Source organism: the organism of the source record quoted next, unplaced genomic scaffold (assembly GCF_019419815.1).
Source record: "Pyrus x bretschneideri cultivar Hongxiangsu unplaced genomic scaffold, Pyrus_bretschneideri_v1 Contig65, whole genome shotgun sequence".
Taxonomy (NCBI): Eukaryota; Viridiplantae; Streptophyta; class Magnoliopsida; order Rosales; family Rosaceae; genus Pyrus; species Pyrus x bretschneideri.
In genome coordinates, this window is record NW_025999804.1 from 306,617 (window position 1) to 378,705 (window position 72,089).

Here is a 72,089-nt window from a genome sequence, read left to right on the forward strand (position 1 = left end):
CCCTGGTTAGGGGATATGCAAATAGGAATAATGGATTTTAGCCTGGCACATAAAACCTTAGTTATAATTTTGTAGCTCACATTGCAAAGACTTACCAGATGATAATTATTTACGGTCTCTAGGAACTCCACTTTCGGGATTAAAGCAATATTTGTATGGTTAATCAAATGAAGGTTAGTACAATTAACAAAACAATCATTGACCATGTTGCACATAGAAGGTCCAACCATACTCTAACACTCCTGATAAAAGCTAGCATGGATCCCATTAGGACCTAGGGCTTTGAGAGCTCCAATACTTTTAACAACATTCTAGATCTCACTATCCATGGGAATAACAGTTAGTTTACAATTTTGTTCACTTGTTATACAAGGCTCAATGATGTGGGTAACCAACTTAATCTGGTCAATGGAGGGATTTTTCCCTTGTGCAAATCTCATTTTAAATTCATTAACAAAAACCTGCTCCATCCCCTCTCCTTTAGACCATCAATTGCCATCTCGAAATTTGTTGATTTCATTCCATTTTTTCCTTATTGTTGCACTCAATTGAAAGAACCTTGTATTTTTGTCACCATTTTTAAGCCAGTTGGCTTTAGCTTTTTGAGCCCACATTACTTTTTCCTCCTTGAGAACCCAAGAGAGTTGATCATTTATTTGCACTTTTAGTTTAATTTTATCCTGTAGAGTATTATAAACATTAGCATTGTTATTCAATGACATAATTTCCTGTTGGATTTTGCTAGGATCATTTCGGAGCTTCTGGTTTCTTTCTTTAACTGACCTAAACACCACACGATTCCAATTTCTCACAAGGAAAGAAAACTTACCTAAACAACCCCTAAAATAGTCCAATAGGGATAATCTCTCGTCGTAGCTCCAAGTCTCCTTCACAAAATTTTTAAAATCTGAATGTAAATTCCACATAGCGTCAAACTTAAAGGTCTTCCTTCTTTGACTAACATGAGGTCCGACCGTATCCAAGAAAATAGGATTATGGTTAGAACCCAAAATAGGATAGTTATGAAGGAAATAGTTAGGATAGGCTTCAAGCCAGTAGGAGTTTGCTACTACTCTATCAAGTCTCTCAAAAATGAGAGTTTCATCTTTATGGTTGTTAGTCCAAGTAAAAGGAACCCAGATGCATGTAAAGAAATAAGATCAGTTTTGTTCAAAAAGTTCACAAAATTTGTCATATAGCAATTCTTATTTTGATTGCCCGCTGCCCCCCCCCCCACCACCATTTTTCCTGAGTGTTTATGATACAGTTAAAATCCCCTACCATCATCCAAAGCTTATGACTAGGGTTGAGGGTAAGTAACTCCTACCACATACTCTCTTGAAGGGTTTTCTAAGGGTAAACGTAAACAAAAGTAGTAAAAATTTCAACATTCAGCACCACATCCCTAATAGAAGCATGAATAAAACGCGAAGAAACAAAGATAACATTAATATATAACATGCTAGAATTCCAACATAGAAATACTCCCCTGGACCTCCCCTCGGAGTTACATCCAATCAAAATGTCTCACAAAATAACTAGTATGGGTTTTCTCCACAGCGGACTTGGTTTCAACAAAGCAAAAGAAATCTAACTTAGACAAACTACGAAGATAATTGAAATTAGATATGAACATTGGTCTTCCCATACCCTTACAGTTCCACACCATACCCTTCATTAATCTAACTCGTCAAGATAAGCAGATGGACCTACCTCCTCGACATTTTCCTCTTGGATACGCTTCCTAGGACTCAGCGTTCCCACCGTAGGTCTAGTAGTTGTAGAAGTCATCTCAGTTGCATGTGAAGCAGCAACAAAGTCCCCAGCGTGCTCTCTAGCTCCAGACTCATTGTCTTGCACATATGGCATCATAACATCCTGATTTTGTTCCAGTATAGACATGGCATAAAAAAAATTCAATTTCCTAGTCTAAGTCCACTAGAATTATAAGACTCAGATTGAAGCCACATCCTTATAGAACCTACCCTCCTTTGAGCTTTCATTAGAAATTCTTTTCTCACCTCTCCTCCTCCACTTGGGAATGACCGTAGTCCAGCCCTCTTCATCCGGTATGCTAACCTCCACTCGTTGGCCCGATTCCTTGCACTCTATATAATCATCCTCCACATTAGCAGCCTTAAGAAAACATAGCATCACATCGTCTTGAAGACAAGCTTTTATATTTTCATCAACAACTACATCTTCTGGGTAAACAGTTGGTTCATCCTTAAAAGCTTTATCAATCATGAAACAACCATCATTAATCTCAAACTCCGCACAACTATGTCTTTTAAGACGTCTTTGTTCGCAATAGAAGCAAATCTCAAATAATTTCTCATAGCTAATTAGAATAGGTGAACCTTATCGTGGTTTATAATTAAAACACGCTTTAGAGGGAAACGTAAGTCCACCTCCAACAAAACTTTCACAAACAGCCCGCTCAACCCCAAAGTTACTTCATCAACCCTAATCACTTTCCCGATTGGTTGAGTGATGTCCCTGATAATTTGTTCTTCTTTGTACTGCACCGAGACATGCGACAATCTCGCCCACACCACCAGCTTAGTAATAATATCAGTATCCTTGAAGTTTTGTGTCCATCATTCTATATGGAAAATTTGGCCCTGGACATACCATGGCCTATTGTTTAGGACATACTTCAAGTCGTCTTCATCTGTGAACTCAAGAGCAAACCATTTCCTTCCAAAATGGTCCAGATAAAAGGTACTTTTCACCTTGTTTTTCCACAAGAGACCCAGCTTCCATTTAATCTGATAAGCATCAAGGGGTTGATCAAACATCTTCCTCATAAGAACCCTAGAGAGCATGTGGTCAACAATGATAGAGGAAGCAAGGTGGGTAGTGACCCTAGTTACACTTCTTTCCATAGTGAATGTGCTCATCACTTTCTCGACGATCACCGGGTCTTGACCGAGCTCAAGAACAGGAAAAGGGTTCTCCCGTCTGGGGATGTAGCCCTCTGAGTAGATATGAGGTCTACGGGCAGAGGACGAGCAGGAGGCAGCAAGTTGAGGGTTGGTCATCTTGAGAGAGAAATGAAAGGAAATGCTTGAGAGTATTAGGGTTAGTTGATGCGTGAATTATACGCACACAAATTAAACCCTCTTTTTGTCAATTGTAGTAAGTATGTAAGTAGGGATCGTTCTGGACCGGGGATTAGGAGGGATTGTTAATCACTTGGATTTGACTTCAAAAACGTAAAAACAAGTTTAAAACACTATACTAGACTCAAAGAATGCAAAACTCAAAATAAGATAGATTAAGACTAAGACTAAACAAATATGGGGGGGATTGCGGTTTGGACGAATTTAAACTAAAATGGATAGAATGTAAAGAAGACAAATTGTAAATACGAATTTGACGGAAATGAATGGATGGGAAGCTAGCTAAGGGGTTCATCTCCACACATGTTATACTTGCATACAAAACGATTTCTAATTGCTTTTCAATAAACCATTAATTCTCAACACCCCGGGTTAATTAGGTCCGCTTAAATTAACCGTCAAGTTTTCCTTAAGTTAATGAATTGGATGATTGCATACGACAACCCAAAGCATTCCCCACAAGTTCCCTACATGAATTGCATAATAGAGATACAAGCAAGAATCATTAAGTTCTTTGAAAACTATAAGTGTTGACGAGGCATTCGTTACTATGATTGCATGAAACTTATGCCAAGAATTTATTTAACGCGATTGTTTATAAGCAACCTCCACTACTTGTGAATATAAGTTCATAACTAATAGGTGAAACTCACTTATATTCTAGTGTCATATTCATGCATGAAAATTAAGCGTGCACTCTCAATAAACATACATAAATAGGTTATCAATCAAATAGTTAAACAAATTGAATTCACAACTTATGAAACGCAATTAGAAGTAATCAAATCATATTGCAAGCATAAACATGTATTTCGAATCCCCCCTAGCCAAGGGGGGTTTAGTTCCTCATACGTACAAGATAAAGAGAATTGAAATTAAACATTGGAATCGAGGAAAAGCAACACCTAAAAATTCCAACAACTCAAACTTGAATTGTATGAACGTTTAGGCACTCTTCTCCTCCTCTTCGTTGTAGCATAAGGTCTAAGGATAGTGTTTTGGAGGGATGGAAGTGTGGAATGGAGTGGGGAGTTATGGAAATGGAAGTGGAGGAGAGAATGATGCAGAAAATGGATGGGGAGCTCACGACAACAAGGTTGCTTGTTGTGTTGTGGTGTGTTGTGTATGGAATTGAGATGTTTTAATGAATGGGAATGCAAGGGTTTTTATAGGAGGAATGGAGGTGCATATGGCTGTTTGTTTAGAATGCATGTGGCTTGTTAATGATGGAAAACAGCTAGGAAAGCATGTGAAAGCTGGAAATGGCATGTGTGTGCACGGCAAGACTTGTTGTTGGTGCTGGAATTGCATGTGTTAGCATGTGAAAGCTGGAAATGGGATGGGTAGCCACGGCATTGAGTGTGGATGAGCTGATTTGTGGTGCAATGATGAAGAGTTGCATGTGGAATGGCTGCAATGATGAAGAATGAAAGCTGGAAAGCTGCAACAAAGTGTGTGAATGCTGGAATTGATGGAAAGGCACGGCAAGACTTGTTTTGGGGTTGTGATGCATGTGAATGCATGTGAATGGATGAAGTGGGGAGTTGCTGCAATTTGAAAGGGAAGGCACGGCTACAAGTGGAAGTGTTTTTAATGGGAAGATTGTGTGTAAATGGGAATGTACAATGGAATGATAATGCTAGAAAATGGAAATGTCCCTCAATGCACGGCTTTGGGGGAAGTTGTTGATTATTTAAAATGTGGATGCATGATGATGAGTTAATAAATAATGCATGTAGGGTTAGGAAATAAAATCATAACTTAAAGGGGGGATGATTAAAGGGTGTGGCTAGGTTGGAAAGGTGTGGAAGATGGATGGAATTAGGGGGAATGCACGGGTTAGGCTTTGTTTTGGTGCTTGAAATGCATGTGAATGCATGTGAGTGCATGTGTGTGTGAATGGTGGTAGCTAGGGTGAATTATGATGAATGCATGTGGAATAAAGAGGGAGAAGGTGGTGTAATGATGAAGTGGAATGGCTGAAAATGCAAGGGGGAGTGCAAGGCACGGCAATGGGTGTTTCTTGATGGTTTTGGGGTTGTGATGCATGTGGCTAAGGGTTGTTGATTGGGCTAGAGGTTTTGCATAGCTCAAAGGATTGTTTGATTGGGCTAGGCCCTTTGTTTTATGTCCAAAGTGCATACAAGGCTTTCAAATTCGTCCAACACTTTGGCTCCAAGCATATGCTATCCATTCCAAGCCCAATTTTGCTCCAAAATGCTCCAAAATGCATCTTTTTGCTTCCTTAGCCATATGAACCTAAAAACACACGAAAATGGCTTAAACTACTAAAACAACTATGAATTAACAACATAGATGCACGAAAACAAGCTAAGTAAGTCGCCTAAATATGCTCCTATCATTAGTGGGTTGAGCAGAAAACCTAAGTGAAGATTTATAGGGAGCCAATTAGGAGGAAACCAACCGTCAAAACAAACTAACAAATATCATGATTATCCCAAGCCACCAATTGTTGGGATCAAAGCCCTAATAAAACACAACTAGATTGAACAGTCTAAAACCAATCACAACAAAGCAAACCAAGTAGGGGAAGATTAAACGTTCCTAAAGATAGTAGCCCCCAAGAAAAGCAAAACTATCCCAAAGCCCTATGAAACACCAGTAAAGATGGGATCTACACCCAAACAACAAAACCCGGAGGAGCCAAAAGTCCCAATAAATAGAAGAGAGAACGCGAGGCCCTCAAAAACAAAACCATAGAGACCATACAGACAACTAATAAATTAGACTAATTAAAGAAAAACTCACACCATAAACAACCAAAAAACTAACGAGTAAAGAGCAAATAGCTAGGTAATCAAATAAACCTAAAAAAACACACGAAATAAAATTACATAACCTCACCAAATAAACTTAAAAATACACACGAAATAAAATTACATAAACTCACAAAATAAACTTAAAAAAACAAACGAAATAAAATTACATAAACTCACCAAATAAACTTAAAAAAAAAATACACTAAATAAACCAAGAACTTTATTTGTGACAGCCCGTCCTAGAAATATTACAACGTATGTGTGAAAAGACAAGATTGCCCCTAGTTCGATTTCTTTACGTTTATTTGTTGTTTTTTGAGTTTGGTTGGCATGTTAGGAGCCACACACACCTTCCCACACCCCACAACCTTTTTCCCCCTATTTCCTGCACTGTCTCGAGTCCCCATTCCTTCCATTTCCTTTGAAAACGTACGGACACACCCACAAACCTATCAAACCTCCACAAATCGAAGAAACTAAGGCCATATTCGAGCTCGTGAGGCTTGTAGGAGTCCAACTATACCATTTTCAGGTAAGAACACCATCGTTTTCACGTCGAATCCACGATGTCCGATTTTGGGTATTGTTCATGCACACGTGATTTCTCACGTTTTAGGGAATTTCAAGCTTGTAGGTAGCTTGGTGGGGTCCCTAGGAGGCTCGGGGTGGTTCGTTTAAAGGATTTGGACGTCGGGATCACTAGATTCGAAGTTGGCCGGAGTTGGGTTGTTTTTTCAGGTGAGATTTTGTGGATTTTAGCCCTTGAAAGTGGTATGATTGTGTTCCTCTAGTTCTAAGCTTCATTTTGGTACCAATTTTGTGAAATTTGGGTGAAAAACGAAGAAAATATCGAAGTTTAAAGTTTTCCCGATTTTTCTGCGCCGGCGACGGCGCCGGAGGCTCGCCGAAGAAGATGACGGAATATTTCGTCAAGTCTGACGGAATATTCCTGACGCCGTTGACAGAATCTGTTAAAACTGACGGAATATTCCCTACGGCGTCAGTTGACACCGTCAGCGTGCCAGGCACGTGCCTGCGCGTGGCCGACGCGTATGGCCGTGCCTTGGCCGGCGCGTAGAGGCGCGTGCGGCGGTGAAAAATTATTTTAAAAATTTGGGGATGTTCCTGAGGTTGAGTAGATCGCGTTGGTGTATTCATACACCCCATTTGAGCATTGTATGAGAAGTTATTTCAAAAGTTTGGTTATGTGCTTTAAAAATTAACGTTTTTATAGTTATTTCGCATATAGGTGAGACGTATCCCGAGGACGAGCGTGGTCACTCGAGGCAGGGGGGTTACGACCCTTCCACTTACCAGTGAGTGGGCTTTTAGTTTTCCGTACATACCTATATACTTATATTTTCACAGAAATCGATTTGAATTGTCATTTGCCATATGCCATGCATTAGATTATCATTATTTATGCATCGTTAGTTGCATTATTAGTGGTATATATATATATATATACATATGCGTATTGGGTGCTGCGGACGCACAGGTAAGTGCCAGGTAAGTGTTATTTATGTTTACATTCAGTAGTGATTCGAGATGCTTAGAGAGCTCATAACCTGCACCCCCGGTGTTAGTGCTCCCGCCCAGAGTAGGGCATAGTCCTTCATGTGTTGTTCACCTCCCGCACCACATGCTCAGCTTGGATCCAAGTTAGGTGCATAGTCCTGTCGTACAGACCACTTTAGGTGGTTCCGACTCGTAGGTGACCCGCGATCATTCGCACAGCTTTCACGTGATCGTAGCACTAGAGCGTTTATATGTATTACACACAGGCCTGTCGTACATACCACTTTAGGTGGTTCCGACTCGTGGGCAGGTTTAGTTATTGATATTGAGATTTGAGCTCTAGATGCAGCCGTACAGGTCACGCTAGGTGACTCCGGCTACCAGATTATATGTTATTGATATGATTTATACCTGAGCACTTGCATTTCATTCTGAGGTTCCGACATGGCATATTCTTGAGCATGATTGGCATATCTATATATATGTACATATGTTTATTTTCTGGGAAGTATACAGGTTTTACGGCGAGGGGTTAGAACTTATTTGTTAAAATGGTTTTAGAAAAGCTTTGTTTTTGCCCACTCACGCTTTTTTTTTTGCGCCCCTCTAGGTTCTAGTTGTCTAGCAGGTTCGGTGGTTTCCCAGAGGGCTTTCCCGGCATTTCTGACAGACGATCACCAGCGTAGGGCCACCTTCGGGTGTACTGTTGTCTCGTCATTTTTCATTTGGACTGCTGTAGGCTTATTGCTCTGAACTCGTGTCTCACTTACGCTAGCACTTGTTTTTATTACCTATTGTATGCTAGTTTTTATTCATTCGTACTATGTACTTTACTATTTTATTAGCTTCCACACTGTGCACGTGGCTACGTCACTTTCACGTGACAGCCAGCATGCCCTGATCTCGGTCGAGGTGTGTCATTATTCTTCCACCACAAACTCCTTTTAATTATCTTCACCTTGTTGCAATCCCCACTGGTACTTAATCAAGTCACTTTGACGACTACAATGCCAGTATGGCTCTTGCATTAAAGTGTACCGCTCAACGATCAATTGATTGTACGTCCATCCTATTCCAATGGCTCGTGTTGCACGGGATCTTAGATGGCGTCATGAGCACAATAGATACATGTTCTTGAGTTGTTCATTATGTCTGGCTTGTATTCATTGACAGCATCATAATCATACTCATCTTCAACAATCATGTTGTGGAGAACAAAAAACTTTGTCTACCTTGGGTAAATGCCCTTTACAAGGTAGTACAGTCCTTCGTATCTATAGCCATTGACCCAATATGTGTGACTCTAGGTACTTTTCCTTGTAGCACTTCGTGGAAGACTGGAGATTGGGCAAGGACATTTAGGTCATTCTGAGTTCCTGGAACAACAAAAATTGTATGCCAAATCCATGAATCAAATGAAGCCACCGCTTCCAAAATGATACTTTTGGCTCAGTTGCCATAAGCTTCTTGCCATGCACTTGGACAATTTTTCCAGGTCTAGTGCATGCAGTCAATGCTTCCAATCATGCCAGGGAAGCCTCGCATCTCACCCTTCCTTAGTGGCCTTCACATGTCCCTTGTGTGGGTGTTCGGAGGTACTCATTGGTATAGAGGGATTCGATTGTGGAGCAAAATTGCATCAGGGACTCCAGAACAGTTGATTTTCCCATCCTCGTTATCTCATCCACTTGATCTGTAGATGGTCCATATGCAAGCATCCGCAAGTCAGCAGTAATTTTTTGCTCAGGAAGAAGACCTTGAACATGAAAAGCATCCCTTTTTTGCACAAAGTATGGATCATGGTTGCAAGTAGCACTCATGATTTTATCGAACAAACTTTGTTGCATTCTAAAACAACGTCTACAAACATGATCAGGGAATACATAGTTAGGGATAAAATAATCTTCCAAAAGACCTTTACCTCGTTTTTCCCTCTTTCTATCCAAGTTTGCAGCACGTCTGGGTTTGGATATTTAACCCACAGCTTCCATGACACGGCGAGAATGTGAGGCCCTCTGCCTTTTATGTTCATCATCCTCATCCTCCTCCATTGCGAAAGCCCTATCTCCACCTTTCTCGAGATTGAACAATTCTTCCTGTTGTGCCAACGATCTTTTCTATTGCTCCTCAAATTGTTTGGACAATCTCCTTGAACAAGACATTGTAAGAACTCAAGATTTAAAAATGATGAAGAAAGATTCTGAGCTAAAGAAAAGGATTGAGTTTGGTGTGTGAATGATGATGGATGTAGGGATGTAGGGTTTAGATGGACAAAAAAAGAAAAGATAAGGTTCTGGATAATGCCATGTGGCACTACGTGATTGGTAGAAAGTCTTATCGAAATCTTGACTAAATTATTCTACACAGATAGTGACATGTGGCGCGTCCAAATTGGATGAAAATCTAATTAGAAATCTAACCACAAAATAGTATGTTTGGATAAAGACACATGGCGTGACAAGATTGGTTGAAAATCTTATCGAAATCTTAGCTAAATTATTGTAAACAGATAGTGACACGTGGCATGTCGGGATTGGTTGTGTAACAAGTAACACAACACTTTAGAAATTAGTGTGAACCCAAAAGGTTGTTCTGCGCGAGGCAGTGTATATGCGTGCTAGTATGTTAACCTTTCACAAAATTGTGCGGTTGTATAGGTTTAGGCAGCTAACTGCTCGAAGTGTATACCGTAGGCAATCTTCCAAAAACCGTAGGCTGATCGTTGAATTCGTAGCAACTTTAGGCTTCCAGGGATCTTCTAGAAATCGTAGACTGCTCGTTAAATTCGCAGTGACTTTAGGTTTTCAGGGATCTTTCAGAAACCATAGGCTACTCGTTAAATTGGCAGCGACTTTATGTTTCCAAGGATACGCAAAGATCATAAGTTGGTCACATACAAGATATTCAGCTACTTATGCTAGTTAGTTACATCAAGGATACTCAACCGTATAAACCCTATTCGTGTAGTTGGAGCTAGAATTCCATATCCTCGCAGAGATTGCTTATGTATTACACCAGGAATGCTTAACTGCGAATGCTAGTTGGTTACATTATGGAGCCCAAAATGGATGTCCCTTTAATGGGTAGAGGGACTATTATTCTGTAATATGAAGATCGCTAGTTGGTTACATACAGAATGGTCAGTTGAGGTTGCTAGCAGCTAGTCACATCAAGGATGTTGAACTATGGTTTATCTTCGTGGGCAGTCGTCCAAAGAGTGAGTTGTGCAGCGTGCCTTCTCTATCTCTGAGACTCAGCTCCCCGCGAATCAAACCAAGGACTAAAGTCTTTTAGTTTAGCTAGGCTTTGAAAAAGACCATTGTGGCAAATACCATCATGCTCTATTTACACCATGACAGCCCGACCTATCCACGTCTGGATATTCGAAGTGCATAGTTTTCCCTTTTCTAGAGGAAATCATGGTTGGTCCACAAGGGGGGGCGCAATTCTTGCAGTAGGTCCCTAATTGGGCGAGATCTTCAATGAGAGCAGGAGTAAACAGTTGTTGCAAATACGTAGTTGAGCTAAGTGATGAATAACTTTAGAAATCTTCATTGAAAAACGAGATGAAGGATATTAAACTTAGCTGAAAGGTAGAAACTGCATAATAACTGGAATGTCCTCAGCTTGCAAAGTAGTGCCCATCAAGTTGCTTGAGCCTTCGAGCTTTATTTCGTCTGACCGGAGCTAAGGGTGAAGTGGGAGGTTATGCGTAGTACTTCCGCAGGTTGTAGGCATTCCACTGCTTGTCGATTTCTTTGTCGTTCATGGTAGGGAAGGTGTAGCTACCCTTGCCGCCTGCTCTGCTGACTTTGTACGAACCTTCCTAGATATGATTTATTTTATCGAAGCCCTCTCTTTGGGCAGTGATGAATGTTTTTCTTAAGACTAGATATCTAAGCTAAAACTGCTGGGTATTTGCCTTTTTGTTGTAGCTAGAGATGAGTTGGTGCTGGTAGGTTGCAATGCAGGTGATAACCTTCTCGCATTCCTCCTCTGCTAGATTTAGATTTGTGGCCATCTACTTTCTATTTTGCTTCAGAGTTGGCAGTATAGTGTTGATGCTCGGCACGACGACATTAGAAGGGATGATGCTTTTGAACCAAATGCCAAAGAGAAAGGAGTTTTGCTAGTTGCTCACCATTTGGTTGTGAGATACACGTATAAAACACCAGGAAGTTCGTCTGGCCATTTTCCCTGCTTGTTTGTGAAGGATTTCTTAACGCTGTCCAGGATTATCTTGTTGGATGCCTCCGCCTGCTCATTGCCTTGGGGATATCTAGGTGTGGACATATGCTGCTTGATGCCATATTTTTGGAAGAACTTTGCCAAGTATTTGCCCACGAATTGTGGGTCGTTGTCGGTGACGATAGATTATAGGATGCCAAATCAGCACATGATGTTCGTCCATATGAAGCGCTCTATGCCTGATTGAGTAGTGGTGGTCATGGGCTCGGCTTTTACCCACTTGGTGAAGTAGTCAGTGGCCACGATCATCATGCCTCTGCCCCTAGTAGCGGGCATCATAGGCCTTACCAGGTCGATTGCCTACTACATGAATGACCATGGGCTTGTCTACGGGTGAAGTTCGCTAGCAAGAAGTGCTGGTACAGGCTTGAAGTGTTGGCAGCTATCACACTTTTGAACAAATTCCTTAGCATCTTAATGCACGATAGGCCAGTAGTAGCCGGCATTAAAGATCTTATGTGCTAAGGATCGGCCTTTGAGTGGTTTCCACAAACTTTTTCATGGATCAAACTCAAAACTTTCAAGTCGTTGGGAGGCGCTAGGCAGCAGAGATGTGGGCTTGAAAAGGATATTTGGAGCTTCCTTTATTTGGAGCTTCCTAGCTTCCAATCTTTTTGTAGGGAGTGTCTCATTAACTAGGTATTCGAGGATGGGTTCTTGCCAGCTTGGACCTCGATTGCCGATTCTTTTTCTATGCTCGACTTTTCAAAATACTCGATCGGGATGAAACATCTAAACTGGTAGTCTAAAGCGGAGCATAAGGTTACCAGGACGTCTGCATGAGTGTTGTCGACCCATGACACCTGTGTAAAGGTGTAAGTCTAAAATGCCTTAGGTTGTTTTCATACCTTCTCGAGGTATAGTGTCATCTTTGGATGCTTAGCTGCATATTCCCCGGTAGTCTGGCTAATGATGAGTTGAGAATCAGAATGGATTATAAGCTTCTTAACTACCATATCTTGTGCCATTTGGAGGCCTGCCAATAAGGTTGCGTACTTTGCTTCATTTTTTTATGCTTTGAAGCCTAGAGTGATTACCTGCTCGAGCATCGAGCCATCAGGGGTGATGAGAACCAAGCCGGCTCTAAAACCTTTATAGTTGGATGAACCGTCGACATGTAGGCCTAAAAGTCTTTGTCAAAAAGAGCTAGTTCGGCCAAGGCATGCTCGAAGGCATCTTTAGGCTATGTTGCTTCATCTTCCAGGCCGGTTATGAACTCTGTTGTGAAGTTTGCCAAGGCCTCAGCTTTTATCGCCGTGTAAGGTTGGTAAACTAAGTCATATTGGTCGAGTTCCAACGCCCACTTCATCACTCGTTGAGAAGCGTATAAACCATGTAGGATAGATCATAGAGGATACTGAGTTATGACGACGACCGTATTAGCCTAAAAATATGGTCTGAGCTTTCAAGTTGCAACAATTAGTGCCAAAATTAGCTTTTCAATCCTCAGGGATCTTGTTTTAGCATTGAGGAGAGCTTTAGAAGTGTAAAACACTGGGAATTAGACCCCTAACTCTTCTCATATGAAGGTAGAGCTTATTACTACGTCTGAGAGTACCAAGTAGATGTATAATTCCTTGGCTGCTTCCGGCTTGGATAGTAGTGGAAAGGATGTCAAATATCTCTTCAAGTCTTGAAATGCTTTCTCGCACTTATCGTCCCACTTGTCTCTTTGCGCCTTCTTGATGGCCTTGAAAAGAGGGCTTGCATCGATCTGTTAAGCGCGAGAGGAAACGGTTGAGAACGGCTGATCGTCCTGTCAAACTTTGGATCTCTTTCAAAGTGGTGGAGGATTTCATCTCCAAGATTGCTTTGATTTATTTGGGATGTACCTTGATTCCTCGCTAGGTTACGAGGTACCCCAAAAATCAATTTGAGGAGACTCCAAATGTGCATTTAGTAGGGTTGAGCTTTATCTTGTACTCCCTAAGGTTACTGAATGTCTCTGCCAAGTTTCTAAGGTGGTCTGATCGTTGCTTTCCTTTTACCATGATGTTGTAGATAGACTTCCATGGTAACCCAAATCTGCTTTTTAAACATTATGTTTACTAACCCTTGATAGGTAGCTCATGCATTCTTGGTTACAAATGTAGTTTTCTCTTTGTCGGGCTCGAACATGGCAATCCGATTGTAGCTGGAATATTCGTCCAAGAAGCTAAGCAGTTGGTTCCTAGCGATTGAGTCCATCAAAAATCTATTCGGAGGACAGGGAACGGATCTTTCGGGCAAGCCTCGTTGAGGTCAGTGTAGTCTACACATATTCTCCAATTGCCCTTCTCTTTCTTCATTACCAACATGACGTTGGCTAGCCATGCTGAATGCGCCACTCCCTTGATGAATCTAGCTTCTAGTAACTTGTCTATCTCTGCCTTAATGATTGCTACTTGTTTTGGAGCAGAGTGTTTTTTCTCTGGATCATCGGTTTGGCAGCGGAGTCGACATGTAGATTATGGCAGGCTATCTTGGGATCAATGTTGGGCATGTCAAAGGGTGACCATGCAAAAACATCATGGTTTTCCTTAAGAAAGGCCGTGAACTCTTGCTTTTCCTTTGGGCTCAGTCGTGAGCTGATTCTAACCATCTTCTTTGGTTGCTCGAGATCAAGAATGATGTATTTGGCGTCCTTTTCTGGCTTTCAACCTTTTTCCACTGTTGGTGTGTCCTCCTGAATTCCATCATCTTGATCTGTCTGCTGTAGTTGCTATTTGGTAGTAGGCTTGTCTTTCTGAACCTCGATAGCTTCTACAGGGGTAAAGGACTTCTTTTACTCTTTCAGCATTTACACCGTGCATTGTCGAGATGTGGCCTGGTCAGACTTGATCTCTCTGACTCTTCCTCTCGAGATGGGGAATCAGATTTTCTAGTACTCGACAGAGGTTATGGTGCCCAGTTTCACTAGCCAGGGTCTTCCTAGGATCTCGTTATAAAGAGACGAGTATGTATGCTTTGAGACTACTAGTGGTGTTCTCACATCGAGTGTTATGTTGCCAATAACAGTTGAGGTGTATCCGTTAAATCTGGTAAATACCTCAACTCGGTGTATTATCGTACTTTCCATGTCTATCTTCTGAATGACGGATAACTGAAGTAGATTTATTGTGCTGCCATTGTCCACCATCATTATGTTGACTATAGCGTGTGCCAGTTGAACGGACACTACCAGAGCATCATCGTGTGGGAAGTCAACTCCTCGAACATCTTGCTTGATGAAACCAACAATGGGTTCAAGTTGGTGTCGGTTACCTGAACTTAGGAGATTGCTATAGCCTGCTAGATCTTCCTCTTCTTGGAATTGTTTGTGGCCCCCAAGTATTTGGACTCGATGAAGATGTTGATTTTGAAGGTCTTAGCAGACGGCTTCTCGTCTTTGTCTGTGTTCTTCCTCAGTTACGCAGCAGGCTTGTTCATGTATATGTCCTATTTACCCTCATTCTCCAACTTCTTTAGGTAGTCCTTCCAGGTATAGCAATTGTCGGTCGTGTGACCAGGACCTCGATGGAGCGCACAGTACTTGGTATGATCTAGCTTGGAGGTGTTTCATTTGGGTTGTCTTGGTAGCTTGAACCAAGGCTCACTCTTAAGGTCGCAGAGGATTTGGTTTATTAGGATTGAGAACTTGGTATAGTTCTTGGTAGCCTTACCTTCTCTTACTGGGGACCGGTTTGTGCATTTGGCCCTTTGCTTGCTTCAATCGTTGGACTGCTTCTTGTCAACCTTCTTTTAAGTTGTGTTAGACTTCTTCTGAGGTTGCGAAGCTACTTTTTCGGATTATTCTTGATGTTGAAGAGATGGCCGGACTTCTTCTTGATCGAGCGGTAGGATGAGTATTCCTTAACGAAAACTATGGAAAGCTTGTCGAAACTCTAGATGGACCCTGGAGGCAGGATATGGAACCAATCATGTGCCTTGCCCTGCAAACTAGGGGTGCACATAAAAGCGTCGTTGGCTCTGTAGAGGATTATCGCGTTGCAATAATGCTTCAAGTGCCTTTCCAAGTCTCTGTCTCCCTTAAATAGGATGAAATCCAGCATATTAAACTTACGCGAGGGCTTTGTTTGCTCGATCTCATTTGTGAAATGTGATTTGCCCATGTGTGCCACGTCTTTGTGAAGGGCCTCGTTTATGGTTTCAATTGCTAGAATCCATGCAATCGCTTAGTGAGAAGTCTCTCTACTTCTTCTTGAATTTGCCCCTGCAGGGCAGTGGGGCTTCCAGCTACCCCTAGTCACGACCTACTGGTTTGAGCTACTCTTCCCTATGTTCGGCTCATCTATGCCACAGTTACGATGTATGTGGTAAGTTCCTGGCAGATGAGCGGATTACTTGTAGGTTGTCGATTAAACTTGAGCTGGAATGAGCGACTGTTTCTCTCTGTCCGTCGTGCTGCCTACTTTGATGTGAGGTGGAAGATTGTCCATGTTGATTATTGGAATGTGGCCTAATTGCGAATGAACACTTAGCCTGGAAAGTTGTCCATGTTGATTATTGGAATGTGGCCCCAACCGTGAATGTATGCTTGTTCGTGGGCTTAACCGAGAGCGCACACTCCTCCACATGTTAAGATGAGAGTGTACGCTATCTCGAAGGCCCAGGAGGGAGCGTACACTACCAGAACGCTCGGTTCGTGGCTGGTCGAGGGGTTGCTTGCTAGGATGCAGCTGGAGAGAAACTTCATCGCCTGTCTTTGTCCTACTTTGGGACACCTCGTCTGGGGCACGCTGCATCTTGGTGCACTATAGGAGCTGATTCACGAAGGTAGTCTGCTGCGTGAGGGCGCTTGTCAGTTCAATGACCTGTCAGGATAGGTGTTGTTCGTCATTTAAAGTGAAAGAGCTGGGACGGTAAACGTATGCTTGAGTTGTGGAAGTGTAATGGACTCCAGGTAAAAAGCTTGAGCCAAGATGGGTCAGATTTGCAGAAAGGTAGGGTGAAAATACCCTTGGTTCAACCGTCGGCCTCGAAATTTGGATTTGGGTTGGTTGAACTGGTCTGAGACCATGCTGGACCGTCTTATGAGCTGCGGGAGTAGGTTGGGCGCATGGGCTTTAGGCTGCCTCGGCTTGTCCTGTATGGCCTTTAGCTGGAGTTGCATTGGGCTACAGCTTGCATTGCGGTTGGCGCCGCTTAGGCTGCCTTAGTTTGGCACTTGTGTCCAAGTGAAGGTGGTAGGTGTCAATGGCTACTGCTGAGGGCGAGCAGCTGCATGGGTCTGCACCTGCTAATGCTTGGGTTGTGGGCATCCTGCCTTAGGGTTTCCTTGCAATGAATGGAGGTTGCCCCATGGGCCATTACAGAGATGGCTGCCATTGCTGGCATGGCCACAGTACCTCATGGTGGCAAAGGAGTGGTCTTTGCAGAGGTAAGCCTCGAGGAGCGATGGCGTGGAGCCACGTTGCGTTCTCCATTGGTTGGTCCTTGTCCTTCAACGTAAGGGGTCCCATTGGTTGTAGTTTTTGAATTTCCTGCCATTGTCTTCGTAGATCTACGAAGGAAGTTGAAAGTGAGAGTCTTTGGATCAGAGCTCTCAATGAAAGCACGAATTTGTGGATGCAAATTTTTGCCGTCTCTTCCTTTGATGAAAATACACCTACAAAATAATAACACCTAAGATTAAGGCCAAAAACCTCACGCACCCACAATGAATGAGGGGTGGGTTTAGAAAAAAACAGGGTAAAATTGGAATTTTGTAAGAATTTGTTTTTAATGTGGGGTGTGAATAAAACTACCCTTTGATTTAGTCAAATAACCTTTGATTGCTGGAGTTAAGCCTCATGCTTCTTCCAATGTGCTCTTAGAGGAAGCACGTCTTGGCCTTATGCAAAAGTGGGACATAAAAATATTCTTGTTCAAGGGGACTCATAAATCCTTATGGATTGCACCAATGGTGTTTATTCCGTTCCTTGAAAGCTTAGATGGTTCGTTGGCTATCTATTGTTATCCATGCATGTACTCTATGCCTGCTGATTCAATAAACCACCTTATAACAATACAAAAACACAACAACAGATTAAATAAAATAAACAACGCACAAGTCAAGGAAATAACTAGAAATCCACCATTTCCAATTAACCAATCTGTTAAAAAATAGGTTCATCACACTTCTACAATAAGCAGCAAAGCAACCCTCGGAGCTCTCTCTCTCTGAATTCATGTCAAAACTCCCAACCCAATAAATCGACACCACTGATTTTCTTTTTACTCTATATACCAAAAAATGATGAGAAGAAAGGGGGAAAATTGCAGACTTAACAAAAATTTATCAATACAGCCATCAAATAACCCCCCATATAATGGCCACACAAAAATATTACACTCGGGGTGAAAGGAACCCTCGCTGGTATGCACAATGAAAACCTAAGCGATCCAAATCAACAATACCCTGTAGAAGAGAATCTCGACCTGAATAAATGGTATGCCTATACCACAGGAGACTCTTGGACACGAAAAACAAGAACAAAAATAGGAAAAATGACAACACAAACAGTCGGATCAAGGCGTATCCTTCCACAGAATGACCTGACTCACCAGACAATGACTGAAAACCAGACCCAGAATTGATGTGCCAGCTCCAGAGTTCCCCAAAATTTTGCATATTGTTGCAACTCATCAGACAACCGCTCCAAGTACTTCAAACTGAAACGTCCTTGGGGCTCACCGACAACTGTGACCACCAAAGCAACCAAATACTCTGAATGGACCGTTCTCTATATTCCCATTACTACATGAAGGGAAAAGGCAAAGAAGAGCAAGGCAAAATTGAAGCCACAACGAGTGAAGCAAAATCATGAAGCTGTGGCAGCTGCTGCCTTCTCCATCTTCTCTTTTTCAATTTCTGCTCTCCTCTGTTCAGCATGCTGTGCAACACCATTTGCAAGAGCCTGATAGTGGAAGTCCAGAGTCTGCGTAAGGCTCCGAAACCTCAACTGATCCGATGCTTGCATGCCTTCACAAGAAAAGCATAGGAAATAAGGCAACATGCCAGACATGCCATAAATTCAAAAAGTTATTAAACAGATAGCATGGGAAAGACTGTACTCATACCTTTGACCGCATCAACAAAATAGATAAAAGGGTCCACATCATCAATTGGTGACTGTAACTCCTCATCATCACTGAAATCTTCGTCCGAGTCTGAGTCATACTCATCACTAGGCCGGAAAGACTTTGACTGTAGCACCCCCAAATGATAATTAATGTTCCGTCAAAGGATGCATAGCAAGAAAGACTAAGGCGAAAAACGTGGCAAAAGAAAATATAATTACTTGAACTGAAAATAAAGAAGCTAGCGACAATCCCTCGAGGGAAGGGATGCACGGAACTATGCGCTGCATAAATTGCATGCCTAAATGGTCTTATGGGACTGTTAGGCATCTTTATTGACTTGGTACCGGGCAAGCACCAGGCTGGCCTTTCACAGCACACGTCACAAGGACTACAATAATTTAAAGGAACTGAACTTGAACAGAAGTACAGCGTCGAGAATTACCAGAAAGCCTGACTAACTTGTCACGATGTAATTTTAGTCTCATAAAGGAAAAAAGGGAAAAGAGATTCAAAATTTGGGATGAGCTAGAAGGGTGAATTGTTCAGTCAATACTAGGCATCACAAACCAGTATAAAGTGACAACACTACACATTGCGTGTTTAACTTCACCCTTAGTCTGAAAAAGATCATAAAATATAACCACCATAGGATAACAAGTATTCTCTCTAAAAAAAATTCTAATAAGAAAACAGGGCACACCTGTGCAGCTAACTTTTGAAGTTTAACGCTATCAGCTTCATCACCATCCTCGGTATCAAGTCCCATTTCCTTGTCAGATCCATCACCATATTCATCATCATCATCAGTTTGGAAACCATCCATTTCATCGTCATCTTCTGGTTCTTCCTCCTTTGCAGCTTCTGCCAAAACAACATTGATAAGTCTCTAAAACTGATAATAAAAAAACTTATTTATATAAGTGTGTGAGCCATGCTAAAAAAAGTTTTAAATTAAAATGTAAAAGTAACATATTTTCCTAGCTACATTGAAATGCATAAATATTCTCATTTCTAAATATAATTCACATTATAAATCTAAATATTCTCATTCATCAAATTAAATCACTGCCACACATTCCTCTCATGCTTTATTGTGGACAAGTCCAAGAAAGAAAAATAGAGGATTAAAAGATATTTAGTGCATATAAAGTACAAAAGCACACAACAAAAGAATGGAGGCCTGTATTAGTATATAATCTATATGGTTAAGGGGGAAAACATACCTGCAACTTGCTCCTTGTACGCAACCAGGAGATCGAGGGCAGCCCTGAAAACACGGCCCAACGCCTCCCCAGGCAACTGTTCAGCTGGGAGTGTCATTAATGATGTCAAACCCAAACAGCATACTTTTTTATCATGTTCCCTGCAATGAAAAACTCAATCACGCTCTACATCAAACACTTCCTCAAGGAGCAATACCAATGTGAGCATTCACATACAAGGCAGGTACGCACAGGGAAACAAACTCAGTTCATGGGGCAACACCAATGTGAAACCAAATTCACGAATTACCTCTTAAAATTGGCACGCACACCACTTTTCTTGATCTGTTGCAGCATCTGGAACCAAAGATTAAAGATCTCTGTTGCAACACCCAGCTTCTGCAATATGCTGAGTGCCAAAGCTGCATTATAGTATAGTGCATCGGCAATCTGCCAACAGGAAAGAGAAAACAATTAAAAACATCTCAAGTAATCATACAAATTTGGCAAAAAAAAAAAAAAAAGTAATCGTACAAAGGGTCCATATTGCGAGCACAATATATATCATGTCAGATTTCAACCAACATTCAGTGACTTCACTATTTTAATGGACTAATATAAGAGTTTCTAGGTACATGATAATATAAATCCACATTCCTATGTGGCCAAAAGCACCAATTTCATCGAACTAATTAACTGGGTCCAGGGGAAAAAATGATATGGCTAATAGCTATGATGACATAAATATTCTACAATGTTTAGTTTCCCCTAAGGCACAGATGCACTAGGCAGACATAAGACTTTAAGAGAAGATTTAAAATGAGAAATACATGAGTTGATGTCTGGCTGCTTACCACTCCAATGAGAAGACATTTCAAGTATGACTTCTCTGATCGGCGTAACCGCTCAACTGTAATTCTAAGATATGGTTCAACCCATTGATCAACCTGCCCTCTGCAGTTCTGAAAAACTACTTGAATGAGCTTTGGAGCAGGCTCAATATCACTGTCTTCCATATTTTTATCTGACATGATCTGAACAGAAGAAGAAGGATGCACATCTCATCAACAAGAGCAAAGAGACCGTATTACCATAAATTTCAATCACCATAGATATTAAGGGTCTGCTTGGTTGCCATTGCAATAAATATCTATTTGACCAACTGAAACTCAATTTAGGATCTAACCATATGAAGTGACTAACTTAATTATCACATAACTCAAGCAACTCACTAAAGTCAACCACGAGCTGTCCCAATTAAGAAGATATTCGGTCTTTAGTTCTGTCCAATTGACTTTAGTGAGTTGCTTGAGTTCATGTGATAATTGAGTTAGTGTTATTATTCATGAATTGTTCCATTCAGTAGGGGTTGCTTAAATAATATAGAAATAAAGGGCACAAGTCATATCCTATATGCATTCTTTAGTCTAACAAGAATATAAGAAATTGGTAACATAGAAGTAACTCACAGCTGCAATCATATTCCAAAGGCTTTGCTGGTAGTCTGGTTCTTTACAAGCGAGGAACTGTGCAGTCCCCCTGGATATGTAGTTATCCAAAGGAACCAGAATATCTACAAAGGAACAAATAATACAAGTACATGAGTGCATAATTGCATGAACCATCAAAATTTCCAATTACGAAATGATTTTTGCTGTTTCCCCCAAATCAATTTTGTGCAATCATGTTAAGCATTAGGTACAGTGCATTGTACCATTTTACAAGTTCAAGTGTACCAAGGGCTGAACACAGATACAACCAGGTGCTGGGTTTGTTTCAATCCTAAGGTTTATTTGGATTGGATTTTTATTGTTTGCATCAAGAGAAAATGGAAGGTTACTAGTTATACGCTAACAATAGGTTCTACCCAGAATATCCTAAGTTGAGATAATTATCACAAAAATTAACAAAAGTATAGAACATGAAGCAGGGAATCATGGAATGATACTATTTTTCATGTGCTTGTTTCATGTAAAATTGAAGTTTAAACCACAGATATTAAAATATGGGACTAACTTGGGAAGAAATCAATAGCCCATTCTGCCAATGCGTCCATCATTAATGGCCAAAGACTCCACATATCCAAAGATATTGTTGGAGAGAAAAATGTCATATACGATACGATTTCCAACACTTCTTCAAAAACCTCTGCAAGGGAAATTACAAGAGGGGTGTAGATCTGTTAGCCTTAATCAGCAATGTGTATAACACCAAGGAAAGAAATCAGGTATCTTAACCTACGATCTTACTATTGTTTTGAACTCTAATATAACAAAGATCATTAAACTAATTTGCAAAGGTACATTGTAAGTTTCTTGAATTGCAAAATTTTTTCAAAGTAGTATAAATCAAGTTGGGCATCAGAGAAAAAAAGTTTCTTTTTCTGACTTGAGGGGATTTTAAAGGAACAAAAATACCCAAGAGTTTTTTTTTTTCCTATTATTAAAAACTGCCATATAAAGAATTGATGATGTTCAGGATGGAGGATACACCCATCAAGCAATGTTCTCTTTTATATAACAGTGACCTCGATCCTGGTGAAAGGAGTGAAACATTCTTTTATATAACAGTGACCTTGACCCTAGAGAAAGCAGTAAAACATACCACTTTTTGAACTGGACTAAACAGAAGTACTAGATAGTAGATATACGACACAAAGGAATACAAGTGTCATTCAAACCTTGGCCATCAGTTGTCAACATCCTGCGCATTATAGGAAGCAAAGTCGGTTCAACTTGGACAAAAAGGTGATGAAGCCGGCTCACTGATTCAAGAATGGTGCTAATAGCACGCAAACAACCAACTGCTGCCAAAGCACCAGGGTCATCAACGTCATCATCAGCTTCAGCTGTATTCATACACCTCCAAAATGCAGCTGCCTACAAACAAGTAAACAACAGAATTATGCAAGCATATTTGAAAATGAAGCAGAAGTACTCTCAAAAAAACTGAAAAGTAAATATTACCAGATTTTGGCACAAACCAAGAGCATAAGGTGCCATTTCTTCCCCGAACTTGTCTACTATTGTCTCCAGAGTAAAGACAAGATCCTCATTCTCAACCTCATTCATGAGCTTGAAAAACTCTGCACAGAAAAATGTACACATTGGGTAAGTCTCATGATGATTGTTAATGATGCATAACAAGTTTTCTATCCACATACCATCAAGAAGCTGAGGAAGAATTGGCCGGATCTCATTCAAATCTGCACAGCATACAAAAAAAATTTACACACGGAAAAAGACTACATGAATGCAAGAGAGAGAGAGAGAGATGTAGCTATGTACCACTGCAAGCTTCAACGAAAGAGCGCAATGCAAAAACTGAGTCTACTCGAACAGGAAGTTCTGGGTCTCGCATCCCCGCAACAACACTATGCAATGCTTTACGGAAATTGTTCGAATCCGAAAATTTAATATGAGCATACTGTCCCGCGACCCAGGCTGCCTAATATTCATTTCATAATGAAGGATAAGAATGCCTTTTTAATTAAAAAAAAATAAAAAAAAAAGGGTATAATGAATACAATACATAAGAAAACTCTACAAAAGGGAAGAAGAATAAAGTACATATTATATTTAAAACTGCTGTCAAGTGTAAGAATGAATAAAAACAGAACTTCTACTCTCCTCCATTAATTTACAAAGGGTTCAATAAAACACTAAGAACACTTGCGAAAATTCAACAATGAAAACCAAAGACTATTGCACAGAAATTATCATGACTGAAGATTATTGTTATTAAGCAACAGTTGTTACTGACAAGCATCAGGAAAAGCTTTATTCCTTTTATCTTGGAATCCAATGAAGTTCATTAATACTATTATTGAAAGCTCACTCTCCCTTGCTGGACAAAGAGGCTGTCCAACATTTCACCACAAACATTTGATAATAGATTGAGGAAAAGAGGATGTTCTATGGTTCATTTAAAATCGACTTACTATTTTTACTTTGATTTTTCCAACCCATACTCCTTGCATACAGGCCCTCTCTTTCTACCAATAATTCCCACTATGGTGCATGTGCACTGTATCTATCTAATATATTTATGTCTGCGAGGGCGTACATTTCGAGTTTCTTCTAGACAAAGTTGCAAGTGATGACAGATTCCTGACTGTCGTGTAGCAAGCATGCGCCAATTTGTAAGACCAAGAGGGCTTCTTTTGAGATTGTATGGATAAAGTGAGATAAAAGATTCTTGATTATGGAAAGATCAGATATCCTTTCAAGGATCTTTAGGGTCGGTGTTCCAAGTTGATTGTAACTTAATTCTTGTACTGCTTTGGTGGTCAACCAGTCATGTAATGCTTGTTTGCATACTACCAATTCTTGGAATCTCAAGACTACCCTCTTGTCACCGTCCACCTCATTATTCATATGCAATACTTTCTTGGATGGGGGCAACAAGTCGAAAGTTTTAATAGAGATCTATAGAATACCACGGGGGTGCAACATAACCGAAAAAATACGAACAATTACTGTAAGAAATACAGAAAAGGAATTTCATGTAGCAAACCTTAGCTCTAAGATGACCAACAGGACTGCTAAACTCTGGGAATACATGTTGCACCAACATACGCTCAAGTTCAGACTTGTAGGGTTCGGTTTGTTTCAGTTTGTCGCAAAGTGCTCCAATAGCAAGAAGAGCACCATCTTTCTGTCGATACGGCTTATATTCCACTGGTGCTTCATCATACCTGCATCAGGAAATAAAAATTTTAAGAGGAAAAAAAGTCAATGTTGAATCACCAATACACACGTATCATTTTCAAAAGATCACGAAAAGCTACCTCTTAAAAATTTCCACAATGAATTGAATGAACTTATGAAGATTTTCCTTTCCACGTTTTCTAACCAACTCACTCACCAAATCCATGGAAGCCGTCCTTGGACTGTATAAGTCTTCAATGATATCTGCACCAGCAAGAAAACGAATAAACCACCAATGAACAGTTATCTTCAAGTGATAAAACAAGAGTTTGAAAACTGACCATAACCCTTCCTCACATATTCATGCGGGTCTTCATCCCAAAGCCTTAGATCATTGTCATTGAAACACATAAGGGGAAAAACAATCTCAAAAAGAAGAACATTAAGTCGAGGTTGCAGCAGATTATACATGCTATTCTTTGATATACTGCATATATAAACAAATGAAAGGAGGTTAGGCAAATCATAAGTTAATTAACACAAAAAAACAACATGGTTGTATACAGAGACTTCATATTGAAGGTTGACAGATCCAATACAACAGAAACCACTCAACAACATAAGTTTAACAAATTTTTTTCTTTAGGGATTACAACATTATTGATTAGTCACATGAAATAAGTTCACTTCAAAAACAAGGATTTCTTTCTCAGGGGAACTACATGAAAAGTCAAGTACATTTAATATTCATAGGATCACAGTAATTTTAAAATTGAAAGGAGATAATAAAATGGAAAAGTAACAATCACGTCAAACTTTCAGAATATTCATGAATAATATGCTGAACCGCATCACGGAATAGTAACAAATGAGGTGGTGCTAAGGTTCTTCAGGCTAAAAGAACCATCAGGACCTATTAGCACAGCTTTGAAGTTTTAGATAACATTATGGAACCATGCTCACAAAAATCTGGTACATCAAATATTCTAATTTTGACATGAAAAATTATCTTAGTCAAGAGATACCAGTCCTTATGGAGTTTCATTGAATTTATATTGGACAGACAAAAGCACTCAATTTTCCAAAAATATTCAGAGATGTACCACAAAACAATAATTTTACCGAAAACAAGTAACTTTTCCACATCATACATCTTAAAACCCATGCTAGACAACGCAGAGTTGAATTTAAAGCATTGTCAGAACTACTATTGTTCTCCCTTGTGCATGATTTCTCCGTGTCCAATAGATATTCATTAGACATTTGGGACCATATGAATCACAAAAAAATAATTCGGCAACACCATTTAAGTTTAGGCCACCTTACTATCGATTAAATGAAATTTAACAAAAAAGATCATTAATAAAAGAATAAATACAGCACCAGACAAACAAAATGCAGTCAAATAGAAGGGTTTAACCCATGAAAAAAAAATTGCCCACCTATTGCTTAAATACTGAAGAATGAGATTGATAACTCTGTCAGGTAAGTAGCCACCAGTTCGGATCACATTCAACAAATTTAAGTGACACTCCAGAATCTTCCCTGCATAATTCCTCTGAAACATTTGAGCAAATGCTTTGTTTTCTGGCAGTTGAATTTTTAAATCTCCAAACCTAGAAATAAAAATATTAAATGGGACAAAATGTCAGATATATGCCTAGTTCTTGTTCATTGTTAATTTGATCTAAAAGTTATTCTAAAAAAAACCCTTATCTAAATCTTTACCGAGTGTACAGCCGATTTAAAATGTGGACAGTCCATTTCTTCACTTTCCACCACCCCCATGCTTTTCTAAGATCGGGATCTGAAGGCTGGCCTTCAGAAGGAACAGGTCTCTCCAATATGTTTAAGAAAAGCATCATCCAAGCATTGAACACATTTCCATCAAATAGTTGCTTTGGAATCTCTAGCTGAAAGAGGCACCAAAAAATGATACATATAAAAGTTTGTCTAATATTAATTTATACTACTGAACAATAATCATGATTCCTTCGACCTCTATGTCCAGAACATACATATATGGATGACCAGAAAATTTTACAGATAAGCTTGATCAAATCTGCTACTTCAAGTGATGGGTTGGGTATTTGGACAAGCCTGTTGAATATATTAAGCAGAGGTGGAAATGTCTCCTCAACGATGCGATAAACTGGTGTCCTCTCCTCATCAGTTTTGAACCTAAGATTTAAAATAACAAGTTAAACTTCCAAAGTAACTCGGAAGATACATATTACACAAATATAGAAACGTAAGGCTTTCTGAAAGTTATTTCAACACTTGGAAATACTAGAAAGATGACAGCTTAATCAAAACAACAATTGTCTATGAAGATGCCATGTTGCGTAAAACTACAGATCATTTTGAAGGTTTATACTTACAGACGCACAGTGGGTTCAAGTCTCAACTACCCATTACACAAACTAGGTTAAGAATACAACTTCAACATAGAAATAATTAAAAAAAAGCTTAAAAAGTGAGAACTTGTGAATTTTTCAGCAGTTCTGATCTGCATAGCAAGTATTAGAATTCTGCACTGCATAAAATATATGCAACTTTGATACTCATTCTATTCATTTTGAGCGAATCAAATTAGCAATATAAACTGCGGGTGCGAGTAAAACAATAGAAAAAGAAATATAATAGAGAAGTAATGATATAGTAACTTGATACTGTACTTCATAAAGGTGATGACATTGATCATATTTATAGTCTTGATGATGTAATGAAAGCTGAATTAGTATTTAGTAGTGATAGGCAATGCTCTGAATTTGGAATGAAATAATATTGGCCTACAGATATACATGAACCCTAACCAACATGCACGCGTAATCCTATATTTTAATTTGGGTGGACTGAATCAACCCCACACTTTCACCACTGCAATGACAATTTCACAATGTCCAATAGTCAGTTTGCATGTCTAGATACATGAATAGACCACACACACACACACACCCACACACACACACACACACACACACACACAAAGATGGTTACAAGCACAAAAGGGTATTTATAAAATCTATTCAACATGTAAGTTGTAACTTGTAACTAAGTAAATTTGGGGAAATTTGAATCCTATAGTTTTCCAATGAATAGTAGATAGGAAGCACTTCATATAAGAGAACATATGTCGTCAATTATATAAGTCAGACTCACAAACCAACTACAGATTCAAAATCATTAGCATGCATCAGATATAAAACTAGCTAGGCTTGTAGCTTTAGCAGAAGGCAATGCAGCTGTACATAATAGCCACTATTCTAGGAATTATTTTAAAATTAGCACAAATAACATAGCGTACTCATATTTTCTAGAGAGAATCCGCAAAACAAACAAAGCTCCATAGACTTGTTGATCTTGTAAGTTATGCTTCACCCAGTCTAAAAGGCGTGGCCACTGCTCAGGGTAATCAGCATGAATAATTGTCTTCAGGCACTCACCTAGCTGTACCCTGTACAACATGACATTTGAAATTTGACATTGCCAGCAAATAAGAAGAAAAACAAAACATTATTACACAACACATAAAATTATAAAAAGCTAACAAACTAAAACTACTGAGAATGTTTATGTCTGCATTCGCAGCCATAGTGGTTTCATCTACCTAGCTATGCACACATCTCAACTAAAGTAACTGAAAACAGTGAACAAAATAGCAAGTACCTTAACAATGGGGGAACCTGTGTGACAAAGACTAAAATGTGATCCCTCACGACGTCTTTATCACTCTGTGATATCTTCTGCTGCTCATCTACATCAACACGCAAAGAATAAGCAACTGCCAACTGGAATCACCAGTGGGCTTTCGATACTAGATAAATTCTACACAATCATTGAATACCAGGATCAAGAGGTGACCAGTTCTTTGCAATGAAATTCTTGAAATGGATGCTGCCAACTTGCCGCACAGCCATGTCACAATTGCTGTCCACTATAATTTGCAACATTCTCACCAAATGCTGTGGTGTATACTGAAACTGCAATAAACAAAAACCCCATATTGACGACTCCGTCAAAGGAAATAAAGTTGTAAGTTAGAAGAAAAAAAACCTCCTCAACTATCCACTTGTCATGTTCTAGTTGATATTTAGTAGTGAAATTTCGTTGGAGAGACTAAAAAAAAGAGTTTTTCCAAATATTGGGATTGAAGTGTATCCATTAATATTATAATACGGAAAAAAGAAGAAAACCGAAAGACACACACAAAGAAAGTCAACCACAAAAACAAGTAAAGCTATCAAATTGCACAATCAAGGTCATATCCAACCATAAAAAGCCCAATTTTGCATCAAAATTACCACCACTTAATAAAAAAAAATGGCGAAACAGCTTCGGTACAAGGCATTGCTGAACGAATTTAAGCGAACCGAAGGATGTATGCACCTGATTGAGGCTCTGCTCGGCGGCGTTGCGCTCATCGGGATTGGTACTGAGAGCAGCCTGTAGTATCACAGCGACGCTAGGAAGATCCATAGCTGACGATCGGAGCTCCAATTCGGATCAAAACTCGACGATCGGAATTTGATGCGAATCAATCCAAAACCCACGAAGGGGAAAAGGCATATGATTGCGAATGGAATTGGGAGGAGGGAGAGAGAGTAGTGACTACTTGCTAGGGTTTTTAGACAAAAGTTGAGGAGAGAGACAGCTAGGGACTGTGTTGCTATTTAAAGCACTAGGGTTTACGGTTGTTGAACTAATATCGTTTCTGGAGGAGGGGTCACATACCAAAATATGAAAATAGTATTTGATTTAGGGTAGTGTTTGTAGATGCAAATTTTCATCTTCTTCTTGGATAAAATTGGACTTACAAAACAACTAAGATGGGTCAAGGCCAAAAGCCTCACGCGTTCACGATGGATGGGGGCTTTAGCCGAAGAACCTCCAATGCCAAAGTTAAAATTTTGAGAAAAAAATGTTTGAAAAATTTAAAGAATTTTGCAAGAAAGTACGAATTGAGTTTTGGAGAAAATGAGATGATACTTATAGAGGCGTGGCCGGCCCTTTGGGAGGATGGGGACTGGCCACTTAGATGGTTTTTTTCGGTGAGATTCATGATTTGTTAGCTAATTAATAAATTAATTGGATAATAAATCAATTAACTAGCTAATTAATATAATTAGAAATGAATGATTTGAGGGTTACCTTGTGAAGAAGATTTGATGAGGATTGATAAAATAGGTTTTGAGAGCAGTTCCACTGGGGAACTGATAAGCCAGCACCCAGCCAAAAAAATGGCCCGGCACCCAGGCTTTCCCCTCCAACCCAGCAGATAGGCTGGCACTCAGCCTAAGCCAGGCAAGAGACTGGCTCAAAATCGACATATCCAAATGCCGGGCTATCTGACATCAGCCGGGCCAACCGTGACAACCTCCGATTCTGACAGAACAATGATAAACAAACCCAGAAAGCAACCCGGCAAACCAAGAAAAACCCATATCACAATTTGCAATACCAAGCTCAAGAAATTAATTTTCTAAAAAATTGGATAGAAAAAGGCCACCTTCCAATAGAACCCATGAGGAAAAACTGGTTTTTGTGAGATTTGTTGGCTGTTTGGTTGATTTTCCGGGAAAAACCAGCTGAGGATGGAAAAGGTGGGTCGAGGAACCTTACTGCTGCTGCAGTGTTTCATTTTTTTGTGGGGAAGACCGGAAGAGCTCGTTAAATCCGAATGGGGAGAGAGAAAGAGAGAGAGAGAGAGAGAGATGCAGAGGGAGGTTCCAGGGAGCGGCGCGACAGGTGAGGTTTTGAGAGGGAGTGGGAGTGATGGATTGGGGTTTAATAAAATTGATAATATTTTAATAAATTAAATTATTATTTTATAATAAAAATTGATAATATTTTATTAAAATTGACTAGGCTATTAAGTTTTAGGGGTGGAGATGCTCTTGGCCTATTACTGTTTATTGGGGTCTATCACTGTTCACTGAGTGAATAAATGCGCTAGGTGCTGGCGCAAAGTCTTTAGGAGTGGAATTGCTCTGAATAAATACCTATTTTGGGCTCTTTTGACTTGATTGATGGATGATTGCCCACTACTTGAGCGTAGAAATCTCGGTGTGCCTCGAGGGTAACTTTGTCCTCTTGACCTAAAAATCCACTTGTCGCCTCCATATTCTTCTTGATTATTTTTGTGCTCCACAAATGCCCCCACACCTATTAGGTTGCTTGCGGGAAGAGGCAGCAGGTGTAGTGATCTTCTTGCTTTAGGAAACATATGATTGTTTCCTATTTTGATGTAGATTCCCTCTTTAATTGGAAATTAGATCCTTCTAGGAAAGGGAAATAAATCACTTCTAAAGTCTATTTAAGTCTACCTTAAGTAGATGATTAAATCAACTTTAGAAAGCAATTTATTCTACCCTACAAGAGAGAGAAAGTTGGAAGATATTTGTTCCCCCTCCCCGTGCAAAGGATCGTCTTTCATTGCTTTCTTCATCTTCTCCGCACCGCATCGAGGTAAGAAAAATTTAATTTTCGTTATCTTCTTCTTAGATAATGCTGTTGCGGGGCAGCCGTAGGGGTGGTGCGCCATGTTGGCTAGCAAGGGCGAGAAGTCGGCTCGGCATGGGTCGAGAATGTGTTGTGGTAGGGACCATTGCTTGGGATGCTTGGCTTGGCGAAAGCCAAGGGCAGTTCGTGCGATTGGGGCCTCGGATTGAGGCGTTGGGGTGCAGTGCTAGGCGAGCCGCATGGCTCATGTCTTTTGGGCTCTTGGACCTAATGTTGGCCAAGCCGACAATTGAGAAAAATGAGGAGGTCGCGAGCCTCATGGGCTGCTGGAATGCTGGGCATGCAGGCCTCCTGCTTATTGGTCTAAGAGAAAAAAAGAGGGAAAAACCAGTATAGGTTGAGCTCCATTACTGAGTACTGTGAATGGCGTTGGCTGCTTAGTCCTCTTCACCGGGAGAAAAGTGGGCTGCTCACGAGAAAGGAGGTAAAGAAGATCAAGGCGGATGCATTGGCTCGTTTGATCGCTGTCGTTGAGCCTACTGTGAATAAAGGTGGAAGGAAGAGATTTTACCCACCTGCTCAAGAGATGCCGTTGAGAAAAAACTGAAGACTTCCTCCGCTGCTCATGAAGGTCCAGCCTGCTGCCGAAAGGCCTGTGATTGACATGACTTTTTTCAATGGGAAAAAAAATAAGGTTGCTAGATCTGAGCCTGTGGCACTTGCCATGTCAAGAATGGCTAGTACGATTGTTGATGTAATTGCTCAACGTAGAGGTCCTGTCATGCCCGTAGTGTCGAAATCTATACCAAGACGTCCGTTGGGAGCTAAGTCCAGTTCACCTTTGGAGAGGCTTGCTATTATGAAGAGCGATAAGGTAGACTCTGCTGCTAAAGTGGTGCCCAGGCCCACTTCTCCTGCTGTTAAGATTGATTTGCCTGCTGGGAAGGAAAAGAATGCTCACGTGGGCAGCTGTGAGAAATCCATTAAGCCTGCTTCTGGGGAGGCTGTTGAGATCTGTGCGCTTTTGAAACCAGATTTGCTTGAAGACATGGATGCTTGTGCCAAGTTTGTCGATGGCCTTAAAGGGGTTGTTTGCCCAAGTTCCTTTGCGAAACATACGACCGAGTATAGGAAGATTGCCCTACTTGCCATGATGCAGAAGACGGCTATTCTGGTAGCCGAGTCTATGCTTCTTGACCAAAAGGATACCAAGGCTGCCAAAGAGGTGGCAAAGGCTGTGTCGGCCGAAGCTTATTCTTGTGTTGAGAAGATTAAGAGGTTGGAATTTGAGCTCGTCAATTTGAAGGGGTTTCATGCCTCTACCCTCATTTCTCTGCAACTTGAGACCGTTTGCCAAGAGATTGTTGACTTGAAGACTAGGCTTGACGCGATCTAAGTTAAGTATGAAAATGCAGAGAAAGAGATCGGGTGTTACATACCTCAGATTCAAGATCTTGAGCGTGCCGTTTCTGAGCTTCGTTTCACTACTTAGGCAAAGGATGAAGAGTTGATTGCTACTTATAACCAAGTAATCCACTTCAAGAAGGTCGTTGATAGGCTTGAACCCCAAGTGTTAGAACTCCAAGATGTGTTGGAGATTAACAAAAGTTTGAAGAAAGAAGTGGATGAGGTGCAGCACTTCCATACAGCCAAAAGGTAAAAAGGTTGGGTTCGAGGCTCCATTTGTTCAGAGTCAGGCTGATTTCTACAAGTTGGGTTATGTAGATAATCTCTTTGGTAGGCCGTTTGACTCTGAGTTTGCTGGGAGAGACTTCGAAACCTTTTCTATTTCTCCAGAAGACTTGCTTGCCTTTAATTTTGAGGCCTCTATTGGTGAAGTAGTCAAAGAAGTTGGTGCAACCAGGGATGAAGCACTAGATGGTGTCGTTGCTGAGGGTGCCGCGACTGCTGAAGGTGTGGCGACCGAGTAGTTGTGAAGCGTTTAAACTACTGAGGAGTAATCTTCTATGTAGGCTTTAGGATTTTCTTTGTTTTCCTTGTTGTTTTTGCTTTGCTTGAACTCTTTCAGTCTTTACTAATTGTTTATCAATTTTGCTAGAAAATTTAATAAACTTGCTTCCTTCGTTTTTCTCCATTTTTGCTTCTTTTGTACATGCCCTAACCAGTGGCAGGCGTGTTACTTTTCTATAAAGACAGGCCCGCGTAGCCTATGCAGTCGTAGGTGTTGGTGTAGAACTTTGCAAAGTTGTTAGCTATAAGGGCGGCAGCTGGACGCCTTACTTACAGAAGCAGACAAGTTCGCGTGACCACTAGGCTGTTAACATTGGCTTTCTCCAATTCCGTAGGTTGCGTAACAAGTATCACAATACTTTAGGACTTGGTGTAGTCGTTCTGCTCTTAGCAGAGGGGAAGCTTATCGACTACGTAGCATGTCGGCAGTGGATAAAGCTTTGTATATTCACGTTAGCTTGTTTACAAAAATGTGTTGTTATATAAGTCTAGCGCGGCTTAACTGCTCGAAGGGTAAGCTATATGTAGTCTTCCAGAAATCGTAGGCTACCTTAGTGCACTCGGTAGTAGCTTTAGGGTTCCAGGGTAGCTGTCCATAGGGCGTATTGCATAATGTGCCTCATCTGTCTCCGAGGCCCGATTCCCTACAGATTAGGCCAAAAGGCCTAAAATCCTTCAGTTAGGTAAGCCTTGAAAAAGACCATTGTGGCTACTTCTAGGCATCCAGCACAAGCCATTATGCACCTAGTTATACCAGGGCAGCCTGACTCATCCATGTCTAGATATTCGGAGTATAAGTTTATCCTCTCGCCTTGGAGAGCAGACGCATGTGAGTGTAGGGGAATTGGTTTACCCTTTCACACTGGAGAGCAATTAGTTTATCCTTTCGCACTAGAGAGCAGACCTAAATGGGTGTCGGGGAATTGGTTTACCTTATCGCACTGCAGTGCATGATTGGTCCTTCGGGGGGCGCAATTCCTACGATGAGTCCCTAAGAATGGCGTGGTTTTCTTTTGAAGTGCAGGAATGATCAGTTGTTGTAAGCATGCAGCCGAGCCAAGTTGTAGATTACTTATGAATTCCTGATTGAAAAATGAATGAAACGAACGAGAACTTATCTGTAAGGTAGGAACTGCATAACAACTGGATAGTCCTTAGTTTGTGATGTGTTGCCCGTCGAGCTGCTTGAATCTTCGGGCTTTGATGTGGTAGGAGGTCACACATGGTACTTCCTCATATTGTATGTGTTCCACTGCTTTTTGATCTCTTTGTCATTCATGGTGGTGAGGGTGTAATTACCCTTGCCGCCTACTTTGCTGATCTTGTATGGACCTTCCCAAATAGGATATCTTTTTTAAGCTTTCTCTGTGTGCAATGATGAAGGCTTTTCTTAAGGCTAGATCTTCGGGTTGGAACTACCGAATCTTGACCCTTTTGTTGTAGCTAGAGATGAGCTGCTGCTGGTAGGCTGTGATGCAGGTGATGATCTGTTCGCACTTCTCCTCTACCAGGTTTAAGCCTATGGCCATCTCCTTATTGTTATGCTTAATGCTTGGAAGTAGAGTGCTGATACTTGGCACAATGACATTTAGGAAGAATGATTACTTCTGAACCAAATGCCAAAGAGAAAATAGTCTCACCGGTTGCTAGTCTTTTGGTGGTGCGATATGCCCATAGACATCCAGCGAGTTCGTCTGGTCATTTTCCCTTATTGCCGGATAGGGACTTGAAGCAATCGAGGATCATCTTCTTGGATGCTTTGGCCTGCCCATTGCTTTGAGGATATCTTGGCGTGGACATGTGCTGCTTGAAGCCATACTTTTGGAAGAACTTCGCCAAATCTTTGCCCATGAATTGCATGCCATTGTCAGTGATGATGGACTAAGGAATGCCAAATCAGCAAATGATGTTCCTTCATATGAAACGCTCTATGTCTGTCTAAGTCATGGTTGTTATAGGCTCTGCTTCTACCTATTTAGTGAAGTAATCGATTGCCATGATCATCATGCCTCTACCCCCAGTAGCCGGTGGCATTAGCTCACTGCATGAACGACCAAGGACTTATCTGCGAGTGTAGTTTGCTGGCAGGTAGTGCTGGTACCGACTTGTAGCATTGGCAACGATTGCACTTTTGTATGAATTCCTTAGCGTCTTGGTGCATGGTAGGTCAGTAGTAGCCTGCGTTAAGAGCCCTCTGTGCTAAGGATTGGCCTCTGGAGTGATTTCCACAAACACCTTCGTGGATTGAGCTTAGAACCTTTAGGTTGTCGGGATGCACTAGGCAGCGGAGATGTGGTTCAGTGTAGGATCTTCGGGTGAGAATGTCGTTCCACATGTAATAATGTGTTGACTTTATTTAGAGCTTTCTAGACTCCAACCTTTCCGTAGAGAGTGTGTTATTGACCAGGTAGTCTATAATAGAACTTTGCCAGTTTGGAGTTGTACTAACTTGTGAAACTTCGGCTGTCGGCTTCGCCTTTATGCTTGGCTTGTCTAGATATTCCACTGGGATAAAGCGTTTGAGTTGGTGGTCAAGGACAGAGCTTAGGCTGGCTGATGCATCCGCGTGGGCATTGTCTACCCGCAGAACTTGAGTGAGGGTGTAAGTCTGAAATGCCTCAAGTCACTTGTGTACTTTCTCTAAATATTGCGTCGTCCTTGGATGTTTTGTAATGTACTCCCCAGTAGTCTGGTTGGTGATTAGCTGGAAAGCAGAATGAATTGTAAGCTTTTTCACTGCCAAGTCTTTTGCCATTCGGAGGCCTGCTAATAGGGCTTCGTACTTTGCTTTGGTGTTGGATACCTTGAAGCCTAGAGTAATCGCCTGCTCGAGCATCGAATCGTTTAGGGTGACAAAAAACTATGCCAGCTTCCGAGCCTTTGTAGTTTGATGCGTCGTCGATGTGCAAATGCCAAAAGTCTCCATCGAGCGAAGTAGGTATGGCTAGGGCGTGCTCGGCTGCCTTTAAAGCGTCATTGGGTCGCTCTGTTGCGTCGCCTAGGCTAGGCATAAAAGTACGGTAGGGAGCTGTGGAGCTGGGACCATGTTACATGCAATAGGAGATGCTCAACTGCCGATATCAGGCAACTCTAAAGATGAATTATGGAGCAAGGGTCGGCTATTTAAACGCGCAGCAGGAGGTGATGCTCAACTTGCTGGTACATGTTGTTCCTATGTAAAACCTTTTGGGGTGATAAGGACAAAACTTGCTTTCGAGTGTCCTTCCAGTGTTCATCTACCTTTGGCATGCCTTTTGAGCTGAGTTGTTGCATTCGTCAAAAAACTTTGCCCCGTCAGTGCCTGCAACTTTATCATCCTGCGTTTGGATTGGGCGGAATAGTGCATCATGAGGATGACTGCGTGCGTCTGAAGATATAACTTGAGCTTCCGGGTTGCAACAATTGTGGCCAAAGTTAGCTTTTGAATTTATGGTAGCTGGTTTCAGCATCGATGAAAGCTTTTAAATTGTAGAATACAGGTAGTTGGGCCCTCAGCACTTCTCATATAAGGGTATAGTTTATTGCTGCTTTAGATGCGGCTGCTCATCCAGTCAGACCTTGAATCTCCTTCAGAGTAGTGGGGGACTTCATATTCAAGATCGCTTGGATTTCCCTTGAATGTGCATTGGCAAACCTTGTCCCAAAGTGCATGCTTATCTGCCAAAGCGAAAGAGTCTGCTAAAGTTAGATCTTCTTTCATGATCAATTCTTCGAACAAGGGATAGTCTACCGGGAGTCCTTTTTGGAAGGTTGCTCTAGCTATTGAGTCATTGCATGCAACTATCTTTGCATTCTCTGTTTTGAACCTTTCACATAGTCATGAAACGACTCCTTTAGGTTCTTTTTGACGTTGAACAAGTGGTAGGACTTTTTCTTGATTGAGTGATAGGATGAATATTCTTTGGTGAAAACCAAAGAAAATTCTTCAAAACTCTACATAGATTATGGCGGCATAGTGCAGAACCAATCTTGCGCCTCACCTTGTAAAGTGATGGCGAATATCTTGCATACGAGATCGTCGTTGTTTCAATTAAGGATCATTGGGTTTCGGTAGTGTGTTAGGTGTCTATTCGGGTTTCCATCCCCTTTGAAGGATGTGAAATTTAACATGCTGAACTTGCATGGAAGCTCTGCCTTCTCGATCTCGTCCGTGAAGGGTGACCTGCTTATGTTAGTCATGTCCCATTGTAATGCCTCGTTAGTGACCTTGTTGCGTTGGAAATCGCGTAATCGCTCGGTTATGAGCCTTACTACTTCTTCCTGAATTTGCCTTTGTTAGGGGTAACGGAGCTCTCGGCTGCTCTTGGTAGTGACCTACTGGTCTATGCTGTGGCTATGATACATGTGGTTCATTCTTAATAAGCGAGGGAATTCTTCGCAGGCTGCTGGTTGGGCTTGAGCTGGACTGAGTGACTGCTTCTCTCCGTCCTTCATGCTGCTTACTAGGATGTAAGATGGAAGATGCTCCTTGCGGGCCTAACCACGAATGAACACTTCGCCTGGAAGGTTGCTCATGTGGACTATCGGAATGTGGCCCCAATCGTGAATGTATGCTCATCCTTGGGCCTAGTCGAGAGTGTACACTCATCGGCGCGTTAAAACAGGAGTATACGCAATCTCAAGGGCCCTATCGGAAGTGTACATTGCCCGAATGCTCCGTACGTGGCCGATCCAGTGGCAACTTGCCAGGACGCTGTTGGAGAGCGTCTTTGTTTGCCTTTGTCCTACTTTGGGACACCTCGTCTGGGGCACGTTGCATCTTGGTGAGCTGCAAGAGCTGATTCACCAAAGTCGTCTGCTTGACAAAGGCGCTCGTCAATTCTATGACAAGTCGAGACAAGTGTTGTTCTCCATTTGGGTTGGAAGAGCTTGGAAGGAATGCGTCTTCTTGAGCAGCGGAAGTGTGGGAGACTTTGTGCCCGAGATTTGAGTTGGGAAATGCCAAATCCGTTGAGAAATGTGGTGAAAATGCCCCCGATTTAATCGTAGGCCCAAAAATTTGAAGCCGGGACGATTGAACTAATCTTGGACCGATTTGGTTTGATTGGAAGGCCATGGGAACAAGCTGGGCCACTGGAGTAGGTTGGGCCATGAGAGTAGGCTGCTCGGCATGTGGTGTAAGTGGGTGTGCGGCTAAGGCTCGGCTCGGCAACGCTTTGGGTTTGCGTCGGGCTTGAGTGGCTCGGGCCGTCTTACCTTGGGCTTGGGCTCGTGTGGGCTTGAATGGCACGACTTAGGCCGTGGTTATGGCACCGTGGGCCTTGCTGAGGGTGGTTGTCGTGGTGCCTGGTGAGGGTAGTGCCGCTCCATTCATCGTTGTGTTGGGCCTCGTAGATCGCCGTAGTCTTAATCCTTGAACGTTAGAATTTCCGTTCATCAAGGTTTCCAAATCTCTTGCCATTGTACTTTTCTTTTAAGTTTTATTGAAGAATTTTTAAAAATAAAAATTCCAAGAATAAGAACGTATGAAAAATCTACAAGTGAATTAAAAAAACGAAAAACCTTGAATGCGAGAGTCTTTTACGAGCGTTTGATCAAGACTCTCAATGAAAGCACCAATTTGTGGATGCAAATTTCCGTCTTCTTCTTCTTGGACAAAATTGCACCTATAAAACAAATAACACCTTAGGTCAAGGCTAAGAGCCTCACACGCCCACGATGAATGTGGGGGCTTTGGCCGAAGAATCTCCGATGCCAAAGTTAGAATTTTCAGGGAAAAGTGTTTGGATAATTTAGAGAATTTTGCAAGAGAGTTCGAATTGAGTTTTGGAGAAAATGAGATGGTATTTATAGGGGTGTGGCTGGCCTTTTTGGGAGGATGGGGACTGGCCACTTGGATGGTTTTTTTCAGTGAGATTCATGATTTGTTAGCTAATTAATCAATTAATTAGGTAATAAATCAATTAATTAGCTAATTAATATAATTAAAAAGGAATGATTTGGGGGTTACCTTGTGGAGAATATTTGATGATGATGAATGAAATAGGTTTTGAATAAATACCTATTTTGGGCAGTTTTGACTTGATTGAGGGATGATTGCCTACTTCTTGCGCATAGAAATCCCAGTGTGCCTCGAGGGTAATTTTGTCCTTTTAACCCAAAAATCCATGTGTGTCCTTCATATTCTTCTTGATTATTTTTGGCTCCACAATATTCACACTCATTTTTACTTTTCACACTTTTTTTAATTTTCGTCAGTTAGATCGAATGAATTGATGAAGATTAATAACCAAAAATCAATAAGGTATATGCAAGTAAAAATGGGTGTGTGAATAACACTATCCTTGATTTGGTTGAAAGCCTCTTTTGGGTTGAAAATAACAACTGAAAATATAAAAATAAATAAATAAACGTAGCTGTTAAGTTTGAATTTCATGAGTAACGAGTTTTTGTTTTTTTTTTGTTAGAGCGTGAGTATCGAGTTTGATAGTAATTTAATTTTTCATTTTTAGTGTAAATATATCATTGTATAAATTGCTTCCAATGTGCTTTAAGACTAATTAATTGTAAAGTTGTAGTTTTAACTATGCTAAAAGAAGTAGTCACATTGTTTGCTTAATTTGGATGTAAAATGAACATGATGTTACACGTTTTTTTGCACCAAACAATCTCGTGAAAAAATGTATTAACTTGCATAGCATACATAGTGGTGGGTTAGGGTGTGGGTGATGGCAACGACAAAGATGGTAGGGAGTTGTGGTTGGCAATGGTTATGGGTGGTTGGTGGCGGTTATAATTGTAATAACCAAAACTTTAAACTACATTAAAATGACATAAGGCCAACAAATTTAAAAAGGGTTTTAGTTACACTGCTTTATTGACACACCCCGACCGAGATCAGGGCATGCTGGCCATCACGAGAGAGTGACGTAACCATGTGCACAGTGTGGAAGCTAAGAATAATAATAAAAGTACGAATAAATAAAAACCAAGCTATACACTAAGTAGAACATACATGTGCAAGCGTAAGTGTGAAAAAACAATACTTAGAGCATGGAAGACCTAGTGTAGTCTGGGAGAACAAACACTAAATAAACACACCCAAAGATGGTCCTACACTGGTGATAATCTGTTAGATATGCCGAGAATTCCTCTGGGGAGCCACCAAAAGTGCTATCCAAACTAGAATCTGGAGGGGCGCAAAACAGAAAGCGTGAGTGGGCAAAAACAAAGCTTTTCAAAATCATTTCAATAACAAAGTTCTAACCCCTCACCGTAAAACCTGTATACTTCCCAGAAAAATAGAACATATACACATATAGAAAACATGCTCAGAAATATGCCATGTCGAATGCCTTTAAATAAAATGCAAGTACTCAGGTAATGTCAATCAATGCCACGTAATCTGTCAGCCAGAGTCACCTAATGTGACCTGTACGGCTGAATCTAGAGCTCAATCTCAAACTCACTAACTACACCTACACACGAGTCGAAACCACCTAAAGTGGTCTGTACGACAGGACTAGGTGTAAATAAATACGCTCAAGTGCTACGATCACGTGAAGACTAGGCGAATAATCGTGGGTCACCTACGAGTTGGAACCACTTAAAGTGGTCTGTACGACAGGACTGTGCACCTAACTTGGATCCAAGATGAGCGTGTGGTGAGGGAGGTGAACATCACGTGAAGGACTGTGCCCAACTCTGGGCAGGAGCACTAACACCGGGGGTGCAGGTTATGAGCTCTCTATGCATCTCAAATCACTACTAAACACAAACATAAACCATAACTTACCTGTGTGTCCGCAACACCAAACACATATGTATATGCAACTACTAATGCATAATTAAATAGGCAAACGCAATGCATGGCATTTAAAAGATATAAACGTTTCATATCATTTTCTGGGAAAATCATAAGTATATAGGTATATACGGAAAACCAAAAGCCCACTCACTGATATGTAGAAGGATCGTAACCCCCTTGCCTTGAGTGACTGCGCTCGTCCTTGGGATAGGTCTCTCCTATATGCGAAACAACTATAAAAACATAAATTTTAAAGCACATAACCAACATTACGAAATAACTTCTCATCCAATGCTCAAATGGGGTGTATGAATACACCAACGTGATTTACTCAACCTCACGAACATCCCCATATTTTAAAAATAATTTTCTGACACCGCACGCGCCGGCCAAGGCATGGCCACACGCGCCGCCCGCACATAGGCACGTGCCTGGCACACTGACGACATTAGTTAACGCTGTCAGGAATATTCCGTTAATTTTGACAGATTCCGTTAAATATAACCTAATGCCGTTAGGAATATTTCGTCCAAACTGACGGAATATTCCATCGTCTTCTCAGGCCAACCTTCGACGCCGTCGTCGTCACTGGAAAACCGGGAAGATTTCTAAACTTAATAACTCACTCGTTTTTCAACCAAATTTCACGAAATTGGTACCAAAATGAAGCGTACAACTAGAGGAACAAATCCTTACCACTTTCAAGCACTAAAACCAATGGAATCTTGCCGGAAAAACTCCACCAACTCCAGCCAAACCTGCAACTCACAATCCCGACGTCCAAAACCTTTAAACGAACCACCCCGAGCCTCCTAAGGACCTCACCAAGCTTCCTATAAGCTTGAAAATCCCAAAAACACAAGATTTTACGTGTGCATGAATAGTGATCAAATCGGGGATCTCGAGTTTGACGTGAAAATGAAGGTATCCTTACCTGAAATGGGTATGGTTGAACTCGCTTCCTCGATCTACCACATTTTCGAGTGATTGGGTTCTTGTCTGGACATATGAAGAAGAAGAAGGGAAAGAGAGAGACTCGGGATAGGCAGGAGATGAGACTGAAAGTGTGGAGGTGTGTGTGTGGTCCAAAACAACAAATCAAAACCCCAAAATAACCACACAAAGAAACAAAAATACTAGGGGCAAAACCATCATTTCACCCTTACGGTACGAATAATCCAAGACGGGCTGTCACAACCTACCCACCTTAAAAAAAATTCATCCCGAAATTCGTAGCAATCACTCACACCAACCATTAGTGATCAAAGAACAACCAAGTATACAAATCTTTCATCCGATCTTCAGTCTCCCAAGTAGCCTCCTCTGCAGTATGATTCCTCCACAAAACTTTCACCAAATTCACAGTCTTGTTTCTCAGAACCTTTTCCTTCCAATCCAGAATCGTCACTGGTTCCTCATCATAAGTTAAATCCGGATTAATTTCCAAGGGTTGAGGAGGTATCACATGAGATGGATCCGCAACATAATGTCGAAGCATAGACACGTGAAAAACATATGTACTTTAGCTAGCTCAGAAGGCAACTCAAGCCTGTAAGCCACTTCACCAACTCGCTCAGTGATCATGTACGGTCCGATATACCTGGGACTCAGTTTACCTTTCTTTCCAAACCGTACAACACCTCTCCATGGTGAAAGCTTCAGAAACACCCAATCGCCAACCTTATACACTCTATCAGTAACATGCCGATCTGCTAAGCTCTTTTGTTAATCCTGGTTCGCCTTCAGGTTAGACTTGATTACCTGAACATTTTGAGTAGTCTCCTCAATAATCTCCGGGCCCACCAAAACTCTTTCTCCAACCTTTGACCAACACAAGGGTGTGCGACAAGATCTACCATACAACGCCTCAAATGGTGCTAAGCCGATACTCGAATGAAAACTATTGTTGTAGGCGAATTCCATTAAATCCAACCGCTTGTACCAAGCATCGCCAAACTGTAACACCGAAGATCTCAACATATCCTCCAACGTTTGAATGGTTTTCTCTGACTGTCTGTCTGTCTGAGGATGATATGCTATAATATAAAGTAATCTCGTACCCAAAGCTTCCTGAAAAGCCACCCAAAATTTAGAAGTAAATCGTGGGTCATGATCCGAAACAATACTCACATGAACACCATGGTACTTCACGATCTTCGAGATGAACAACTCAGCTAATCGGCCCAAAGAATATCTTTCCCTCACTGGAATGAAATGTGCTGACTTAGTAAGCCGATCAACAATCACCCAAATACCATCAAAACCATTATGTGTACGCGGAAGCTTGTACACAAAATCCATAGTAATGTTTTCCCATTTCCACTCTGGAATGGGAAGCAGCTGCAACAACCCAAACGACTTCTTCCTCTCAGCTTTAACTTGTTGGCAAACAGCACACCTACTCACATACTCAGCTATCTCCCTTTTCATACCCGGCCAATAATAAAATGGACGAATGGTATGATACATTTTAGTAGCTCCTAGATGCATAACATAAGCCGAGATATGTGCTTCATCGAGAATTGCTTTCTTTAAATCCAAATTATTACGCACAAACATCCTACCCTCCTGCATAAGCATGCCATTTGATTCACGAACTCAGAGGTCTTTCCTCTTCCCCTGATTCCTTGCTTGGATTATTTCTTGAGTTTCTTCATCAGCTATATGGGCTTCAAGCACACGATCAACTAAAATTGGCCTAACTTGAAAATTAGCAAGTAAAGCCACCTTTTGATCTTCCGCCTCTAACCTCACTCCTATGGATCTTAAGTCTGCCAGAAGAGGAACACGACTAACGTACAACGCATTGATACGGCCCTGAGACTTCCTGCTAAGTGCATCAGCTACCACATTTGCACGACCAGGGTGATAATCAATCGTGCAATCATAATCACTAAGCAGTTCTAACCACCTCCGCTGACGAAGATTAAGATCCCTCTGCGTGAAAAGATACTGAAGACTCTTATGATCTGTAAAGATCTTGCATTTTTCTCCATAAAGATAATGTCTCCACAACTTCAACCCAAAGATAATGGCTGCTAACTCCAAATCATGTGTAAGGTAATTCAACTCATGAGGTTTCAATTGTCGTGAAGCATAAGCAATTATCCTACCATGCTGCATCAACACACATCCCAGACCATTCAAGGAAGCATCACTGTAGACCTCGAAATCACCACTATTGTCTGGGAGTGCCAAAACAGGTGCATGAGTGAGACAATACTTCAACTGCTGGAAACTCTGCTCACAATTATCATCCCACTCAAATTTAACATCTTTCCTCGTTAATCTCATCAGTGGTAAAGCAATCACGGAAAAATTCTTCACGAACCGTCGATAATACCCTGCTAAACCAAGGAAACTCTTCACCTCAGTGACGGTTCGTGGTTGCTCTCACTTCTCCACAACTGCCACCTTTTGAGGATCCACCAAGATACCTTGAGCTAAAATGATGTGCCCCAAAAATGCTACTTGATCTAACCAAGGTATCCTTACCTCAAATGGGTATGGTTGATCACGAACACAAAGGTGTGGTTTGTTTCCTCGATCTACCATGTTTTCGAGTGATTGGGTTCTTGTCCGTACATATGAAGAAGAAGAAGGGAAAGAGAGAGACTCGGGACAGGCAGGAGATGAGACTGAAAGTGTGGGGGTGTGTGTGTGGTCCAAATCAACCAACCAAAACCCCAAAATAACCACACAACGCAACAAAAATACTAGGGGCAAAACCGTCATTTCACCCCTACGGTATGAATAATCCGGGACGGGCTGTCACATTTATCCTAAAAGCCATTGTTAGTTTTAAACACAATCATATGCTTAATTTTGAACCTCAAAATGCTAAAGAAGCAAGAAAATGAATTTAAGGCAAAAAGACCAAAATGCCCTTATACGTGTTCTAGTTTTTTATTTTATTTGACTTACATGTTTTAGTGATTAAAATGCTCTTCTCGGACTCTTATCTAGCTAAGGTTATGACTTCGTTGTCAAGAAATTATTTGTTGTTTTGAAAAGTTTCGGGGTTTATGTCTAAAACACCCTTGCAAGTTTCATCCCTAAACTAAACTTAGGAGATTTTGAGATGGATTTTGTGATGAAATTAGCATATAAACTATGTGCTTAAGCATGGGCAACTGCACACTCTTTGCTTTAAATATTTTCAATCACCACCTACCAACTCAACTAGACTTGGTTCCTAAATACCTACTTAGCAAAAAAAAAAAAAAAAAAAAAGTTATGTTCAAAGAGACAAGAAGAAAACTTGTAACTTATACAACATTCAACATAAACTATGAATTACAAAACCCAAAAGGTTCACCAACTACTAGACCTAGGCTCTGATACCACTTGAAGGATTACTTTTCAATATGCTAAGTTCATAAAGCAACACATCTGCATGCATTTAACAATTAAATGATGGAAGCATGCTCATATGCACTCAAAAACAAAACTTAGACCAAGAAATTCAAGGCCCTATTAGTTGTGAACTAAAGGTCCAACTCTAATTCACAAAGAGAGTTAAGATTTATTATACCTTTGAAGATTTTCTTTGCCTTGCAAAGCATAATCATCCAAAGTGAGGGCCTTTATTCATCTCCTTGAGTTGGACTCCATAGCCTTCATCTTCATTACTTTGCTTCTTGGATTTTTGGATCTGCATGCTTGAATGGTGTGGGACCATCACATGTGGCACCTTGAGTGGCAAGAAAGATCATAATGCCCGAAGTCCATGGAGTGTAGTCCGACAACCATAGTCCAATAGGCTAAGTGTAAGGCCTATTAAAGATATTACTTGTCTTCCAAGTAAGGAAACCCTAATTCAAGTCAAATTAGGATATCTTAAGGATTAAGCAACATAATCGTAATCCTAGGAGAGTTGGATATCTACTAGATAGTCTCCTGATTTAATGGGAATTACTTTCTCTACAAGGACTTTCAAGATCTCAATAAATACTTTAGCCTGAGTATTTATTAGGGGACCTTCAATGGATTCATTGTCTCTACAAGGCACATCTATCTTATATTCTCTCTACACCTAACAGAGGCTCCTCTATCATAAATGCTGTTGTCTATGTGTAGACACGTCCATGGAGAACTCATTTCTTTAACATTATCATAGGCTATTCGTCAAGGATGATTCACAATGTGCATACATCACACCATTCTTCTTTAGAACTACACTCGTGGTTTGATTCTTCATTCTCATTTCTATAGATATGTAGGCAGCTCTATTTGGATTCAACCATACTTCTCAATCAACCTCATTCTCCCATCATCGGAGATCTTGGGCAATTCTGACTAGATCTCGCCTTTGTCTGCAGATATGTGCGAACTTGGTTATAACAATTGATGTTTTCATTAAGAGTGAATTCATATTCTTCCTGACTAAATCACTCTACCATGAGCAACAACAAGCATAAGGGCAACAATCACAATTACTTAATGATTGACTAAAAGATCACAAAGCCTAGACAATGACAAGAGTTCTCCTAATGTGCCGCTACAAACAAAATTGATAAATTATGAATATGCTAGGGCAACATAATCAATACCCAAAATATAAGATTCTCATCTTCACAATTTTCGTTTTGGTTAAACTACATGATTAGTTGATCATAAAAATTCAATTATTGCAACACTCATATGTTGTTTGCTTTCTGGGACTAATTGAATGTCCATGAAAGAAAATCATGGTGGTCAAAAAATGACATGACCCGAGTTTAGTGTTCGTAGGATACTGGGATAGCCACGTGCTGGACAACACCCGAGGGTGACGAAAGCCATCTTATCATGCTTTGTGGATGCAAATTTCTGCCATTTCTTCCTTTGACGAAAATGCACCTGCAAAATAATAACACATTGGAGTAACGCCAAAAGCCTCATGTGCCCATGAAGAATAGGGGAGGGGCTTTGGCCGAAGAATCTCTGATGCCAAAGTTAGAATTACGAAAAGAATGCGTTTAGGAGTTTGTGGGTAGCAAATGGCTTAACATTTTAGTGAGATAAGTGGGGTATTTATAGGAGGGTGTCCAACCCTATTGGTGGAGAAATGACCAGCTATATATGGTGGCAATTGGAGAACAATTGGAAGATAGTATGTGAAATAATATCTTGCAATTAACATCGCAATTATTCCTAAATTAAATAGGAAGTTTTTGGAGCTACTTTTGAATAAAATCAATAAGGAATTTGATGAGGAGTGATGAAAGGAATTTGAATAAATATCATGTTGATTACCTTTGACTCTTCCTTGATTGAGCAATTATTGTCTATTGCATGAGCATGGGAATCCTGGTGTGCCTTAAGGGTAATTTTGTCATTCTAACCCAAAAGTCCACGTGTCACCTCTATAATTTTTTGGATTATTTTTGGCTCGAAAAATGCCACCACATGCTGGGTTGCTCGCAGGAAAGGGCAGTCGGTGTAGAGATCTTCCTTTGCTTTAGGAACATAAGATTGTTTCCTATTTTGATGTAGATTCCCACTTTGATTGGAAATTAGCTTCTTCTAGAAAAGGGAAACAAATCACTTCCAAAGTCTATTTAAGTCTAACTTAAGTAGATCATGTTGGAAGTATGCCCACAAAGCCACTCATTTGATGTAATAGTTTTTTGGAATACTTATTGTGTTAAACTTTTATATGTTTAATAGAGGGCAAAGCTTATTGTTAATCACTATTTATAGTATCTTGTGTTTAAGCAATAAGGGAATCCAAGGAATGTATTTGATCTAAGAGACAAGTGATTTAAGTTAGTTAAATTAACGAGACCTTTCTCTTATGTTCATTCCTAAAACGTTCCTAGACATAGGATTGCCAATTGGGCATTGACAATCCGCTAAGGTTAGTATGTGTTATGTCGAATCAAGCGTGAGTATGAACTAGTCTCAAGTCATTTGGTGTTGGACACTAAGGCAAACACATAGGTGCTCGAAAGAGTAATCGAGTACACTGAACAACGATCAAACAAGAGTTCGAACATACATGTCATGTGAGAACTCAATAGTTGCAATATGCAAAGTAGTCCTTTGACCTAAGGCATCATTGATGTCTAATGGTTAGGTCCTTGATCTTTGATTATGTCAACGACATTCCATTGGAGTGTCCACGACATTGTTGGGGTCAAGCTATCTAGTCATGTAGGCATATGAATGCACAACAAGGGATCTCTAACCTTCCATGATGGAAGGAGAATACTCTAAGATATGATTCGAAAGTCTTTGGCCAAAGCATATGAATATGACTAAGGAAGATGTTCCAAATCTTATTCAATTGAATCATATAGAGAAGTATCACATTGGATAGTAGACATGAAACAAACTATCACTTAAACAATGTGATTAAGAGTATTGTATTAGAGAATGACCGTATTGCATTGTAGTTGTAACTGGATAGGTTCTCCAACCACTTCTACTTAGCTTGGGTAACCATGACATGCTGCTAGGCGTCACCCATGGTTTGTGGAAGCCCTAAAGATTAGCAAACACTAATTTTAAGGGAGAATTGAAATGTGGTTTCAATTCACAATCGATCGTTAAGAGTAACATCGCCCACTACCTCTCTAATTGGAACCTAATGGATCGTACACCGAGTAAAGATATAAGTGAAGAAATTATATGAAATGGATAAGCAATTAAATGGTTTAATTGAAGAATGGTCAAGATTAATTAAATAGTTAATTAATTATACGAAACGTTCGTATTGGGCGTTTAAGTTAGTTTTGGGCTTCGGAGCACGAAAACGTTTTGGTCCACAAGGCCCATTATGTTTAAGTTGTATGACAACTAAAACAAAATGGGCAATTAAGCCCAATAACAACTAATGGCCGGCCATAAGCTTCAAGGGTAGTGAACTTGGCTTAATTGCAAGTTTGCCACTCCATTGTGAGGTGGTATAAAGACATCTTTATAGCCATTTCATCCTTAGGGTTTTTTCTAATTGAATTTGGGTGAAACAAACTCTCTCATTTTCTTTGAGAACAAATTACCTTAGGTGAGGAACATCTAGCAATCTTTCTTCCCTAAGTCATCCATTTCATCTTCACACAACATCTTTGGTGTGGAGACTTAGAGACACCAAACTTTTGGTGTTTTGGAGAACAAATCCTCAAATCCTCAAAGAAGAAAAAGGAGCACTAAAAGGGAGAAAATCACAAGGAAGATCCAAGGAGCAAGGAGGTGACTTGAAGGCCCTCCACTTGGGTGAATCCCTTGTGCAATCAAGGATGAGCTTCAAGGGTAAAGAATCTCTAAAATTCTTATTCTCTTTAATATTGTTAAAGAGTCTTATGGTTCACCATATACTAGGCTTTGAAAGTCATGGGTTTTATGAATTGTTTTTGAATGCATGCCTACTTTAAAGTGTTATTAGTTTGCATATGTATTCAAATGTTCTTACATGTTCTTAGCTAGGACAAAATTTTTCCTTCAAGTGGTATCAAGAGCCTAGGCCTAGTTTATGGTGGATCCTTTTGGGTTTTGTGATTTTTCCATATTTTGTGATTTAAGTGTTGTAAATGTTACAAGCTTTGTTCTTGCTTTGAATATAAATTTTACTTGAAAATTTAGCATCTCAAATGTTGTAGATGTATTTCATTAAAGCATGAATAATGGAACTAAAAGTTGGTGCCAAGTGTTTTGGGATTTTCGACCAAATCCAAAGGGTGATTTTTTGGGTTCTTGTTAGTCTTGTTAAAATGGTTTTAAAGTGCCTTTTGGAACCCCTAAGTACCCTAGGATATTAACCCTCTTTTGAGTTGTGAAAATTTGAGTTTTTGGTGAAAGAAAACATCCATGGAGCTATTATGAGTTTTCATGTATGTTCTTCATATTTCTTGAAGTTCTTACCAAGAACAAAAAGTTTTGAAGTTTTGATTCAAAAAGTTTTATGTTTTTCATAAAGTTTTGATTTTCAAATGGTGGGTGATAGTTATTGGTGAGATGTGACTAAAAGAATTTTAAAGTTTTATAAAAAGCATTTTCTTACAAACCATCAAAGTCACCTTTGTCTCACCTACCAAAAACCACTCACAAAACTTTAGAATTTTTTCAATTTTACAACACTATGGCCGGCCACCTTTGGTAAAAGGTGATGGAGGGACTTTTGTGCAATTATATAAAGTTTTGATACTTTTGTGTATTTGCATTTTGACCCCAAAAGTTTTTTGTTTTAACAAAGTGACCCAAATTGTTGTGGTCATTGTTTTTGGCCCAAAAACAAAATGAGAACAAAAATTGTTTTGTCTCTTTAATGAGAATTTGATTTTCATTATATTTAGTTCCATTTAAATCAATTCTATGGATCCAAAAACCAATTGTTTAAAGTTGCTTTCTTAGTTAATTTAGTTAATTAAGAAAAGGGTGATTATGAACCAAAGGCCTCGATAATTGAGCTATGTGATTGGCCGATTTACATTATGAATGCTTGGGTTTTAAGTAAAGTAGATTTGAATGTAATTTGATTAGTTCAAGTTGTTGTAAAGGGCATAAGCCCATTATTTGTATTGTAAAAGGGCATAAGCCCTTCTTATTATTTCATGTATTCCTCTTTGTTTATATGTATGCAAATTGGAATAGTTGGGTCCAACGCCCAATAGGAAATAACGGTTTAATTGGATTAAACGCGTAACTAAAATCAACAACTATCTACCTTAAACCCAAGGTCCAACACAAGGCTCGTGTTGGATCAAATCAAACGGTTCATAATCATCCTAAAACCTAATATGACTATATAGTCCATATGAGGATGCAATGCGTTCGTTAGTAGTTCCATATAGTCTCACTTGTTTCAACGAAACAGTGGGAGTATTATATGCTACTAAATCATATTAACTTGGACCAATAGTTATTATAGGGCCATGTTCTTTTAATATGATTAAAATGTTTTTGATGTAGCCCAAAACTACTCCCTCAAACGAATATTAAGTTGATAAACGAGAGATGTTTTGAACATTTCTTCGTAGGCCTTCCACCGTGGTGGGCTCCAATCGTTTGTGACTTGTACACCGGCTTCACCCTATCATGGGGGAGTACAAAGTGCATGCTTACACTCAGGAGGAGTCCATAAACATATGATGAGGTAAGTGTAGGCAATGAGGATAGCCAACATCGTATCATCGTGAGGTTATTCTTGAACCCCTACACGAACTAAGCATGGTGGGAATAACTTAACTAAGTGCAATAATGCCAACATCGTATCATCGTGAAGCAACATTCTCTAGAGGCCAAACAAGATGGGTAATTACAAACGTTGTAAATGAATAAAGCGTTATTCTCTCATCATTATTTTTGCTAACCAACATCGTATCATCGTGAGGTGGGCTTGGTAATGGTGAGTCTCCCATGCCCCGCTAAGAGTTCAATATAACTCTCGAATTCCATTGAGGGATGTGGAGTTTGCCAAAAATAGTGGGTGGTACTATTTGATTCAAGACCTAATCAAGTAGTTAATCAACAATCTAATACGATTTCTGTTATGTTATGTAGTTAACGACATGCCTAAAATACTACCCACCATTATACTTGACAAAATGGCCCAAGACTTTTTCCTAGCATATCTCTCGGATGATTTCACTAAGTTTATTGTAAACTATAAAGTGAATAGATTCGATCATACTTTTAACGAGATGATTGACATGTGCTGTAAATTTGAAAGATGTTTCAAAAAGGACAGTGGGAGTGAGAATGCAAAAACAAGGAAAAGGTTTCTTAAGAAGAAGGCAAAGAAATCCAAACGAACATGCTTTCATTGTGGAAGGGATGAACGTTGGAAGAAGAAATACAAGGTGCGCATTGCGAGCCTTATGACACGAACTTTTGAAGAGACTATTTCGGTCATAGAAAGTGCTTTTACAGTGAGCTCCAATTCCTGGATATTTGATTCAGGCGCTAGTCAACATCTCTGTAATACGATGCAGGGACTAGTAGGGAGTAAGACACTGCGCAATGGGGAGATGGTTGTGCGAGTTGGGAACGGCGCCAAAATCTCTGCAAAAGCAATAGGCACCTACATGCTTAACCTACCCTCTGGGGAAGTCCTGGAACTTAAAAATTGTTTATATTTTCTTCATGTATAAAGAATTTGATTTCTATCTCTAAGCTTTTACGAGATGGGCACTCAGTATTGTTTGACAAAATGAGTTGCACTTTATACTTGAACGGTCGTATTATCTCTCATGGTAATATGATAGAGGGACTTTTTCACCTAGAGACGAATAGTGGGATGCACTGTATTGAAAGCGGGAATACCTCAAAACCCAAAAGGGCTAGAGAAGAAGTTAACCAAGAAAGGATGTGGCATCTTAAACTTGGACATGTGAACCTTGAAAAGATTCGCAAGATGTCGAAAGACGGATATGTCCGCCCATTAGGTAATGACCAGATGGGTACTTGTGAATGCTGTTTGAAAGGGAAGATGACCAAATCTCCATTCACTGGGAAAGGAGAGCGTGCCACTGAAATTCTAGGGTTAATCCACACTGACGTATGTGGACCTATGTCTACTACGTCGAGAGGAGGTTTCTCCTACTATATCACATTCACCGACGATCACTCTCGGTTTGGCTATGTGTATCTTATGAAGTACAAGTCAGAATCCTTTGAAAGGTTCAAAGAATTCAAGAATGAAGTTGAGAAGCAAACTGGGAAATAGATAAAAATCCTAAGATCAGATCGAGGGGGTGAATATCTGAGTAATGAATTCCTAGATTATCTCAAAGAGTGTGGAATAAAATCACAGTGGACTCCACCGGGAACTCCACAACTTAATGGAGTTTCTGAAAGGAGAAATCGAACCTTGATGAACATGGTTCGTTCTATGATGAGTTCTGCTGATCTGCCAGTAACATTCTGGGGATACGCTCTATATACAGCAGCTTACTTGCTTAATAGAGTACCTTCCAAATTAGTTTCACAAACGCCCTATGAGATATGGCATGGAAGAAAGCCAAGTCTTAATCACATTAAGATTTGGGGTTGTGAAGCATATGTCAAGAAGCTTGAAGCTACTAAGCTTGAAGCGAGATCAGAAAGGTGCTATTTTGTGGGATATCCTAGAGAAACTATGGGATATGAGTTCTACCATCCTGACGACCAGAAAGTCTTTGTCGCCAGAACTGCTAAGTTTCTAGAGGACGAATTTGTTCTCAAAGAAACTATAAGTAAAACGATGGAAATTAATGAGATTAATGATGAACCACAAACAAGCACTCGACATGTTGACAACTCTGTTCCTGAACCCCTAGCTCCACGTAGATCTGAACGGGTCAATAAGCCACCTAGGAGGTATGGCTTAGACAATGACTTTGCGGAATTGCACCTTCTAGGTGACAATGACACAAAGGAGGACCCTAGAGACTACAATGAAGCAATGTCCGACATTGATTCAAAGAGATGGCATGAGGCCATGAAATCCGAGATGGATTCCATGTATCAAAATCAGGTCTGGACTCTTGTAGACCCTCTAGAAGGTATAGTACTTGTTGGAAATAAATGGGTATTCAAGAGGAAGATAGGCGTTGATGGGAACGTGGAGACTTATAAGGCTAGACTAGTAGCCAAGGGTTACAGGCAACGAGAAGGGATTGACTATGAAGAAACTTTCTCTCCTGTAGCCATGATTAAGTCCATTCGGATTTTGCTCGCTATAGCTGCGTACCATGATTATGAAATCTGGCAAATGGACGTGAATACAGCCTTTTTGAACGGCTACCTAGAGGAAGAGCTTTATATGGCTCAACCCGAAGGTTTCGTGTCCAAGTCTGAAAAGACTAAGGTATGCAAACTTCAGAGGTCCATTTATGGACTTAAGCAAGCCTCCAGGAGCTGGAACATTCGTTTTGATACTGAAATCAAATCGTTTGGTTTTACTCAAAACGAAGACGACAATTGTGTTTATCAAAAGGTCGTTGGGGAAGCAGTTGTATTCCTAGTGTTATATGTAGATGACATATTACTATTCGGGAATGACACTGCAGTACTTTCTTCTGTAAAAGTGTGGTTGTCCAAAACCTTCCACATGAAAGATTTAGGAGATGCATCTTATGTACTTGGGATAAAGCTCTATCGTGATAGATCCAGAAAATTAATTGGATTATCCCAATCTATGTACATAGATAAGGTGCTAAGTAGGTTCCAGATGGAACAATCTAAGAAAGGTTTTCTTCCTGTGAGACATGGAATTCACCTTTCTAAGTCCATGGGACCTAAGACTCCTGAAGAGATACGGCAAATGAATACTATTCCTTATGCTTCCGCCATAGGAAGTCTCATGTATGCCATGATATGCACAAGGCCTGATATCGCATATGCTGTGAGCGTTACTAGTCGATATCAATCTAACCCAGGATCAGAACACTGGGCAGCTGTCAAGACGGTCCTTAAGTACTTAAGAAGAACTAAGGACATGTTCCTCGTTTACGGAGGAGCGACAGAGTTGCGAGTGGAAGGCTATACAGACGCAGATTTCCAATCTGACGTCGATGATAGAAGTTCCAACTCCGGATATGTATTCACTCTGAATGGTGGGGCTGTCAGCTGGAAAAGCAAGAAACAAAGTGTAATTGCTGATTCCACGACAGAGGCTGAATATGTCGCTGCAGCTGAAGCCGGCAAAGAAGCGTTTTGGATGAAGAAGTTCATCACTGAACTTGGAGTGGTTCCAACCATTACGTCACCAGTAACTTTGTACTGTGATAATAATGGGGCGATAGCTCAAGCCAAGGAACCCAGGGCACATCAAAAGAACAAGCACTTTGATAGGCGCTTTAATATCATTAGAAGATATGCTGCCGAGGGGAAAGTCAACATCCTCAAAGTTGCTTCAGCCGATAACGTAGCAGATCCACTAACGAAGCCAATGTCTCAAATCCAACTTGACCGCCATATGGAAAAGATGGGTATTAGATACATGAGAGGATGGCTTTGAGTGCAAGTGGGAGATTGTTGGAAGTATGCCCACAAAGCCACTCATTTGATGTAATAGTTTTTTGGAATACTTATTGTGTTAAACTTTTATATGTTTAATAGAGGGCAAAGCTTATTGTTAATCACTATTTATAGTATCTTGTGTTTAAGCAATAAGGGAATCCAAGGAATGTATTTGATCTAAGAAACAAGTGATTTAAGTTAGTTAAATTAACGAGACCTTTCTCTTATGTTCATTCCTAAAACGTTCCTAGCCATAGGATTGCTAATTGGGCATTGACAATCCGCTAAGGTTAGTATGTGTTATGTCGACTCAAGCGTGAGTATGAACTAGTCTCAAGTCATTTGGTGTTGGACACTAAGGCAAACACATAGGTGCTCGAAAGAGTAATCGAGTACACTGAACAACGATCAAATAAGAGTTCGAACATACATGTCATGTGAGAACTCAATAGTTGCAATATGCAAAGTAGTCCTTTGACCTAAGGCATCATTGATGTCTAATGGTTAGGTCCTTGATCTTTGATTATGTCAACGGCATTCCATTGGAGTGTCCACGGCATTGTTGGGGTCAAGCTATCTAGTCATGTAGGCATATGAATGCACAACAAGGGATCTCTAACCTTCCATGATGGAAGGAGAATACTCTAAGATATGATTCGAGAGTCTTTGGCCAAATCATATGAATATGACTAAGGAAGATGTTCCAAATCTTATTCAATTGAATCATATAGAGAAGTATCACATTGGATAGTAGACATGAAACAAACTATCACTTAAATAATGTGAATAAGAGTATTGTATTAGAGAAGGACCGTATTGCATTGTAGTTGTAACTGGATAAGTTCTCCAACCACTTCTACTTAGCTTGAGTAACCATGACATGCTGCTAGGCGTCACCCATGGTTTGTGGAAGCCCTAAAGATTAGCAAACACTAATTTTAAGGGAGAATTGAAATGTGGTTTCAATTCACAATCGATCGTTAAGAGTAACATTGCCCACTACCTCGCTAATTGGAACCTAATGGATCGTACACCGAGTAAAGATATAAGTGAAGAAATTATATGAAATGGATAAGCAATTAAATGGTTTAATTGAAGAATGGTCAAGATTAATTAAATAGTTAATTAATTATACGAAACGTTCGTATTGGGCGTTTAAGTTAGTTTTGGGCTTCGGAGCACAAAAACGTTTTGGTCCACAAGGCCCATTATGTTTAAGTTGTATGACAACTAAAACAAAATGGGCAATTAAGCCCAATAACAACTAATGGCCGGCCATAAGCTTCAAGGGTAGTGAACTTGGCTTAATTGCAAGTTTGCCACTCCATTGTGAGGTGGTATAAAGACATCTTTATAGCCATTTCATCCTTAGGTTTTTTCTAATTGAATTTGGGTGAAACAAACTCTCTCATTTTCTTTGAGAACAAATTACCTTAGGTGAGGAACATCTAGCAATCTTTCTTCCCTAAGTCATCCATTTCATCTTCACACAACATCTTTGGTGTGGAGACTTAGAGACACCAAACTTTTGGTGTTTTGGAGAACAAATCCTCAAATCCTCAAAGAAGAAAAAGGAGCACTAAAAGGGAGAAAATCACAAGGAAGATCCAAGGAGCAAGGAGGTGACTTGAAGGCCCTCCACTTGGGTGAGTCCCTTGTGCAATCAAGGATGAGCTTCAAGGGTAAAGAATCTAAAATTCTTATTCTCTTTAATATTGTTAAAGAGTCTTATGGTTCACCATATACTAGGCTTTGAAAGTCATGGGTTTTATGAATTGTTTTTGAATGCATGCCTACTTTAAAGTGTTATTAGTTTGCATATGTATTCAAATGTTCTTACATGTTCTTAGCTAGGACAAAATTTTTCCTTCAGATCATTAAATCAACTTCAGAGAGCAATTTATTCAACCTTACAAGTGAAAAGGAGCTAAAGGATATTTGTTTCTCTTCCCCTAGCAATCTTCTTCACTTGCGCGTGCAAATGACCGTCTTTTGTTGCTTTCTTCATCTTCACGCTGCACCAAGGTAAGAAAGAATTAATTTTTCTTGTCTTCTTAATTTTTTGGAGCCTTGAGGCTTGAAATTTGGCTCGATGGGGGTCGAGGATGTGGTAAAAAGTGGCTGGGAAGGCCACGGTGATGTTGCCATGGGGTAGTTACTGTCAGCTTGGTGTGACGATGGCTTGACTTGGGACGAGGGTTGGTAGCGCAAGCTGGGCTTAATGTGTGGCTGGTTTAGGCCAAGATTAGAGCATTGGGGGTGCTAGACTTAGGCCGATGGGCTCAATTTCATGCGGGTGAGAGGAAGGGAGGCATGGGCCTTTTTCCTTAGATTGGACTGTGGGCTGCTGGGTTTGGCTAGTGTGAGAGATGAGAGAAAGAAGGGGGCACGGAGGTGCCAATCCCCCTCCAATTGGATTGGGCCAATAGATCTATTGGGGCTAGAGAGATGAGAGTCTGATTCTTCCCCTAAGTTGCGTGTTCCGACGATTTTCATCACCAGTAAGTAGAATGCTTAATCTTTAGGCTACTTTGTGCTTTTGCTAAGCTGATCTCTGATTTATTGATTGACCTTATCCATATGTAGATTCGAAATTTGGCTCAATTCCCAAGTCTTCTTCAGGTATAAAGAAGGTGAACATTATTTTAGGTATCCCTGCTGAGTACCATGAATGACGTTGGCTGCTTAGTCATCTTCAACGAGAGAAAAGTGGGCTACCCTCGAGAGAAGAGATAAAGTGGATCAAGGCAGAGACATTAGCTCGTCTGATCACTTTTATGGAGCTTACTATGAATGAAGGTGGAAAGAAGAAATCTTCCCCGCCTACTGAAGAGATATCGGTTGAGATAAAACTAAAGACTTCCTTTACTGCTGAGAGGCTTGTAATTGACTTGACTTCTTCCCAAGTGAAGAAAGTAGGTTGCTAGATCTGAGCCTTTGATGCCTGTCATGCCGAAGATAGCTAGTAGGATTGTTGATAGGATTTCTCAATGTAGAGGTTTCGTCATGCCTCCAGTGCTGAAATCTGTGCCAAGACATCTGTTAGGAGCTAAGTCTAAGTCACATTTGGAGAGGCTTGCTATTATGAAAAACGACATGGTGGACTATGCTGCTAAAATGGCACCAAGGCTTATTCATCTTGCTGCCGAAACTGGTTTGCCTGCTGAGAAAGAGAATACTGCTCGCATGGGTAGTTATAAGAAATCCACCAAGCCTATTTCTGGAAAGTCTGCTGAGATCTACATGCTTTTGAAGCCAGATTTGCTTGAAGACATGGACGCGTGTGCCAAGCTTGTTAATGGCGTTAGAGGGGTTGTTTGCCTAACTTCCTTTGTGAAGTATACGACCCAATATAGAAGGACTGCTCTGTTTACTATGACGCAAAAAATGGTGATTTTGGCAGCTAAGTCTATGCTTATTGACCAAGAGGATACCAAGGTTACCAAGGAGATGGCAACGACTATGGCAGCTGAGACTTATTCTTCTACCAAGAAGATAAAAAAGTTGGGGTCTGAGCTCGTCGCTTTAAAGCCGTCCAATATCTTTACCCTCATTTCTCTGCAACTTGAGACCGTTTGCAACGAGATCATTGACTTTAAGACTAGGCTTGACGCGATCCAAGTTAAGTATGAAAGGGCAAAAGAAGAGATTGGCCATTACATACCTCAGATTCAAGATCTTGAGCGTGCCATTTTTTAGCTTCGTTTTGCTGCTCACACAAAGGATGAAGAGTTGATTGCTACTTATAACCAAGTGATCCACTTCTAGAAAATCGTCAATAGGCTTGAACACCAAGTGTTGGAACTCCAAGGTGTGCTGAAGATCAACGAAAGTCTGAAGAAGAAAGTGGATGAGTTGTAGCGCATCCATGTTGGTTTGCTCGAGAAGAACAAGTAGCGGAAATGTGAGAAGGTTGAACTCAAGGCTTCACTTGTTCAAAGTCTGGCCGATTTCTACAAGCTGGGTTATGTAGATCATCTCTTTGGTAAGCCGTCTGACTTTGAGTTTGCTAGGAAAGACTTCGAGACCTTCTCTATTTCTCCAGAAAACTTGCTTGCCTTTACTTTCGAGGCTTCCATTAGTGAAGTGGTCGGAGAAGTTGGTGCTCATCTTGGGGCAACCAGGGGTGAAGTACTGGATGATGCCGCTGCTGAGAGTGCAGCAACTATTGAAGGTGTAACGACCGAGTAGTCGTGGGATGTCCAAGCTATTGAAGAGTAGTCTTCTAAGTAGCCTTTTGGATTTTCTTTCTTTTCATTGTTGCTTTTACTTTGGTTGAACTCCACCAGTCTTTGCTATTGTTTATCAATTTTGCTAGAAAATTTAATAAACTTGCTTCCTTCGCTTTTCTTCATCTTCGCTTGTTTTGTTTACGCCTAACCTTTGACTCTTAAACTAGAGACATTTTTATAAGTAGATAGGCCCACGTAGCCTATATAGCTGGAGGTTTTGGTGTAGAACTTTTTGTAAAGTTGTTAGCCATAGGGTCGACAGCGGGACGCTTTACTTATAGAAGCAAATGAGTCCGCGTGACTGCTTGGATGTTAACTTTGGCTTTCTTCAATCCTTTGAGCTATGTGGCCTGCATCACAACATACTAAAGATTTATGGGGCATGAAATTTGCTAACCTTTCGTATCAAAAGTACGCGATTGTATGGAATTTTGTGGGCAAAGGTCCGAGAGAACACCTTGCTCTTTATGTAATCAATTTTGTAGGTTACGTAGCATGTCGGCAGTGGATAGAGCTTCATATATGCATGCTAACTGTTTAACCTTTCACAAAAATGTGCGGTTGTATAAGTTTAACGTGGCTTATTGCTCGAAGGGCAAGTCATAGGCAGCTTTCTGGAAACCGTAGCCTACCTTAGTGCACTCAGTAGCAGCTTTAGGGTTTCAAGGTAGCTATCCGTAGAGCGTATTGTGTAATGTGCCTCCTCCGCCTCTAAGGCCCGGTTCCCCGCGAATTAGACCAAAAGACCAAAAATCCTTCAATTAGCTAAGCCTTTAAAAAGTCCATTGTGGCTACTTCTAGGAATCTCAGCGTGGGCCATCGTGCACCTAGTTACACCAGGGCAACCCGACCCATCCACGTTTGGATATTCAGAGTGTATAGTTTACACTCTCATGTGTGTCGAGAAATTAGTTTACCCTTTTGCACTTGAGACCATGATTGGTCCCCAAGAGGGTACGATTCCTACGATAAGTGATGCGAGATTTATACGCACACAAATTAAACCCTCTTTTTGTCAATTGTAGTATAAGTATAAGTAAGGATCGTTCTGGACCGGGGATTAGGAGGGATTGCTAAAACCTTGGAAACTGACTCAAAAACGTAAAAACAAGATAAAACACTAAACTAGACTCAAAGAATGTGAAACTAAACGTTAAAACACTAAGACAAACCAAAAGACTCAAAATGCTTTAAAAACACAAACTAAATTGATTTCTAACTAAATTGAACAATAAAGTAAAGGGGGATTGGATTTGGACGACTTTAAACTAAAAATGGAAACTTGGAAATAAAACAAATTGTAAATATGGATTTGACGGAAATGAATGGATGGGAAGCTAGCTAAGGGGTTCATCTCCACATATGTTATACTTGCATACAAAACGATGTCTAATTGCTTTTTAATAAACCATGAATTCTCAACGCCCCGGGTTAATTAGGTCCGCTTAAATTAACCGTTAAGTTTTCCTTAAGTTAATGAATTGGATGATTGCATACGACAATCCAAAGCATTCCTCACAAGTTCCCTACATGAATTGCATAATAGAGATACAAGCAAGAATCATTAAGCATCATGAAAACTATAAGTGTTGACGAGGCATTCGTTACTATGATTGCATGAAACTTGTGCCAAGAATATGTTTAACACGATTGTTTATAAGCAACCTCCACTACTTGTGAATATAAGTTCATAACTATTACGTGAAACTCACTTATATTCTAGCGTCAAATTCATGCATGAAAATTAAGCGTTCATTCTTAATAAACATACATAAGTAGGTTATCAATTAAACAGTTAAACAAATTGAATTCACAACTTATGAAACGTAATTAAAAGTAATCAAATCATATTACAAACATAAACATAGTTTCGAATCACCCCCTAGCTAAAGGGGGTTTATTTCCTCATACGTACAAAACAAAGAGAATTGAAATTAAACATTGAAATCAAAGAAACGCCTAAACATTCCAACAACTCAATCTTGAATTGTATGAACGTTTAGGCCCTCTTATCTTCCTCTTTATTGTAGCATAAGGTTTAGGGATAGTTGGTTGGGGGGATGGAAGTGTTGGGAAATTATGGAAATGGATGAGGAGTGGTGGAAATGGAAGATGGTTTTTGGATTCTAAGGGAGAGAAACTCACGGCTAAGGAAGTGTTTGTGGTGTGTTGTGTTGTGAATGAGATGATTTTTGAATGAATGAATGCAAGGGTATTTATAGGAGGAGTGGAGATGTATATGGCTATTTGTTTAAGGTGTTTGTGGTTGCAATGATGAAGAATTGCATGTGGAAATAAAAGGGAAAATGTGGTGAAATGATGAAGTAGGAAGGTGGAAATGCATGTGAGATGTTGGAAAGGAAATGGGAATATGAGTAGGCCATGGCATGGGAGTTGTTTTGTTGGTGTAAATGTGCCATGGTTGCAATGATGAAGAATAAAGGGTGCATGTGGAGTGGAATTGAATGAATGCAAAGTGAATGAATAATGAAATGAGTTAAAGAGGGAGAATGTGGTGAAATGATGAAGTAGGAAGGTGGAAATGCATGTGACTTGTTTGTGGAATAAAGAATGAATGGTGGAATGATGAAGAGTTGCATAAAGAATGCATGTAGGGTTAGCTAGGTTGGCTTTGTTTGGGTGCATGTGTGTTAATGGTGGTTTTGCATGTGAATTGATGGATTGTTTTTGATGGAATGGATGGTTCTTTGCATGGCTTTTGAAGTGATTGTGGGCTTTGGAATTGGAAGGAAATGCATGGCCTTGGGGTTGGTTTAAGAGAGAATGGGCTAGGCCCTTTGTTTTATGTCCAAAATGAATACAAGGCCTTCAAATTCGTCCAACACTTTGGCTCCAATCATATGCTATCCATTCAAAGCCCAATTTTGCTCCAAAATGCTCCAAAATGCATCTTTTTGCTTCTTTAGCCATATGAACCTAAAAACACACGAAAATGGCTTAAACTACTAAAACAACTATGAATTAACAACATAGATGCACGAAAACAAGCTAAGTAAGTCGCCTAAATATGCTCCTATCAAACTCCCACACACTTATCTTTTGCTAGTCCTCGAGCAAAACAGAATAAAAACAAATAAACAAAACGACACTAAACACGTAAAACACAACCTACACCTTCCAACAATCGTTTCAGGGATTTCCAATGCACAATACAAGTTAAAAATTATTATTCCCACAGAATTTAGCCATCTTTACCCTTAAGTACATTCTTAATCATAGTCACCACATACTAGTTCACAATTAAGCATTTAAAACCATGTTTTGAATGTAGTAACATGCCTTAGAGAATTTGCTCAATTCCTTACAAGATATGCACTCAATTTTCACTCAGATTTTCTAACTACACACCCTAATCTAGTCATATGTGAGAAGATTGATGTAAACATGAAAACGAACACTCACATATATGTATCACAAAGAACGCAATTTTTGGAGTTAATAAGCATGTTTAGATTATGATCTCATGAATGGAATGCTACTACTTAGACGCGAGAACCAGTGACACCATATGCTCATACCAAATTCAAACTCCACAATTGAAATACATAACACTCAAGATTGAAGTCACGGGTTGTAATGGGGCTTGGGGCGTGTGGATAACAAAGAAGGGATATGGAAAACAAAGGTTCTTAAAGAAATAGTGAGCAAGGCAATTGAATCAACTTAGAATTTTCTTTTGAATGAAAACTCAACTTTGGAACAAAAAGGGAGACAATTTAGGGCCAGAATTGGTGTTTTGAGCCCTTACTTCAATCACTCATTCTTTCATTTTTTTCAAGCTCTTTTTTCTTTCTTTCTTTTCTTTTCTGTTTTTCTTTTCTTTTGAAACTCAAAACATACTTAAGAACAAGCATTCCTTCTCCCACACTCATTTTCTTGCATAATGTAACTCAAAAGGAATTCATTTAAGTCATGCTCACTATCTTCTAAGAACAAAGGTGTGGATTGTCCTAAACTAGGCTAGGTGAGGATAATGTGGGTTGACAAAGAATAAAGGCTAAACAAAGCTCAACGGGGGTAAAACTTACAACATATACGAAATATGGGAAGTGAGGCTATTTGGCTATGGTGGCAACTACACAACTTCATCTTGGTATATGTTATGCAAATCAATAACATGCTTTGAATGAAATGGGCATGAGTTCTAGCATTTGGAACTATATGATGAAACGCCTTCTAAGTAGTAACCAAGCAAAGAATAATGAGATCATGCAACGACTTTAGAAAACAAGAAATCACAGATCATACTCTCCAAAGAACGTTATAGGCTCAAGTCTCTCAGGGTTGTAGCGTTTGTTTGAGTTCCTTCCTTCAAGCATGTTACATAACTAATTTTTTTCTTTTATAATTGCATGTGAAGTCATACATTATAACCATAACCAAGCATATACCAAGAGTAAATCAAACTTTTCTCCATGTTTATAACTCTTTTCAACAGTCATGCAATTAGAAACCAAATCCTTATCATTGTGTTGGAAGGTGACCTACGACACAAAAACAACTCAAAACACTCTTTTTAGGCTTTTCAAAACATGTTTTTCAAATTTTTATGTGATTTTCGAATTTTTAAGTCAAAACACACTAAACACACTTAAAAACAGCAAGAAACAACATTTGAAGTTATGGTGGATAAAACCCTACGAATTTGCATCAAAACACTTTAGTAACTCCCCCACACTTAAAACAAACATTGTCCTCAATGTTAAAAACCACACTAAACACAAACAAACATATAAACATCAATTAAACATACTAAACATGGCAGAATGTATCTAACAAAGAGAAGAGTTTAGAAATGCAAATCTGGTTATGGAGTTTTCGTTCCATCTTCTCCTTGGTGATTGCAGTGAGGCTTCATCTTGAGTTTCCACAGGCTTACTCTTGAACTGCGCTGCTCCCATCGTTGATTTTCCTTTGTGCTACTATTGAACTGGGCAGCAGGCTTCCTTTGGTCTCCCCCGAAGGTCTGAGCTTCTTCCTCTTATCTGTTTCTTTGTTCAATCTCTCCAATTCGTATTGAAGAGGGTTAGAGGATAGCTCAGCAAAACTAGGTAAGCAACCAGGGAATAGAGTCCAGATAGACTCCAAGTGCCGGCTGATTGCTTCTTTCACTTTGCCATGCAAGTAATATCAAGGACAAAGGAAAAGACAGGGAAAGAGCATGATATGAGATACCTTTGCTTTCGCCCTTGATGATATGAGATACCTTTGCTTTCGAAGAGGCAGCGAATGAATCCACATGTTTCGATCCACCGTTTCCTCTTCCTCATTCGTACTGCAGGCATTTGGTATCTTCTTTGGGGGATACATCCATGTTTGAAAGTGTGATCTCAAGAGAAGGAGAAATCTGAGCATGTTTGAGAGGGTTGGTTGCAGCTTACATTTTCGGCTGAGAAGGAAAATTATGCATTTGTGGGTGTATGCCTTGCCATGAAGGTTGATGTATATAGGAATTGTAATGGCAAATGGCAGTGCGGATGCGGCAATGTCCTCCACGCGTCTTCTGAAAAGCTGGGAGCTTTTGACAAAGTGGCACGCGTCTTCTGAAAAGCCGGGAGCTTTTGACAAAGTTGCACTCGCTTTCTGGAAAGCCGGGAGCTTTCGGCTTTGTCACCCACGTTTATCGGCTAAAGTGTGCAGCTGATTTCTCGTCTTCCACGCGTCTTCTGAAAAGCTGGGAGCTTTTGACAAATTTGCACACGCTTTCTGAAAAGCCTGGATTGCGTCTGAAGAGCTGGCGATCTTTACGCCGGGAAATCCGGTTTTGAAGAGTGGTGTCTCTTCATTTCTGAATCGGTGAACGCATCTCCTTTAATAGAGGTGATCGATCACCTCTATCTGCACACTTTGAAGACTTCCCAAAAATCATCTTTGGCCCGTCGAGATTTTCCTCCATCCAACCCTTTTCTTTTAACTTCTTGAACAATGGCTAGCTCATCCAACCCATCGAACATTTGCTTAGATTTGAGTCTAAGCAGTGACCCGGTCGCGCCTCGTCAGGGTAAGGTATGGTGCCCATCTTTCTTATCTTCCCATGGCCCTCTTACAGATGAGGACTCTGTGATGACGGATCCCACAACGGCTACGATAGTGGCTCGGAACCTCCTCACTCCCAAAGACAGTCAGCTGCTTTCAGGACGGTCCGATGAGTTGGCCGTTCAAGAATCCCTGGCTCTGAGTGTTCAGTGCGCTGGCTCTGTGTCCAACATGGGCCAACGCCTTCTTGCTCGCTCCCGTCAGGTTGAATCCTTGATGGCGGAGGTGGAGAGTCTTAAGCAGGAGATCAAACAGCTTAAGTACGAGAACCGAAGTTTGCACGTGCTTGCCAACAATTATTCGACAGGCATGAAGAGGAAGCTTGATGAGCTTGATGACCGTCAACGGTTTGCAGCTTTCTTCCAGAGGCACCTTTTTCCTGGGTCATCCAGCGTTCCACCAAGGCTTGGGGCCTTGAATGATATATCTTCGGTGCCTCCCGCTCCTATGCCTCTCGCTCCGATACCTTCTGTTCCGATGCCTCCTGCTCTGATGCCTCTTGCTCCGAGAGTGTTGCCACGTAGTGGGGCCTCACGTACACAACCTTTGTAAAGGCTCCATCTTTCTACCATGTTTTTTTTTTTTTTTTTTTTTTTTTTTTTTTTTTTTTTTTTTTTGTAATCACTCGGAAATCAATGAACAAGCGTTATTCACTGTAATGGGTTGCCTCCCACGAAGCACTTTCTTTTACGTCTTGCAGCCGGATGAAGAACCCAATCACTCCAGGATATGTTCACGAATCGGATGAGAACTCCGAGTCATGAACTAGTACCTAAAACAAGAAACAAAACAAATTTAAGAATCTGGAAAAATAAAAACAAACAAAAATAAAACAATCCAAGGGATTAGCAAAGTTGCTAATCCCCGGCAACGGCGCCAAAATTTGATGCGAGATTTATACGCACACAAATTAAACCCTCTTTTTGTCAATTGTAGTATAAGTATAAGTAGGGATCGTTCTGGACCGGGGATTAGGAGGGATTGCTAAAACCTTGGAAACTGACTCAAAAACGTAAAAACAAGATAAAACACTAAACTAGACTCAAAGAATGTGAAACTAAACGTTAAAACACTAAGACAAACCAAAAGACTCAAAATGCTTTAAAAACACAAACTAAATTGATTTCTAACTAAATTGAACAATAAAGTAAAGGGGGATTGGATTTGGACGACTTTAAACTAAAAATGGAAACTTGGAAATAAAACAAATTGTAAATATGGATTTGACGGAAATGAATGGATGGGAAGCTAGCTAAGGGGTTCATCTCCACATATGTTATACTTGCATACAAAACGATGTCTAATTGCTTTTCAATAAACCATGAATTCTCAACGCCCCGGGTTAATTAGGTCCGCTTAAATTAACCGTCAAGTTTTCCTGAAGTTAATGAATTGGATGATTGCATACGACAATCCAAAGCATTCCTCACAAGTTCCCTACATGAATTGCATAATAGAGATACAAGCAAGAATCATTAAGCATCATGAAAACTATAAGTGTTGACGAGGCATTCGTTACTATGATTGCATGAAACTTGTGCCAAGAATATGTTTAACACGATTGTTTATAAGCAACCTCCACTACTTGTGAATATAAGTTCATAACTATTACGTGAAACTCACTTATATTCTAGCGTCAAATTCATGCATGAAAATTAAGCGTTCATTCTTAATAAACATACATAAGTAGGTTATCAATTAAACAGTTAAACAAATTGAATTCACAACTTATGAAACGTAATTAAAAGTAATCAAATCATATTACAAACATAAACATAGTTTCGAATCACCCCCTAGCTAAAGGGGGTTTATTTCCTCATACGTACAAAACAAAGAGAATTGAAATTAAACATTGAAATCAAAGAAACGCCTAAACATTCCAACAACTCAATCTTGAATTGTATGAACGTTTAGGCCCTCTTATCTTCCTCTTTATTGTAGCATAAGGTTTAGGGATAGTTGGTTGGGGGGATGGAAGTGTTGGGAAATTATGGAAATGGATGAGGAGTGGTGGAAATGGAAGATGGTTTTTGGATTCTAAGGGAGAGAAACTCACGGCTAAGGAAGTGTTTGTGGTGTGTTGTGTTGTGAATGAGATGATTTTTGAATGAATGAATGCAAGGGTATTTATAGGAGGAGTGGAGATGTATATGGCTATTTGTTTAAGGTGTTTGTGGTTGCAATGATGAAGAATTGCATGTGGAAATAAAAGGGAAAATGTGGTGAAATGATGAAGTAGGAAGGTGGAAATGCATGTGAGATGTTGGAAAGGAAATGGGAATATGAGTAGGCCATGGCATGGGAGTTGTTTTGTTGGTGTAAATGTGCCATGGTTGCAATGATGAAGAATAAAGGGTGCATGTGGAGTGGAATTGAATGAATGCAAAGTGAATGAATAATGAAATGAGTTAAAGAGGGAGAATGTGGTGAAATGATGAAGTAGGAAGGTGGAAATGCATGTGACTTGTTTGTGGAATAAAGAATGAATGGTGGAATGATGAAGAGTTGCATAAAGAATGCATGTAGGGTTAGCTAGGTTGGCTTTGTTTGGGTGCATGTGTGTTAATGGTGGTTTTGCATGTGAATTGATGGATTGTTTTTGATGGAATGGATGGTTCTTTGCATGGCTTTTGAAGTGATTGTGGGCTTTGGAATTGGAAGGAAATGCATGGCCTTGGGGTTGGTTTAAGAGAGAATGGGCTAGGCCCTTTGTTTTATGTCCAAAATGAATACAAGGCCTTCAAATTCGTCCAACACTTTGGCTCCAATCATATGCTATCCATTCCAAGCCCAATTTTGCTCCAAAATGCTCCAAAATGCATCTTTTTGCTTCTTTAGCCATATGAACCTAAAAACACACGAAAATGGCTTAAACTACTAAAACAACTATGAATTAACAACATAGATGCACGAAAACAAGCTAAGTAAGTCGCCTAAATATGCTCCTATCAATAAGTCCCAAAAAAAGGGCACGATCTTCAATGAGAAGCAAGAGTGATCAGTTGTTGTAGGCTTACAGTCGAGCCAAGCTTGTGAATGACTTCTTCAATCGTCAAAGAAATGTATCAACTTTGCTGAAAAGTAGAAACTGCATAACAATTGGATAGTCCTCGGCTTGCGAGGTGGTTCTCGTCAAGCTGCTTGAGTCTTTGAGCTTTAATGTTGGGGAGGTCAGGCATGGTACTTCTTTAGATTGTAGGCGTTCCATTATTTTTTGATCTCTTTGTCGTTCATGGTGGCGAGGTACTTCTAAGTTTGTGGTCATCTTCTTTCTATTCTGCTCGATGCTTGGCAGTAAATTGCTAATACTTGGCACGATGACATTGGGAGAACCAAATGTCAAGGAGAAATGAGTCTCACTGGTTGTGGCTGTGCGATATGCCCATAGATATCCAGGAAGTTCGTTTGGCCATTTTCCCTTCTTGTCGGAGAGGGATTTCGTGAGGCAATCGAGAATCGTCTTGTTGGATGCTTCGAACTGCCTATTGCCTTGCAGAGAAACTTGTTGCGAAAATTATATAACTGAAATTAGCCTCATTAAGTCTCAAATTTTTGTGCTCGCAAGTGTACGAATCAAATGATAGTATAGTATATAAGCACGAATATCATCCCATAGAGATTAAATTGATTCTATAAATTTTACTAACTAAATCGAAACAAATTAAAGTGAAGAAGCTTTAACGGAAAAGATATGAAATTTTGAAATTAAACTAAAATAAAATAAAATGCATGTAAATTATAAATTAAAACATAAGAAAATAATACCTAGGTCATCCGAGTTCACCGTAACCAATTCTACTTAATTCCCGTAATATGTTATGCTCAAGTAGTTCTCCAATACTGATGTTCGATTTTCCCTAAATTATTCAATGGCCATGGCATCTGGTTGCATCAAAAGTATCTTTACATGTTAACCCTCTATGGCATCTAGATGGATTTAAACAAGTAAGAACCCATTAAGCTCTATGAAAATCATTGGAAAATCACATAAACCCTAATTATATGACATCTACAAAGAGGTGTTTATGGTATCAATTGCAAGAAGCTAAACCCAAGTTAAGTATGGCATCTACTCTAACTTGCATCAAATCAACTCATTTAAAACCTAGATGGTGATCGCACATCAAAATAAAAATCAAGCGCATTACGAATAACAAAAGATACTTAATATAGAAGAAAAAACTTGATAATAACAATGCCCCAAGGCAATTAAGTATTCATGACCAGGCTACATCGTAGCCCTAGTAAAGGAAAAAAAAAAAACTAGAAAAGCTCTGCCCTCTTCCCTTCCTTGCTGTAGGCCCCCTTTGAATATGAATTGTGTTTTGTGGCTCCTAACTAAAAACAAAGGAGAATGAATCTCCTTTTAAAACCTCATGGCCTGAGTTGGAAATAACAAGTAGAAATGGTCAAATAAATGACCACTAATCCTAGCTCTAATGGACTTTTAAGTCCTTATTAAACAAAATGAAAAATAAACGGAAATAATAAAAACTAGTAATTATGTCTAAAGTCATTGAATAGCATTCCTATGTCCATTTGTTCTCCAAAACAACTCGGTTTCCACTTCTTATTGTAATGCATATGCCTTGGTGCAGTTAATTCGCTCTGTGCTCCATTGGAATTACTATAAACGCCCAAAAAGCTTGTTTTCCTCTTCTTGTCATGTAACTCCAGTATTGAATGCCTATAAAATAAAATAATATAATTTAGTGCATTTAACCCATTCAAATATACAAAATCCAAAGGAAATATGAGATAAAAATATATGAAAATATGCACCCATCAGATGCCTCAGCGTGGACATGTGCTGTTTGATGCCATATTTCTGGAAAAACATCGCTAAATCTTTGTCTACGAATTGTGGGCCATTGTCTGTGACGATGGATTGGGGGATGCCAAATCGGCAGATGATGTTCCTCCATTTAATGCGCTCTATGTTCGTCTAAGTTGTGGTTGTCATGGGCTTTGCTTCCACCCACTTGGTGAAGTAGTCAGTTGCCACGATCATCATGCCCCTAGTAGGCAACATTGTCCCTACCATGCCGATTGTCCACTACATGTACTGTAACACCCTGCCAAATTATTTCGGAATTTACATTTAGTGGTAGGCATAAAATGCCATTACAACCTTTTGTTAATAACCATTCTAATATTTCTTTCTTTGATGAATTCCCACTAAAATTTAATCTCGTTTATTTGATAGCTGCATCTAACTTCTTGTTAGACTGCCTACGTACCCTTTTGAGGGATTAGGCAATTGTAGTTCACAATCCATTTTTAATTCACTTCCAAAAATATTCAAATCATTCTCTAACCAATGTAGGCCCATTAGACTTCACTTGGTCTCTTGTAGTACTAATTTTAGTATTTAGAATGTTAACCAAAAGTCAACTCTCGGTCAATGGTAGGGTCCATAACTCTCCTTAATTCGATCCGGAAGATCTACATATCAGATTTTGGATCCGTAACTTCCTAAGGTTCTCACTATGCTCATTGAACATCATACTAGAATCTTACCACGATCCGACGGTCAGATCTCCGCCATTCATAATTTTTAGAGGCAGTCAACGTTTTATTTTACGAACTTACAAATCCAATTCGGCAAGATTCGTATATCAGATTCCAGTTTTGTAAGTTTATATGGTCCTTAAATATTATGTAGTATAATGTATCAAAGTTTAGTGACGATCCAATGGTCAAATCGTCGATTGTTATAATATTCAAGTGTCGGACCTTAACAAAATTATGCTCAAACGATGGAATTTCATTAATCAGATGTCAAATATGGAATCAAGGCATCAAAATTTAGCTTAGGGTGGTTAGGGGGTACCTCGACCCACGCGCCGCCACATGGCGGTTGATCGCTCCGACTTGCCGAAAAATTCAACTAACTCCAAAAATTATAAAATTTTACAAAAATTTATATCTTAATGAGTAGAGCATGTTTCATACATGTGACCAAGGCCAATATGGCCAGGAAAGGCCCCAATTTCACTTGAAATCACCGGAAACCTTAGAAATGGGTGGCTTCAATTCGTCACCTCCGGTGCTTCGCCACCCCTATAGTTGTTTGGGCTTTGTTCCAAACCCCATGAGGAGTAGTTTGACGGTGGTGGTTGACTGTACTACCTTAAAAAATGGAGGAATTTAGCCGTACACCTGACGAACATGCCAGTGAGTTTATCACAAAATCAAACCAATTTAACTCAGTTTTTTGATGAAATTGGAAGAGGAAGGGGTGCTAGGTTAATTCCAAGTGGTGTGTGGCTTCTAATCGCTGGAGAAATTGCCTGAAAAGACGTCGAAAACCATGGCTTTCGCCAGGTCAGGCTGTTGGTCAAGGGATGGCCTAGTTTGGTTGGGTTGCTACCCCCCGGTTCCTCAACTTTTCTTCCCTCTCATTTCTCTCCTTTCTCCTCTCTGTCATTGGTCCCTCAATCTTCTCTTTCTCCCTGACTGGGCAGCCCCCCTCCTTCTTCCTTCTCCCATTTTTTCTTCTCTTCTCCTCGTTCCTCTCCTTTTCTTTTTATTTATATTTCTTTTTCTAATTGGTCCCTTCCCACTTTAATGGGAACTCAAAAATATTAAATTTCTATTTTATTTAAGAACTTCTAACATCCGTAACTTTTTGTTTCTCGTTCCAATGGACGTACGGTTTTTGCCTACATGCTTTTAGGTCGTCCTCTATCCAAATATATCAATAATATGATAAAATATGTGAGGATAAAATACGTCCTCGTATAATTACATTGAGCCAACTAGGGCATTTTCGCCTTTTCATTTATCGAACAAATATCCGCCGTAAATATAAATATGTTGTAACCACTAATACGACTACAAAATGCTTAATTTAATAATCAAAATTAGGAATGGGATTTCACATTTCCCCACTAAAATATTCTTAACCATTTAGTGATTCATTTCCCTACTTTGCCCATATATTCATGAATATGAATATCAATTTCATATACTTAATTTTTTTTAGGATATTACATGTACGGCCAATAACTTGTCTGTGGGTGTAGTTCGTTGGCAGGCAGTGCTTGTACTGGCTTGAGGCATTGGCAGCTATTGCACTTTTGTACTAGTTCTTTAACATCTTGATGCAGAGCAGGTCAGTAGTAGCTT

At 40.1% G+C, this 72,089-nt stretch overlaps 1 protein-coding gene across 1 annotated transcript; it reads right to left on the minus strand.

The window, feature by feature from the left end:
- Positions 1 to 17,712: 17,712 nt before the first annotated feature.
- LOC125472150 (importin beta-like SAD2) lies at positions 17,713 to 29,193 on the minus strand. Its single transcript, XM_048573246.1, has 22 exons — positions 28,956 to 29,193; positions 28,414 to 28,549; positions 28,236 to 28,323; positions 27,874 to 28,023; positions 26,585 to 26,747; positions 26,295 to 26,479; positions 26,009 to 26,182; positions 24,908 to 25,053; positions 24,707 to 24,830; positions 24,433 to 24,613; positions 23,205 to 23,364; positions 23,081 to 23,122; positions 22,884 to 23,002; positions 22,598 to 22,796; positions 21,934 to 22,065; positions 21,387 to 21,490; positions 20,772 to 20,951; positions 20,228 to 20,367; positions 19,939 to 20,078; positions 19,416 to 19,576; positions 18,713 to 18,839; positions 17,713 to 18,614 (listed from the first exon to the last, which is right to left on the minus strand). The coding sequence occupies exons 1-22, from the start codon at positions 29,043 to 29,045 to the stop codon at positions 18,454 to 18,456; spliced, it is 3,102 nt and encodes a 1,033-aa protein (XP_048429203.1). The 5' UTR covers positions 29,046 to 29,193; the 3' UTR covers positions 17,713 to 18,453.
- Positions 29,194 to 72,089: the final 42,896 nt, after the last annotated feature.

Bases quoted from the DNA above. Each gene is read 5' to 3' on its own strand.
- LOC125472150 (XM_048573246.1), bottom strand. From the start codon at position 29,045: ATGGATCTTCCTAGCGTCGCTGTGATACTACAGGCTGCTCTCAGTACC. The intron at 26,748-27,873 runs GTACGCTATGTT...TTTAAATCTTAG, and splicing joins ATTCTCTCTAGAAAATATGA to GTTCAAAACTGATGAGGAGA. The intron at 22,066-22,597 runs GTTTGAATGACA...TTTCCCTTGCAG, and splicing joins GTTGACAACTGATGGCCAAG to AGGTTTTTGAAGAAGTGTTG.